This window comes from Lygodium microphyllum, chromosome 11 (assembly GCF_053477565.2).
Source record: "Lygodium microphyllum isolate KBCC chromosome 11, Lygodium_microphyllum_v1.1.10, whole genome shotgun sequence".
NCBI classification, from domain to species: Eukaryota; Viridiplantae; Streptophyta; class Polypodiopsida; order Schizaeales; family Lygodiaceae; genus Lygodium; species Lygodium microphyllum.
The window spans coordinates 126467654-126539742 of record NC_141145.1 but is presented as its reverse complement, the minus strand read 5'-3'; the positions used below and the strand labels follow the sequence as shown (position 1 = coordinate 126539742).

Here is a 72089-nt window from a genome sequence, read left to right as displayed (position 1 = left end):
ATCAGAGTCAGTATTTCTGTCTCTGCATCATGGTCATGTAGATCAGCATCTTGTTCTCGTGATCCTTCAACCCACTGTTTCAAGTCTTGCCATAGGGTGGGATGCTACTTAAACTGGTCTCCCAGACTTAGTGTCACAGGGGTGATCACGAGCGTGGTAAGGAAGTCATTGGCTACTCATTTCTCTCCTAATCCAGATTGTTTTAGCCAATGGCCGTGACTAATTTGCAGGCCTGCAGCATCAAGACTTGGCCTAAACGATACTGCTTGTGGTGCGGTCGCATCCCCCGACTTTGGTCGAGGGGGTGAGACTGGAGTGCTTATGCTGGAGAGATCATCGATCTCGTCCTCTAGGATGGGCTTAGCGTCCTTTAGGTGCTCTTGGGCCTCTTTCACCCATTCCTTCACTTTCTCTATGGCCTCTAGTTGGTGCTTTGGATGTCGGTATTCCCCTACCTTAGCACTTCCCTTTTCGACTATCTTAGGGATTGAAGTTTTTGCCTCCGCATCAGTGACATTCTTTCCAGTAGGCAGAGTAGTAGCACTCTCAATTTTCAGTGCAACCTTAGCTTCAAGCCTCTTCTTTCTCCGCCTACGGCTCTTCTTCCCTATCAATGCTGCATCGAGGTTGCTAGGCCCTGGTAGTGATATGCCGACTTGCTTCATCTAGACACGAGTCATGACTCGCAATGGGATAGGTGTGGCCTGCCAATTGAGGTTCTCTACACCAAACAACCCCAATGGGACAAATGGCATGTTGGCTGAACTCGAAGATGGTTTTCACTTTGGGCAATCAACGAAGAGATGAGTGATCTCGCACTCAACGCACCTTAGTTCACTTTGTCTTTGTTCTGATGCTCCCTCTCAAGGCAGCGTGATGAGACATGCCCCGGGTGACCACAAGTCCAATAGACGATTGGATCCTATGTCTGCCCTCCTAGGCCTCTACCTTGTTCTCTTCCTAATGCCATCATTGATACTGGTCGATAGTCCATAAGGACTGCGTTGCCCTTGTCGTTGTGCAATAAGTAAGGGTATATACGTAAGTCTCTTCCTCATTCGGCTCTTCCACATAGTGGACTCGAGCGTCACTCGGTGGATGGGTCACGTAGGGACCAGGTGGTCTAGATATGCATGTAGGGTTTATGTCCATCCTAGGAACAGCCGGCTTAATGTCGTTAGGTGCAGGAAGGGCCAATGGGGCTCCCCTTCCGAAGAATGGTTGCGGCCTGTTCGTTAGGTAGGGCTGGCCGTATGGTTGCGAGTACAGAACTCTTCTTGGTAATCTACAATGCGCGACGTCGTGACCGAACCCACCGCAGTTAGTGCAAGGTCTTGACCTAGCGTCTTGACCTAGGGTCTTGACACTCAGCTGGCAAGTGGTTTTTGCCACAATACACGCATTGGACATGTGGGTGCATTGGTCGTCTCAATATGTCTTGCAGCTTGGCTATCTCCATATTTACATCAGCCAAGTCCTGGTTTGTCTCGGCGGCTTTCCCCTTATCTTGGGTGGTTGGGCCTGATCATTCCCTCGAGGTTGAAGCTCTCTCTGAGCTCCGTGAGTTGGTTTCTTCTAATTTTAAGCTCTTGGAGCTTCTCTCTTTCAGCTGGTCGTAAATTCTGATGGCTTTCTCAAAAACCCTAGCTAGCGCATCTTGCTGCAAGCTTGAGTTGTCTACCAAATCCTTATACAATTTCTCATTTTGAATTCTACTGATGAATACAATTGACACTACTCTTTCAGTTGGTCGTTCGCCTGTAGAGATTCTCTTAAAGAGACTCCTCACATGGGTCACGTAATCACAAATGTCCTCCTTCTCCTTCTGCTTGACATTCATCAATCTCACTAGCAGATTGTCGGAGTATCCAGGCTTGCCAAATCTCTTGATGAAGAGATTCTTGAGGCTGTTGAAGTTGGTTCGCTCTGTGGCATCTAAACTCGTATAGCAAGTCCTACTACCCTTGTCACCTAAGTAGAGCCTGAATGCTTGAGAGCACTGAGTCATGTTGGTGAGGCTGTTGGCTTCGCAGACTTGCTCGAATTGCTCTATGAAACTGTATGGATTGTCATGGGGCTGGTACTTGTCGAGCTGCTTTGCAACGATTGGGATTTTGGACTGGCTCTTGGAGCCTTGCTTTGCTCCTAATCTTGTTAGTAATGATGTCGCTAGTGCTATGGCACTTTGCTCTACTGTTGTGTTGTCCAGCAGTCACTTCATGAGAAGCTCGCTCATCGTTAAGTCTCCTTCCAGGGCTCTCTCGTGATCAGTTCGGTTTCTACCAACTAGGTTCACCGCCCGCTGTACCTCGTGTAATTCTATGATTTGCCTTTGGCTCCTAGCCTGCTGGTCTCTGTTGTACTCTACTATGCTTTGCAGTGCCTTGTGGGCTAGCTTCTTCTCCTCTTCTAAGTCTGCGATGATGGCATCCATTGTCCTGCCGTGGTGCTCATATCGGGCGTGTGTATCGTAACTACTAACCAGCTACTAAATTGCCTCTGGGAAGACTCCTAAGTCGAGTTTCTCATTCGGCCTGCGGTCTAGGTTTTCTTCTGCCATCATCGTGTTCTCATGCTCCACCAAGGTATCGATCAGGTTGAGTAAGTTTGTCAAATCCACCTCTTTGGCACCGCTTGCTTGGTCATACTCCGTATATCGATAGCCTGTCTATGTCTTTGGGTCTTCTCCTATTGGTGGGTTCCTTGAGTTGTTTATCTAAGTGAATTCCTTGACTTATTAAATACAATCCTCAATTTATCTCCTCTCAATGTGTGTGTTCCTTCCCGTGCACTTGTGCTCAATTAGGCTTTCGGTTTTCCTTAAGTGTACTTTAAGTGTGGAAATTCAAGGTGAGTGCAACAAATAATATCTAAGTGTCTTATGCGCTCTCGCTTCATTTGGGCCTCATAGGGCTTGTCAATCAATTCTCTGGCCATCTTGACACGGTTTCGGGTGTTCCTGCTACGTTGCCTTGCTCGTTCTTGGTCCAGTTAGGGTTTATGGCTCAGCGGGTTGTCTCTAGGACTCTAGGTCTCGCGACATCCTATGCAAGCTGTTAAGTGGCTGCGCTTTACGATTTTGCTTATTCCTTGCACCAGAATTGAGTTCTGAGCGTCAAGAGGACTCGTGACAGGTTGTGTGACTGAGGTCTAGCTGGGTCTAGTCAAATTTTTGGAAAATTTGAAAAAGTCCACAATCGGCCCAACTTGTCCGAATTGCAGGGGCCGAGTGGGTGACTCGGATGCAGGCCGAGGGCCAAATGGATGACTTAGACAGGGTGGACTCGGACAGGTTGAGGTATTGACTCGGACGGTCTGAGGTGTTGACTTGGATGGGCTGAAAAGGTCCACTTGGATGAGGTCACTCGAACGGGCTGAGGGAGTCTACTCGAACGAGCCAAGGCACACGGGCCAAGGGCCGAATTAGGTATGCTCGAGGGCCAAGTTTTGCGCGGGCCGAGGGCCGAATTGTGTTGCTCGGGCTGAGGGCTGAGCGGGATGGTTGGCCGAGGGTCGAGTTTGTAAGTGGAGCCGAGTGATATCACTCGGACGGGCCGAGTAGGATTTTGGGCCGAGTTGGCCAAAAGACAAAGGGCCAAGGGCCGATTCTGGGACTTGACCTAGAAATCGGCTGCTTGGACGGGCCAAGTTGCACGCAACGTGGCAGCACCGAGGCGATTTTGATCGAAACTAATGATTTAGCTAATCATTTTACACACAACCTTTCAGATCAAAACTAGGGTGCAAGGAGAAGTGATTGATACACATGAAGCGATTGGTAGGGTCTCCGGCGGACAAGATCGAATCGATTCTCCACGAGCTCTCTCTCTCTCTCTCTCTCTCTCTCTCTCTCTCGCTCTTTCATTGCAAGGGTTGCAAATGAGCTCTCCCTTGGCCTCTTGGCTCTTAAACCCCTTCCCGGGTAAGGTTTGGACACTCCCAATCACTCACTTGCCGACATTAAGCATACCAAGCAATCTTTTTACCATTTTTTGCATGATTTGTGCCATGTTTTGCCCTGTTTTGCAACGGTAAACCCTACCCTTTTTCAATTCAATTTCCTAATCCTAACCTATGCTAAATGCAACAAGAATCGAAAACAAAAAACTGGAACGATTTCTCCATGTTTTCCAATCATTAAACAAACAAAATAACCCAAAATACTTACTTGCTTCGAAGATCAAAAAACCCAACTTTCTACCTATCTCAAGCTCCAGTTCGAGGATAAATCCCTTACTTCGATGCTTGATATGAGGCACGCAAGTGCTCAAGCTTGAATCCATTCGTCTCGGCAATGGAACCAAAATGTAGAGGGAGCTCACGCTCAACCGCCAAGACCCACGGACTGCTTATTATTTCAAGCGTTTCAAGCGAGCTCTAATGGTTATCTCTCACCTAGCCGACGCGCCGTCGATTCTACAAGTGTAGTGAGCTTACCTTGATGCTGAAATGAGTTGCCTCCTCTCTCACACACGCAGGTAGCTCCACTATCCTAGATGCTAGCTCAAGCCTCCTCCATCTCCAAGCTCCATCCACCATAGCCGCGCGCACGAGAAAAGATAAGAGAAGAAGAGAAGAGGAGATGGTGAAGAGCTTCACCCTCTTGATCCCTCACTCCCACACACTCACTCCCTCACACTCTCACACTCCCTCTCTCTAGAGCACACCCAAGCAAGGAGAAGAGAAGAAGAGAAGAAGAAGAGAACTCTTGTTAGCCACACACCAAAAGAATGAGCTTCCATTCACTTTTTGAACTTTATATACAAGCCCTAAAATCCCATGGGCATCCATCCCTTTTTTACATGGCCGGCTGTTGTGGCAAGGTCCTTTCTCTATTTCCCTCTTCTAGCCCTATGCCTCTAGCTTACACCTGTCTAATATTTTACAATTGGCACAGGAAGGAGCCTGGCGCTCTTTTACAAGAGCTTTTAGAGCTTTTTGAGGCACCTTTCATTTAAAATTGCACTTTTTGCCCCAGCTTAGCTTTAGAGGCCGCCTACATGTCTTTGCTCTTTTTCCATCTTTTTTTCACTTTTTCCTTCATTTCTCCACCATCTCGACTTGGGGTTAACATCCAGGTACAATGAGAGCAAACTGTAGGCAAAATGAATGCACCAAGTCAACCACTGACTGTTAAAGCATAACCGGCATCAAGCGGGTATAAATTAGCAAGCGATAGTCATAAGGACATCGAGCAAACACCCAAGCATGTCAAATGAATCCATTAGTAAGCCAACACATTCCCTGTGTAATAAGGCAAAGTGTATACAACAATGGCAAGACATGACACAAATATGTGTATGCTCAGGGAGTGCAAAGCCCAAATCAGCCCAAGTACATCTGTGAGGACCACGGCATATCAACCATGCAACATCCAAGTGAAGATCCTAGTCTCAAGTATCCGAATCCTCAAGTAGCATAAACCCACCTGCTCTATGTCTGTTAAGCGTATTAGGACGCTCCTGTTGGCACAAAAGTCGTAAATGCCAAGCAAGAAAGCTCAAACAAAGCATGTAAGAGTGCACCAATGACATGTGTCCAAGATCAAGCATCAATGAGACATCCCGAGCATGTAAGCTCCGTGGTATCCTTAGACATCAAGTACGATCAAACTCTAACTCTAGCAAACCAAGAAATAGCCAAAGTAAGCTCCGGGCAATGAAATGTCAAGCCAAGTAAGCCATAATAGCAATCAACTCCAAGACAATGTAAATAGCATGTATAGAGATGGCATAAGCCAAGCATGTCAAGAACCGGTCAGACATAAGCAAAGTACATGCCATAAGTACATCAAAGATGGAGATCCAAATGCTATGTAAGCTCAAGCTCAACCAATGATCTGAGAGCAAATCCAAGATCTATGTCGATCCCCTAGAGTCACTACATCAATGTATACATCCAAGACATTGCCCGAATCCAATAGGCATATCCAAACATAAGCAAATGAGCTTCAGCCCTGAATATTCCAATAGCAAATAAATGTCCAAAACTGAGCAAACAATGGCTCAATCCAAGATCAAAACCATAGGCAAACCGTATGCATACTTGCCCATATATATAGGCACCAGTCGGACATAATCGGGCATCAAATGACCATGTAGCATGAGCTTAAAATGTAATGACAGGGGCTGCCCTATTTTGGGCTGCCTGTGGACCGTGTAAAACAATCAATGATTGAGCAAATTCAGCCCCAAATGCATCTCACATCATAGGCATATATTTTCTTAGCATTCGAGACCAATCGGACAACCAATGTCAATGCCAAAGTGGTCCAGACATAAAATGCTAATGTAGCACTGTTGTGGACTACTTGTAAACTGTGTATAATAGTCCCAAACCTGAAGTAAATTACATCAATGCTCAATGCCAAGGCTCAGGATCAAATGCCAAGCATAAACCAAGTGTATAGTGCCCAAATGAGGTTGCCAATGATTAGGATGAGCTGTCCAAGGGCTCTGCCATGAACTAGTGCAAATTCACACTGATTTTCCTAGGTTATTGCTCACATTTTTGGGCTAGCTTGAGGTGGTAAGAAGCTCAAGGGGGTGCTAAAGAAGGCACACAACAACAAGCCTCAAGTAGCCCATAAGAGGTCTATGATGAGATATGAAGCACAGGAGCTTCAATGTTGCTGCCCCCTTTCTCTTCTCAGGCCTATAGACCTATGAACTCAATGAAACCTTGAAAAAAAAAAAGAAATACCTCTTATGCAATGCCTAAGGGTGCCCAAAGGGGTTGAGTAGGTGCTCAGGAAGCCAGGGAGTGGACAAGAGCTCGAGAGAGTCGGCTATGATTGCCGAGAAGGAGACCCAATGAATATAGGGATTCAATAGGAAGGTGAAGATGTCATGAACCAAGCTCGAGTAGTTATGAATCCATGCTCTGATACCAGTTGAAAGGTGAGAAGGATTGAAGCTTGCTTGAAAGAGCTATGGCAGGAAAGCAAGAGCAAGAAAGAGAGAGACAAAATGGGAAATCTATAAGTCACAATGTGTGACTGGGCCTTCCTTTATTCAAATTGTCACTAAAAGAATAAATAATAAAGTGACAGTGACGGGTACCCTCCACTTGCAGTGTGCAGTGGTGGGTACTGTTAGTATAGTAGTACACGAGCAACTAGGCATAGGCACCTTTACCCCCAACAAGTGCATCATCATCATCTTCTCTTGAGAAGGGTAACTTCAGGTGACAAGAGCCACTGCTGAAGAAAGGATTATTCTGCTTAATCCATTTCTTATGGATATTTTTCTTATGACGCCACTCATTAGTGAGTCCAAAGGATACCATAGTAATTTTTTCTAAAAGCTTGGGATTTTCTATTTTTGAGGCTTCTACAACTTCTTCCTCATTTGTGCCTTCTTCGAGTGGGATAGACTCTTCTAACTCACTTTCATAATCTTCTTCTTTACTATCATCTTTGTCCTCTTCAAACTCTGTTTCAGCCTTTGTGTGGGCTTTGTAAGAGAAGAATAGACTCTCTGTTATGTCCTCTGCTTTTGCTTTTGCGTATGTCTCTACCTCTAGCTCTGCTACAGCCATGTAATAGGGAGAACAATACATCCATGCTTCTATCTCGCTGTTGAAAGTGATTTTAGAAGTCCATCCGAGTTTATGAGGTATTCACCCATTGACAATGACTTTGCTTCCTTTGGGAGTTATCTTACAATGCCCACTGTCAAGGAATGTGCCTCTATTTTCCTAGGAAATATCTGTTTGATGGCTTCTTCAACTCCTGATGTGGCATTTGTTATCTCATTGGAGGAGTCGATGGAAGTGAATCCCTTGTCTTTTTGTGATCCATACAACTTTAGCACCACTTTGTTGGGTCCTCTGCCTAGGGTTAGGGTTCCTTTGAACTAATTTGTGCATGCCCTTGCTTCAAAAAGCCATGGTCTTCCCAACAGCAGAGGGTCTGAGGTCCTGTAGGAATTTGGTTTGACCACCAGATATATCTGCCAATAATCTCTTCCTATGAGGGTTGTCTTCACATATGGGAGAATGCCCAAAGGCTTGATTCTGCTTTGGTCTACCAATTTGATAAGCCACTACATAGGTTACATACCTTGCAAGCTTAGATCCTTCATTGTCACATCCATTATTATGTTCATTGATGAGCCTCCATCAATCAATGTGTTTGCTATAAAGCATCCTTCAATCCACACACCAATCTTGGGGGTGCCAGGATCCAGGAAGGCATTAGCCACATCCACTTTCTTCACTAGCTCTGGGGCTTTGTTAGGCTTGGTTGCTATTGAAGGAGCAATCCTTAGGTCTCTTCTTCTTGTCAATATGCTTTTAAGTTTCTTTCGATAGCCAGGAGACAACATCAGCAACTATCGGAATGTTAGGCTAGGTTTAAAGGTGTCTAGGTCTTTGACCAAGTCATATTCTTTAATAGGATCTACAGGCTTTTCCAATCAGCTAGGGAATGGGGCAACACCCACTTTTATCTTCCCTTTCTCTTCCAAGAGTGGCAACATCTGCACCTCTTCTTCTTCAGGAGGTACTTCAATATCCTCTATCTCCTCGACCTTTGGTTTTGTCTCTGCAACTATCTCTATAGCTCTCTGTGGTGGCTGTAATGCTCTGCACTACATGGCTTTGTGTTGCACTGTTCTATTTCTCCCTGGGAAGGTTGAACTTTATTGTCTTGGCAGAGGGAACATTTTCTTTTAGAACTGTGGATTCTCCTTTCTTAGCACGCATTATTGTAGCAACCTCCAATCCCACCAAATTGGAAGCAAGTTCTTGGATCTTCTGTTGGGTATCAAGAGTGGCTTTCACAGGAGCAGGACTTGGACAGAGTCTTTTGTAGTGTGGCCTTCTCCTTTGCATCGAACTACATAAGGGTTTATAGTCCATAGACCTTCTAGGGTTTGGACAGTTTGGTAAGACATGACCCTTTTATCCACCTCTAATCTCTAGCCAGTGCCAGACTATCATCCTCTGTAACTTTGAGAGGGAAACCTCCTTGGGCCAAAATTAGTACCGAACTCCCTAGGCTTTGGCATGATGTCCTGGATTGTCGTTTTGGATTCCAGCAAGTTGAATCTTCCTTCTTCATCTTTCTTTCTTCTTTCATACATCTCCTTGAGAGAGCAAATATCCTCTGTATGGTTTTTCCTAAAAAAATGTATGAACAAAAGGCTCCACAAATGGTTGGTTTTCGGGCACATTCAATGGCTAAACGTTCCGCTTAATGGCACTTTCCACACCATGTATTAGAACGCATCACATCTCTTCCACCTCTTGTAGGACTAAATATGTTTAATGTATTGACCTTCAATGTTTGTAGTTATTCTGTAATCACATCCATCAACTCCTTCTTGATACTTGTGACTGAATTGGATAGGTAGTCCTTCAAGTTTTCACCTCATGGAGTACTTGCAGTAGGGTTTTGGGAAGCCTCTGTTATCAATGCATAAACTGGTTGAGTTGATCTAGAGGGTCCTCTATTCTTTTGATTCAAAGCTCGTGTTGAGACTGGGGATTGTTGGTTTCAATTGGTAGGATTCCACTATTGTTGTGGAGTTGCCAATGTGGGAACTGTTTGAGGCCACTATTGTTGTGGTTGAACTATCATTTGAGATATTGTCGTCTGCTGCCACCACTGTGGATTTGGTGCACTGTATTGTGGTATTGTTTGCATTTGCACCGTAGGGGTAGGGAACTGTCCCTAGGACTATATTTGGTGGGTTCACCATTCCTGGCATGGTAGGACTCCTCTTCTTGAGGTCATTGATAGCCTTGCTTCAACTTTATCATACAGTCTTGCACATTCCACTACTACAGCTTGCAGATTGACTGGTCTTCTCAATTCCACAAACTTACAAACTTCTGGTTGTAGACCTCTAAGGAAAATTCCCTTCTAGATGCCTTCATCCAAATGATGGTTGGCCCATCTTTTCAGTATGGATTCCATTCTAGAGATATATGCTTCCACCCATTCACCAAAGGATTGACTTAGGTTTATGAACTCCTCTCGCATCCGCTCTTCAAAATGTTCACGCCTGAAGAGGAAGGTCGACTTTAGGACGTTCCATGTGCCAAAAGTTCTTGCTGCTTGTCTCTCATACCATTGAAATACTGCATATTTGAAAGTGGCGGGGAATATTGCCAACCAGTGCTGCTCAAGGATTTTAGCAGTGTTGGCTACACACGCTACCATGAACTCTCCTTACATGGAGATAAGGGTCTTCATTGTACTCTCCCTTAAAGATGGGCAATGGGATTACATTTGTTGGCCTATCATCGATATTTCTAGGATGAATCTAACTAGGAAGGGGACCTTGAGTCGCCGTGGGGACTTTTGTAAAGAGTGCTACTAAGGTGTCAAAAAAGGCTTTTAATGCTAGCTCATTCTCGGCTTTGATTTTTGCCTTCCCTCTTCTCACGTACCTCTAGATTCATTCTAGTGCTTACCTCTTGATTGCATCATTCATCAGGGAGTTACCTCCACCCAATTTGTATGTGCTCAACAGAATAGAATCAAAGGGGGCTTTAGCCTCTAGAGGACTCTCTTGCCAACATTTCTTCTACTTTCTTCTTTTCAATGTACCTAAATTAAGCTTTCAATCCACTACAGAGGGAAAAATATTCGGTTTTGAAAGTATCAAAACTCATTCTTTAGAGGATCGTTGTGGTGCCATCATCATAGTAGTGCCAGTTCTAATGGTTTCAATAGTGTATGTTATGAAGAACACTCTATTTACCAACTTCTAATGGGTTGCTAATTGGACAAATAATAGGAGATTGTCAGTGCACCATGCATCCCACGTATCCTGTTGTTGAGCATCCATGAACAAATTCCAACTCTTTTCTTTCTTATTCTCATGAACTTCCACTGACCATGGCTCTTGAAGCTTCTTCATGATCTGCCACTTAATGATGTCTGGAAACTTCTCAATGAATGTTAAATCTCCCATGGATGATCATTCTTTCTGTTTTTGCACTTTAGTTTGTTCCCAAACCACTTGCCACCAAGATGCACGTCTCTATCGCTTCAACAGGAGAGGAAATAGTCCACTACATATAGCCTCCATCATGGTAATATGTTTCTGCCATTGTGGGATGAACATCTTGTAGAAAGTGGCTTTGGCAGTGAGAATCTCCAATTCTTCAATGGTTGAAGGAACTTTGGAAGCATGCATTGAATTCTTCTCCTCCTAGCAATGCCATTTCCTTCATTTTTATCCTCTTCTAATGCTTGTTGATGGCAAATTTCCTCGGCTGCTCAGCAAAAATATGGAGCCCCAAGAGGAACACCAAGAAAATAGGGAATCCACTACAAGAAAATCTATCTTATATCATCAACAAACATCTTTTTCATATTTGATATGTCCACAACAAGGAAAAGAATCCCGAGAATAAGAAATCTTCACGCATCTTCATAGAAACAATTCTCCCACGACTTTAACTTGAACAAAATTGATTGTGCTATGCATATTATTCATAGAATTCATCAAGATACCACAAAGACACAAGAGAATACACAACTTTGAATGGAAATCATCACATAATATTATTCTTAAAAAGTTCCATAGCTTTCTCTCATAATCTCTCACTCATAGATACATTGTTTTGCATAGAATTGGCTATCTCACACACACACACACACACACACACACACACACACACACACACACACACATTCTCTCTCTAAATTGTACAATGAGATAATCAAGAATAATCATTTGTAACCCTTATTAGGTCATGGATACCCCTCCCAAGAGGTATGTATGATATGAAAGATCACTTGAGCCACTACAGTGTCTCTTCATAGCTTCACAGTGTCGCTGTCACCTCAGTCTTTACTTCAAGTCTTCAAGAGCTACTTCTTCGAACTATTTTGAACTTATATTCATCTCTTCCCAAGATTGGAAAACTTTCCTAAGCTACACATTCATCCATCATCACACTTACAGAGGGATACAGAACAGAACAAAGACAGAGGCTCTACAGAAGCTCAACAGAGGGTTAACAGAACCATATAGAAGGTCATCAGAAAGCCTTAAGCTTACTTAAATTATTCCAAACCATTGAGATTCAATCAATAAGCTTCCAAAAACTCTAAAACTTTATCAATCCTTATTCTATCCCTTCATACAAAAGGAAACAGAGCAAAACAAAAGGTCAACAGACTCAATTAGGCACAATCAAACACTAACACGACATCAACAGAACATATCAAAACATCATATCTCCATTATAAAGCATCATGATCTTCTCAAACCTAATCAACCCCATCCAAAAAACTTCCAAAACAACTAAACATATTTCAAAAACCATCAAAAATCAACCATTCAATCCACAAAAACAACAAAAATCAACCAAAAAATAAAGTCATCTCAACCCTCAATAGGTGTCGACCCAAGAGGAATGTTAGATCAGCTCGCTATGCATCAATTGTATATATAAAGCATGACAAAAACATGTACATATCACCAAGTCCCATGGTCTCACTAGAAGTCCCTCAAGCTCAATTGCATAACCAAATGCTCAATGTAATATCCAAGTGTCAAGTAGTAGCTCCCACTGGAACAATAGTCGAATGCCAGGTGAGCAAACAAAGCTCAAAACATCATGTGGAAGGCATCAAGACATCCAAGATCCAAGTAGCATATATCATGGAGCGTCTGACCCAAGTAACTTGCAAAGCCGTTTACTAGAGCATCAAATAGCCATTCATAACAATGAGTGATAGCCAATGTCAAGATTCAAAGCTCCAATCTTAGCTCAAAAGCAAGCCAGAAGCATGACAAAGCATGTAACATAAACCATAAGCATCAGTATATCAACCCAAGTAGTCGATAAGTACCTGAGAAGCAATATGCATGTTTTCCACTAACCAAATAAGCTTTAGCCCTGCTTATTATAGCAATGAAAAACCTCTATAAAATTGAGTAAAAGAGTGTTCAAATAATTCCCATAGCATTCTAATACATTGACATGACATCCCTAGACAATCCAACATCAAATAGACATCCTAGGAAACATAAGTGACCTCTAGGCAATGAATGAATTGTATGATAGCAAACTGTCACATACTGTGAATCAATGGCTAATCTTGGGAGCTTCAATTGAGGCCTAACTCAGTCCCAAAGTGTTGAATACAATGCCAAGTGAATGCCCAAGAGTGCTCAGGAACTCAGGAGTTGGAGAGGAAGAGTAGATTGATTAGGGGTGGGGGGCAACAAACTGGCACAATTTACGTTGAATTGCTGGCCACTCCTGCTGCCTTTGCTAAGTGGAATGTGGCACTGGGAAGGCTCCAGTAGGTCCTAGGGAAGGCTTGGAATAAGCCTCGAGTGACAGGAAGAAGCCAGGGAGAAGGTAGAGCTCAATGCATACCTCATTGTGAAGAATCCATGGCTACCATTGAAGCTTTTCTCCACAAGAATGTTGAGTGGGGCTCGAGCTCTTAGGGAAGATGGCTCTAATACCAGTTGAAGGGGGTGAGTCTTGAAGAAGTGGAAGCCCAGAGTGGAAGCAAGAGCTATGGTGGAAGGAGCAGGAGCAAGAGAGAGAGACACACACACTGTGGGAACTCCGACAATCATAATGTGTGACCGGCCTTCCCTTTTTTCAAATGTCATTGAAATAATAAAAAATAAAGTAATAGTGATGGGTGCCTGCCACATGCAGTGTATAGGTGTGCGAGTATGCAGGTACTATGAGCATGACTAATATATAGGTGGCTAGGCACATGTGCCTTTACCCCTAACGATCATCACTGTGGTCAACATGTGATGTTGTGTTGTAGGCATTACAATTGTCCAACTAGCCTTTAATGTCAGATTGGTGAGCCATGCAAGGAACTCAAGCTAGTAGTACAGACTACACGAGCTTGGAGTCCTAACTAATCTCATGTTGATGTTTGGAATAACGATAGTGACCAACAAACATTGAAGACTATTCAATCGACTAGGCCTTTGGAGACATTGATGGCATAGTAGCTATTGACCTAATAACATGTAAATTACACACTCCATGAAAGTGCAAGCTAACATATTCACAATGTAGCCACTATTTAGGGGATACTTTTATTGGATTATTGACGATTGTTGAGGACGTTGTATAGGCTTTCACCTATATCCACATTGAAATATTACTTTTACAACCTATACACAAACCATGCCAAGAAGAAGTATAGGAACTTAAAGGCTCCTTGTGGTAGGGAAAAAACTCATTGTAACAGCCATCAATGAGGAGAAAAAGTTTTGTATATTTAGCTATAGAAAGATGAGTTGCTTTGCCCAAGATCAGCTTGCAGCTTCATTCCTATTTGGTGGAACATAAGAAAGAATAGAGATAATGAAGATAAGCTCTATGAGGCCTTGTGCAAGTATTGTCTTGACTTTGGCAAACCTCAATATTATTAAGTGGCACTCCATTGTAGTGCAATGTCGATGATGCTTTGGAGGCTTGCCAAAGGAACTTGCTTGCTCCATAGACTCGGCTTCTCATTCCAACCCTCATGGGTCTCTGCCTTTGATGACCACATGAAAAAGATGAACAAGAAGCACACAAACTATGCATGTCAGAGGAGCTTGAGACCCTCTAGATAATGTGGTAAGATTCTTCCAACTAGTTGTATCATTGCTAAAAAGCAGTTGATGCTCAAAGTGGCAGGACTCAAGAGGCCAATGTGATGCAATGGTGGGTCTCTAGAACACCAACTCCACACCCTTGTACTGAAATTGCATTAGAGAGAGAATTAGGAATAAGAAATCATTGCATGCATGTGTATCTCGTAGAAAAGTAGCCATAATGAATCAGCTCATGTATGGTTTGTAGTTTTACTATTAGAATATTGCGGGGGAGAGGGGCAGACAAAAGCAGAGAGAGAGAGAGAGAGAGAGAGAGAGAGAGAGAGAGAGAGAGAGAGAGAGAGAGAGAGAGAGAGAGAGAGAGAGAGAGAGAGAGAGAGAGAGAGAGAGAGAGAGAGAGAGAGAGAGAGAGAGAGAGAGAGAGAGAGAGAGAGAGTCGACTCTGAAAGAGCATCAACAATAATTCTCGATTGCCAAATCAAGACTACACCCACATTTTCTTTCTCTACATATATTTTCTTTTCCATATACCCCAATTTAGTAGCTAATCAAATTGGGCCTATCATATCTACAAATCTTCCCTTACTTTTCATACTCGACATCAACATATCTTGTATGTTGGATCGCATGTATTAGTTGCAAGACAATGATGAGAGTAGATTCTTAATGTGATAGTGCACTTGAACATTATGCACAACTTGGTTTGGAACCCTAGTTGGTGAGAGGAGCAACAAGCTACAAAGGGCATTTTGGTAGCTAGATGTACATGTGATGTAGGACATGGAGCACATTAACAAACATGAGAGATTCGGTTATGCCCTATGGTATGACCACCTCTCTCTCTCTCTCTCATCCTCAAAACCAACATTTTTTGCATATCATCCTTCAAGAAATACCATACTTGGACAACACTTGTCTCTCCTGTTGGGTCTCATCTTCCTATTTAATTTCTTGCATGCAAGATGGAGTAGAAGAAGAGAATGAGCAAAGAGACTATTCTCTCTCCCACATGGTCCTAGACATGATGTGGTGTATACTTTTCTACTCTAATTGATCTACATAGATTTGACATTGAGGCATGCAGGGGTGAAAGGCTCGTGAAAGGCAATCCACAAATGGATAAAATCTTTGCTAGTCTAGGATAACACATTTATAATTTGTTGTTGTAATTAGGTTTGTTTAATGTCTTCAAAAAACAAATAAAGAACACAAACACAATGTTGCATCAATTCCTCAAAGACAAAAAAACTGCTTGAAATTTGCAAAAGCATGCTAGCTTCTCTCTTATGTCATATCACTTTTAGACACAAGTATTAAAGTTGCATTATCACATGTCCTCTATACTCACGAGTCTTTTGGTGTGTTAGCAACGTAGGAGGGGGTCCATAGGTAATAATGTTATATTAATAAGTATTATTGCAAAATATTAATATTTGTTAATATCAACGAGAGTATTGCAATAACTCTAGTATTAGTTAATAGGTAATACAAACAAACATGCGGGTATATTGTTATTGCAATAAGATTAACATTATTGTTTTTGTAACATTAATATTAGTTAATAGGTAGCACATACAAACATCATGGTGTTGATACTATTGCTTTAACATTTAGAATAGTTTATATTCATAACCATACCACAATAACATTAACCAATGATTGACAATTGATACAAATAAGCTTGCTGGTATTAACTAATATTAATCTCATTGCAATGCAATAACATTACCATTAGTTAATGATTAATAGAAGACATGCTGGTATTAATGTTATTGCAATAATATTAATATATAATGGTTAAATTGATAATATTATTGCAATGACGCTTACAATGGGTAAATAGTTCAAACAAATAATCTGGTTAGCTTCGGCATTTTGGCGATGGCGTCCATCTCCCTGAAGAGGGTCGTGGTTTCCCCGAGTGCTTCCCCGCAGGAAGCCCGACACAAGGCCATGCTGTTCTTCAAAGACTGCTGCAGATCGCTGCCACAGATCATGGACATGTACGTCCTGCGCGAGTCCATAAGCCTGCCGGAGCTGCGCTCGAAGGTCACTCAAGAGTTCCGCAAGCACGCGCATGTCGGAAACCCCCAGGTATGCACACAACATTACATCTTCCTTTATCTCGAAAGGACAAGCACATCCTGCATCCCAAAATACCTAAAGTTTGAACAAATTGCTGCCATTGCAACTTGAATCACAGTTTTTGAAGATCTAGTAATGGGATTGTTGAGATAGCGCAATCAATTAGTGTTTGGAAGATCTATTTATGTAAGTGACGAGATAGCGCAATTGACTAGTGCTCTTGGAATTTTGCAGTAAGGTATAGTTAATGCATCGCACAACATATGCAACAGAAGTGCCAGTAGAACAAATCGAAAACAAGTCAGTTTGTTGTAAATCTTTCACATGCAGGTGATTATCTTTAGGTTGACAAGAAAAAGAGGACAGAGATGACGGCTTGGATTGTGCCAATGTTTTGGAAATGCTGATGATCTGAGCATGCGGTTGTCGTTGTCAGTGAGGTCAGCTTGAGCTTTCACAGGGCTCAGTTGGTGTTGTCAGTAATCATGGAGGTCAGCTCAAGCCTTTGCGTTGTATACACAATTGAGATGCATAAATCCTTGGAGAATAAGTCTCAGGTGGTCCGACTAGGTGCAGCTGCATTGCATTGTGGTGACTCATGAGCCTGGGCTAGGCTAAATGATGCCTTCAGCCAGCAAGCAGCTAGTCAGTCCCATGTTACACAATTGGAATTTTGGGATGCTTACAGTTGGGCCTTGTTGCATTCTAATTGAGTGGGGGGTCTCAAGCTGAGAGTCTTATGTCATTTGGGAACCTTAGCTTAGTGTGCACACTAAACTAGTACAAAAGTAGCGTCAGTGCTGGACAGGTCCAGCCAGCATTTAGTGGCAGTTCGGGGCTCAAACCATGCCTGTAACTACTGCTTTTTTGCTCTGCCTGCTGCACCCTGTTACCGATAAGTTTTGCCTTGCTATATCTCAGCCCTATTAAGTCAGATCTGTTTGTTTTCATCTGGGCTTGCTGTTGAGCCACTAACACCAAAAATAAATGGCTAAGTTTTGATACTAGTACAAATGCACCCCCATGCGATCGTGCAACCTCAATCCCTCATTCTAGGCAGCCATCATTCAGTCCTCTCATTGATCTCTGCTGCTTGTGGAGCTCAAGAGAGCGCTACCCTGTTTTCCGCAACCCCTACATAGCTGGGCAACCTGGTTTCCAGCCCTTCACAGCTGTGTATTCAGTCTACTGCCTGCTGCCCTACTGGTTTGGGCTCTCTTGAGCTGTTGGACACCTGCTGCTACCCGATGACATGCTCCAGCATCAGCAGTATCTGCATTTGCTGCTCCTACAGGCTGTTGAGCATCCCATGACCTTCTTGCAGCAGAAGCCTGCATCAGCAGCTATAGTGTTTGCTGAGTTGGAGGTCTTTAGGAGCTGCCACATCAGTGTGCTACAGCATGTGAAGTTGGCCGACCAGCCTTTAGATTCTTCTAGATGTTGATGCTATGAACCCTTACTCAGACTGATGATGCTATCAACCCTTCTACACGTTGATGCTATCAATCCTTACTCAGACTGATGATGGCAGCAAAAACACAGATGTGCCTGTAATTTGAAAGTGCTCATCATCTTTAGACATTGTGCACTGCTACTGTTGTGTTTTTGGATCTGTTCGACACAGAGGTTTGAGGTCTTCTAATTGTATCATCTTCAATACTTTGTGTTTTTTATGTTTGCCATATCATTTCTTTACACTTGCCGTATTTATTTTCACCTAGCATGTCAACAATTGTTGTTGTCATCTGGATATGTAGTTCCACTGGCTAGATCACTATTGTGTGCCTGTAACGTTCATTGCCAGCTAGTTCGTTTGCCATAGTTAGTGGTCTCCTTTGCGTAGGCTAGTGTGTAGTTTTTGCACAAGCTTTTGCTAGGGCCCTTCTCATTGCTATAGTTGTGTTGGGTTTTTATAGCAGTCAGCCTTATATTGTATATTGTGTGTGAATGCTTTAGCATAGTCCCTAGTTTCTACATCTTGTGTGTGTTTGCATAGTCAACATGTTTCTTTAGCATAGTGCCAAGTATTTTTTCTTGTATGCATTGCTCATGTCATTATACCAAGCTCTCCAACAAGTAAAGAAAAGCAAATACTCTTTGAGGGGGGTCCTTCAAATGGTATGGGTACCCACACAAATTTCTAAGCACAAAAAAAAAGAAAGAAACACAACACACTTTCATTTTATTTGTGTTGCTCTAAGCATGCTTGGAAACAATTTAAGTAGGTTTAGTGGGGAGATTTGGATTGCGTATTAAGCTTCTATATATAATATTGGTACCAAAGCTCCAAGACTTGAAAAGAGGCATTTGGGGAAACCAAGAGAACAATTACAAAAATAAGTAAATGTAAAAATCTATTTTTGTCGCACCATTGTGGTAGATGGTGCACTTGTGATTGTTACTACTAGTGCATTTCATGGTTTTATGGGCTTGCATTGGGGATTTGGGAGGACACCTAAGATAGCTGGGAGCTTATTTTTGGTTGGCTCGGTTGTCTCGGATCTCATTCTTTGGCCTATATAAATGTGCCTCTCTCTTCACTCTTTGTTGTCATTCATTATACACTCGTATCTTCTAGAGAAAGGGAGGCTAGAGGCACTCTTATAGTCCACCATAGCCCATGTTGTTTGTATGCATCTTCTCATCCTTTGGTGTAGGGATTCCATGGCTTGTTTCTCCATTCATTGAGTGCATGTGCTCTTGCATATGAGAGTTTAGTAGTTGTTTCTGTTGTCTCCACTTGCTATTTCATTCTCACATGGTATCAGACAAAACAACGGAGTGTAAAGAAATGGTAGGTTTTGCATGGAGAAAGAAACAGTGTATACAGCAAACATTGTGACACAATACTCAAAAATGTAGAAGACGAATGCAATAACTATTCATGTACATTGCCGATACAAGGAGCAAGCCTCAAGGTTCCTTGTCTTTGGGACCGATATTGAGGTGAGTGGAGTCCAATTGACGCCCATTAGAGCTTGGTGATGACTAGAATGTCCTAGGTGATTAGGTGGCAACACCTTGTTGGGTGTAAAGTCCCTTCACGTGTAAAATTTCTTAATCTCTGTGTGTATAAACATATATGCACACCCTTATTTGTACCCTAACATATAAATACATTTTATTCTTTGTGTACCGTGACTAGTTGGTACACTCATCTTGAGATTCTCTCACTCTCACTCTCAACATTGCTCTTGCTCCATTTCTATCTCGCATTCCATTGCGCACTCATCCCAACAAACTGGTATCAGAGTTGCGGCAAGTGTATGCGCTTCTCGAGGATAGTGCGAGTCAGTTCAGAGCGTGTGCAAAGGAGTCAGGTCGTTTACCTTTTAGTTAATTGAGGGGCAGTGTGCGTTTGTCTTGACCAGGCGATAGGTTAGGTTGGGCAGTTGCAACTTTTCCAGGCCAACGTGGCAGTAGGCGTCCCTCAAACGACCAGGCAACAGCTCGATAGTTAGTTGTAGGCCGCCTAGGCAACAGGTCAACGGCTGGCTTTTTCATCACATTTCATGCATTTTTTCATCAGTTTTTTTGAATTTCTGCAAGCAAGCCCCCTGCTCACTGACGGGGTTCACATGTGTATGCATAGTTCTCAGATTTGTGGGATTTGTGCATATTTGTGCCCGAAAATTTGGGAGTTTTCCCAGATTTGATGCTGTTCATACAGTGACATTGGACTTGGAAATTGTAGAAATTGTGCACATAGGCCTTGAAAATTTTGGGGTTTTCATGTACCAGTGAAATTTTGCTCACCTGAGCCGAATTTACAGAGATTGGTGCACATTTGGATGCGAGAAATTAGGGGCTTCTGCAAAATTTTGCAAAATTTGCCTGTTTTATGCTCTCGGAACATGTATTAATGCAATTGGGGCAGGATTGGTGAGTGAAATTTTGGGGCTTTTGCTGAAATTTGTGAATTTTGGCAAAATTGATGTGTGAAATGCACATTGGGGACATTGCTGAAGTAATCTTGAAAAACCAGTCACCAAAGGCAAGCCCAAATGTGACACAAGTAACCATGGTACACAAAAGTACCAACCAGCAATGAAAATCGCAAGATTGCAGAAATTTCAGATCTGCAAATAAATTTTCAGAATTAAAAGGTGTCTTTTACTGCATTCCTCAAGCAATTTCTGACACATTTAGAGACCAAGCCACCAATTACATGTGAAATCCCCAAAATTTCACTGCAATTTTTGCTATAGAGGCATTCCCTAGCACAAATTTAACAATTTTGATCAAAAGGCCTAAAATTTTAGAGGATAATCTGTTCAGATTGCATCGACACACGTACCCAAGTGCATATACTAGGCAATTTTTGCACGAATTAATGAAATTTTGCAAAAGCCTCAAATTTCTTAGGTCCGGTGTGCACAAATTTCAGTGAAATTGAAAAATTTCATTAAAATGTGAAAATCCAAATATGCACCGATTTTGCAATTTCTAAGTCGAATTGTCTTGTTTTGCATTAAAGTCCCCAAATCTGGGAAAAGCCGCAAATTTTCAGGTTAGGCTTGCACATTGTGCATGTGTGCGTGAACACGAAGTTGCAAGAGAGGAACAAATTTGAAATAATTTAAAAAAAAATGACAGCATTGATTGTCAAGCCGGATTCGTGATCCGTCTAATCACGGGTGACCTGTCGAACAGGTCACCGCCTGTCCCGTGAGCTTGTCGTTGTGTGTTGCTTGAGCATGGTCACGTGTTGTCTGCAGCATGTCGCCTATAGCCTGGTCGTGTGTCGCCTGAGCTTGATCCTGTGTCGTCTGTAGCTTGTCGTGTGCTTGCGGCGCCTGCGACTTGTTGATTGCTACCCATCCAGCCTGCTTGCGACACCTGCGCGCGACACTACCTGCTGGTTCGATTGCCCCTCCTGCACATGCTAAACGTTGACTATTGTTGCCGATACCTCTCACTTGAGGTTGCCTGATTAGCCCGTTCAGCTTCGAGAATCGTGCACTCCTTGTGCTCTGATACCAGTTTGATGGATAGTTTCTATGAGTTGAGTGAATGCAATTGATAATACACAGAGAGAGTAGAGATCAATAGAGAGGAGAGTGAGCACGACACTTCATGATCGGTACAAAGACGTGACGTGCGTTCACACCTGAACACGATAAAAGGCATGGTGAGCCTTTATTCCCAACAATTATGGCAAGAGTAAGTGATATGCATATCACCAGAAAGGAGGTAATTGATACTTTACTTTCAGCTCATGATGGGCTGTCACAATCATGGATAGTGGATAGCAGTGCCTCTTTTCATGTTACTCTTGCTTTGGAGTCTTTTTCAGAATGCTTTGCAGGTTGCCTAGGCAAGGTTTACTTGGGCAACAACTATGCATGTGAGATAGAGAGTGTAGGTACCATTCACTTGGCGGCCCTTGAAAACGGCCAAGAGCTAATTTTACAAGATGTTAGATATGTACTTGGCATAAAGAAAAGTCTATTGTCAGTTGGGCAGCTTGATGTAAGAGGATATTTTACACCTTTGGTGGTGGATCTTGGAAGGTCCACAGGGGCTATATATTGATTGTTAAAGGCAGCAAAAAGGGGACTTTGTACCATTTGCATTGTACAACATTACTTGGTAGGTTTTTGGCTGTGACTGAGGTTCATTGACTGATGGAACATTGGCACAAAAGACTTGGCCATATGAGCCAAAAAGGCCTTTAGGTTCTCTCATCTTTAGGGAGATTTAATATAAAAGGCTTTGGTCTTGACTTTTGTAATGATTGCATATATGGAAAACATGCGAAGTCTCCTTATTACTCTGGTGTCGTTAAGAAGTGTAATGCTCTTGATTTAGTATACTTTGATGTGTGCACTATGCCTATTATTTCATATGGGGGTGCACGATACTTTGTTACTTTTATTGATGATTTCAGCAGAAAGCCATGGGTGTATGTGTTATAGAGCAAAAAGAAAGTGTTGGATGCCTTTAGAAGGTTTCATGCTTTTGTTACCACACAAAAAGGGCTTAAGTTAAAAGCTATAAGAACGGATAATGGGGATGAGTATGTTTCTAATGAGTTCAAAAAGTTTTGTGAGATTCATGGCATTAAGAGAGAGTTGACAGGTCCTTATAATCTTGCATCAAATGGTGTGGCTGAAAGATATAATCGCACACTTTGTGAGAGAGTTAGATGCATGTTGTCCCCACAACTAATCTCTTACAGCAGTTTTGGGGAGAGACTCTTAAAACTGCTGCTCATGTATGCAATTGCTCTTTCAATTGTGCATTAGAAAATGTCATTCCTCTAAAGAGGTTTGGTCTGGCAAACTTGCTTCATATGACCATTTGCGTGTCTTTGGTTGTGATGCCTTTGTGCATGTTCTCGTAAATCAGAGGACTAAATTAGATATGAAATCTATCAAGGGCATCTTCATGGGATATGGAGATGAGGGAGAGATGGGTTATAGAGTTTGGCTTTCTCAAGATAGAAAGATAGAACACAGCCGAGATGTAGCATTTAATGAGGCAAAGTTGCTGAAAAATGCTACACAGGGTGACCTTGACAAAAAGAAGGTCAAATTTCAGCATGAACAGCCAGCCATCCAGCAACCATTAGTTGAAGATTTTGTTCCTTTTGATGCTGAAAATGAGCAGCAACCTATTGTGCTACAGCCAGAAGATAATGGATAGCAAATAGATGCAGAGAATGGAATTGGACAACAAGAAGAACATGCTGAAAACAGGTTACAGTAGCAAGAAAATGCTGAAATTCAGCCACAAGGTGATGGTGTGCACATACCTGAGGATGTAGGCCCATTGCCTAACAATACAGATCATTGGGTAAGAAGGTCTACACGTGTCAGAAGGCAGCAATAGAGGTTTCAGCCATCTTTGGATTGCATTTTATTGACTGATGAAGGTGAGCCTTTGACATTTAGAGAGACAGAGTCATGCGAAAACAAGAGAAAGTGGGAGCTTGCTATGCAGGAAGAGATGAAGTCTTTCTATATGCAAATAACACATGGGAGCTTGTAACTTTGCCCAAGGATAAAAAAGCTATCCCTAACAAATGGGTTTACAAGGTGAAATATATTGATGTGAATCCCAAGTAGAAGGCACGTTTGGTTGCTGAAACTAGCCTTCCTTTTGTGGATGGGTAGTAAATCCTTGATTACAACTTAATTACAACAGCAAACAATTAATGCAAATCTGAAAATACAAATTTACCTACTGATCTTGGACAATGCACACCCAATTGGCCCCAAAATTGGTGCCTCTTTCGGTATTTCTTTAGCTTTATTGAAGAAAAAGTTGATTTACAATGGGATTCTTCTGATCCCCTTCAAAATCCAAACTCCCCTTGCTGTCCAAAGTGGCTAGCAAGTCTTCAATCTGATTTTTCCCTTGATTCAGGCACTTAATTGGCCTTTTTCACCCACTTCATAGACGATGGAAACGCCCCAAATTCAATGGCAAGCTAGTTCTCCATCTGAATTTATCTGAAATTCACCTTCAGCCTTGAAAAATCCAAGTCTTGGAGCTTCCAATTTCTGGCCGCTTCCCGAGGTTGTTGCTAAACCCTAATTTTTACTGTAAATTAGGGTTTACAGCAGAGAAATTTACAATTATCAGCCTTCAAGGGTCCAAATGCTGAGATCTTCGGAGCAAGGCTATGAAATGACTGGGAGATGAGAGAGAAAACTGTAGAGAGAGAAAATTTAGAGTTTTGTCGCGAAGAATGATTGGAAATCAATCAAATGCAGCTGTTGCCTTGCCACAACAGCTTGTAGATGCAAAGAACTGAAGAAAATCAGTCATTTACTGCTGTTGCCTTGTCTCAACAGCCTGTAGATGCTGTCACCTGCTATTGATTGGTCTTCTCCTGCCCTTGGTTGCCTCAGAAGGTCCTCCAATGGCTGCAAATCAGACCAGCAGCATCTCCTTTCTCTCTCTTGCAGGCTGAATACACTTAAAATGCCTCTCCAGTCTCTAAAGACGTTTTTTAGTCTTGCATGGGCATTTTTGACAAGTGGCAGCATTTCCAAATGGTTTTTTCAGCATCATCCATAATTAAATATTAATTTTCAGTCTTTAAATAATGAAAATTAATCTAATTATATATTCGGTGCCCTGAAAAATTGTGGCTGGCGAATAATTAAATTGACTAGGCAACTTCCATTCCCAAGTGTTTGTGCGCCATCTTTGATTATCAGATTGGCGTTAGGTATCATTAAACGCCACTTCTCTAGTATCACCAACTGACACTTATGGCCAAATGAATGACCTAGGCCAACAACTGGCACCAGATACCACCAAGTACCTGTGCGGCATAACTTATAGCAACTTTTGCCTTTGACATCCCGTGATTTCCTCGAGTCCTGGGCTCATAAATTTACTCTAACCCCAATTACACCTCACATGTGTAACATTTACCTAACCATGTGATTAAAAATTAATCCACATGCTAAGTGAGGTTTCAGAAATACATGTCCTCATGACAACCCTCCCCCTTGAAAACCTTGCAATCGTCCTCGATTGCACTGCCAAATGCATCAAAAGCAAAGTACTGCACTGGGATTTTCCATAGGGCATCATAGCAAACACAACATTGCGCACTGCTGTTCAACCATTTTATATGCCCAACATATGCTGAAAATTACTAGCCAACATAACAGAAGACTCACAAAGAATCTTGAAAACATTGCAAGATTATCATGTGACATGTCCATTTCTCATGAGCTCAACTCATTTGGCAAAACCAAACCTTAACATAGTATAACCAAGCATAAACCATGGCTAAAACATCAATGGCATCATAACATATGCTGTTGTCCATGGAACTAGATGTAAACCATTGAAAATTGAGCATAATTTGATCATAAACTGATCACTTGCTGATTTGAGAACTGATCACAAACTGCTACAAATGTGACCCCAAACTGTCACAAACTCATTGCAAAAATTGACCAGCAATCAATGCAAAAACGGATCCAAAAAGTGACCATAAATGGTTCTCAAGCTGATAAAAACTTGAGCTGAAATTGATCATAGTTTTTGTCTCAAAATTGAGGTAAAATTCATGATAAATTGATCATAAGCTGATGCAAAAGTATAGTTCCAGCGCCTGGGTGAAACTCATATTTATTTGCATACATCTCACAGTGACTAGTACACTAAGTAGTGACCCCTTAGATGCGTACTGAATATATCCGAGATTCACTACATACGAGAGCTGTCCATAATTGGAGTGGAAGTGCTACCTCCCCCTTGAGCATCAGGCAATACTTTGGACCCTTGCTCTGTTGAACCTGACGGAGCCTGAACTAAAGTCGGCTCTAACTGAAAGGCATCTAGGTAAAGCTGCAACAACCGAGGATGGTTTGCCAAGTCATTCTCTTCCATCCATTTGGCATCCATGGGTGAATAATTCTGAAATTTCACCAAGTATCTCCTAGAAACTTTACCTTTGACCTTTCTTTCCTTATGTGCCAAAATCTTCTCAGGTACCAAAATCTCATCCAACTCAACAACCTTAGGCTGAATTTTAGCAGATATATCCTCTAGTACATCACCATGAAAAGGTCTAAGCAAGCTCACATGAAAGGCATTGTGTATTTGCGAGTGTGGAGCAATTTCAGCCTATATCATGCATCATTGATCCTCTTCAACACTTGAAATGGCCCATAGTATCTCATAGGTAGCTTTGGATACAATCGCTCTTTGCCCTTTCTCTTTTTCAGCCGTGCCTTTTCAAATTGCAGCAATATATAATCATCCTCTGCAAAGTGCAAAGCATGTCTATGACGATTAGCTGCTCTCTTTTGCTTATCTTGTGATCTTTGAAGTGCATATTTAACCTTCTGATAAGCTGCATCCATGCTTTCCACATAGCGATTAAACTCAAAGATTTTATATTTTGTGTGCAAAATAGGGGGTACTTTCTTACCACCCTCTACTATCTCAAATGGAGCTTTGCCCGTAGAACTGTGCACTGTGTTGTTGTAAGCAAACTCAACCAAGGGAAAATACTGCTTCCACTGTGTCTTGTGGTTTGAAACATAGCACCTCAAAAGATCTAACACTGTGTAATTTGCATCCTCAGACTGACCATTTGTTTGCAGATGGAAGGATGACGAGAATTTCAGCATGGTACCCATATTCTTAAACAAACCCTTCTAAAATAGACTGGTCATCCGGGGGTCTCGATCACTAATGATCAACTCTGGCATACCATGATACTTAAAGATGTGCTGCAAAAACAATTGTGCCATACGATCAGCCTTTATTTTCTTTCTCACTGTAATGAAATGGGCTTGTTTGCTAAACCTGTAAATGATAGTTCACATCCCATCATTCCCTGTAGGTGTCTTAGGAAGCTAAAAAATAAAGTCCATTGCAATGCTCTGCCAAGGTCTATCTGGAATAGGTAAGAGCTGCAACAAACACGGCATCTTTTGCCTATCATGCTTTACCTTCTGGCATACAATGCATGCCTTAACAAACTGTTCTATATCATATCTCAAAGCTGGCCAATAAAAGAAATGCTCCACTGCCTTGACCGTGGCATCAATACCTCTATGTCCTACATACGGAGGAGCATGACTTTCAGTGATAACTCTAGACCTTAATTGCTTTGTGACACACAATCGTCCATGCATCATCAGAAATCCATCTCTTACACAAAGTGTCCATGCCTTTGGCCATTGCAAAGCTGATCATAAACATTAGCAAAGTTAGAATCAGCAACATATTGCTCTTTCATGGCATCCAACTCAGTGTGATAAACCATATTGATAGCCGACAACTGAGGTTTACGTGACAGTGCATCACTTTTCTCACTCTTTTTTTGCGATCTGTTCCTCTTTCCAGCCCTATTTTCAAATCTTCCCTGATTTTCAGATTTACCCTTTTTCTCAGCCTTTTCCTCTTTGACATGTGACTTGGCATCATCATCGTGGAATCCTGCATCCTTTCCACACAGCAATGTGTCGGCTATAGCAGCAGTTTCTATAAGCTGAGACATGCTGGAAATAGTGGACTTAATGCAAAAATCCCGAATACCCTTTGGCAAACCACAAATATACTTCTCCACCTGCTCATGGAGGGGTACTGTGCGATAAGAAGTAACCGGCAGCAATGTATCCCAAAACTTCTTATTATACTGATCCGAGTTTTTGTAATCTTTGGAATTCAATTGATTTCAAGCTGTCATAATGTCCACTTCAAAGGTACTTGTCAACCAATTTGAAACAAACATTTGCTTGAATTGGACCCAAGTGATAGGTGACATTCCTTGAATAAGAAGTGTAGACCACCATTGCAATGCATTTCCCTTCAAAACTGTGGCTACCTTGCGTATCTTAGATGCCTTTGTGAAGTTGCCTCCAGAATAGGCTGCATCAAATTGTTGAATAAAAACAAGTGCTTTCAGTCTATCTTGTGCACCACTGAAAGGCTCAAACTTCATGCTTTTTTCACCTTCATCATAGTCCTTCGGTAGATCTATGGGAGTTAAGTTATCATAAATGGGCTACTGCAAAAAGGGTGCATTCGCTGTATTTGCATAAAACTAGCACTATCTGAAGCACCTACATGACCAACACCAAATCCTTGTGCTCCAATAGTCCTTGGGGGTGTCGATACATATCCATATGGCTCGCTTTGTGCCCCAAGCAAAAATGCTTATGCTGCCATACATGGGATTAGACATTCCACTTGCATTACCCTGATACATTGGGTGTTGTGAACCATGCATTGGTTGCTGCATACCATAGGGATTTGTGCCATACATTCCCGTATGCGGTGCCTGTCCAGTCATAGCATGAAAAATGGTACCACCACCAAAGTATCCTTACTGTCCCATGCTTGCATGTGCATAATTGCCTTGTTGCCCATGTTCCCATGGATTGGCACTACCAAGTTGGCCATGCAGTTGCACTTGCTGCCCCACGGATACCAATTGTTTGTGCTCATCAAGCATTTCGGGCTCTTCTAAAGAAGGCTTAGGCATTTCCTTCGGTTCTTGTGGTTGTCCGAAGCCGTAGAAGGTGTCTTCTTCTCTTTGCCTTTGTTGTCCTTCTTTGGGACATTCAAGAATCGAGTAAACTGGGTATCTTTTGCCAATTCAGCAAAAATTTTTGCTGCTGTATGCATTCGATCCTTGAAGCTATCATCAAATTCTTCAGCCTTTTGCTGGTCATCAACCTCTTTATGGATTGAGGTGCCAACCTTTGAATTTTGGGTCATTTCCCACATTTTCAGCATGCTGTACATGTTGAGAACCATACCCAATATTAGTCATTGCATTTCCCCCTTCACCATGTGATTGACCAAGGAGTGATACATTCTCTCCGCTTGATCCCATATCACCATGTGAAGTCATACTTGCTGTAATTCACTACTGAGAACAATTTCAGCAATAATGTAATAGTCCCAAGTTGCAATCAAGTACCATGGGCCCACCAATTCAAAGGATTTGATGGTATCTCGGCAATGGAACCATGAAACCAACCTTCCTTCCGTGGATGGGTGGTAAATCCCTGATTACAACTTAATTACAGCAGCAAACAATTAATGCAAATCTGAAAATACAAATTTACCTACTGATCTTGGACAAAACACACCCGATTGGCCCCAAAATTGGTGCCCCTTTCGGTATTTCTTTAGCTTTATTGAAGAAAAAGTTGATTTACAATGGGATTCTCCCGATTCCCTTCGCAATCTAAACTTCTCTTGCTGTCCAAAGTGGCCAGTAAGTCTTCAATCTGCCCCTTGATTTGGGCACTTAATTGGCCTTCACCCACTTCGTAGAGATGGAAATGCCCCAAATTCAATGGCTGGCTAGTCCTCCATCTGAATTTAGCTGAAATTCACCTTCAGCCTTGAAAAATCCAAGTCTTGGAGCTTCCAATTTTTGGCCACTTCCTGAGGCTATTGCTAAATCCTAAATTTTGCTGTAAATTAGGGTTTACAACAGAGAAATTTGCAATTTCTCAGCCTTAAGGGGTCCAAATGCTGAGATCTTCGGAGCAAAGCTGTGAAATGGTTGGGAGATGAGAGAGAAAGCTGTAGAGAGAGAAAACTCAAAGTTTTGTCGTGAAGAATGACTAGAAATCAGTCAAATGCAATTGTTGCCCTACCACAACAACTAAACTGGCTAGGCAACTTCCATTCCCAAGTGTCTTTGCGTCATCTTTGACCATCAGATTGGCGTTAGGTACCATTAAAGACCACTTATCTAGTGTCACCAACTGACACTTATGGCCAAATGAATGACCTAGGCCAACAACTGGCACCAGATACCACCTAGTACTTGTGTGGCATAACTTATAGCAACTTTTGCCTTTGACATCCTGTGATTTCCTTGGGTCTCGAGCTTGTAAATGTACTCTAACCCCAATTATACCTCACATCATAGTTGTCAGGTACGATACGGTATGGTACGATAAAATATGGTACTAATTGGTACCTTATGATTTTACAAGGTACGGTACGATATTAGTATGAAAAAAAAAAGATGATTTTTAAAATAACAAAAACCCATAAATCATTAAATGATAGATCGTAGAATACATGTTTAAAGTGGAAATAGCCATTTCATTACTGAATAAAATGAATACATGAGGGTGACCATTGTGATCGCATGGGCTATGCGAAATTGTGCGATACAACTACAGTCTAGTATATGTGATACAAAAAAAAAGAGAGACTTATGTCATATGAATTTATGATGAGGCATCACTATTATCATCATCATCATCATCATCAGAACCATCTGAGTGCTCATCAAGAGAGTCTAAAGATGGCTCCTTAGCATTCGATGATGAGATTGTTGGGTGTAAAGTGCCTTCGTCTCTGTGTAAATAGCGTACGGGTGTGAACACACCCTTAATGTACCCTAACATATAAATACATTCTTTTATTCTTTGTGTACCATCACAACGGTACACCTATCTCTGTGTTCACTTTCTCTAACTCTCAGGTCAGCTCTGCTCTTCACCTAACGCCTTGATCTCGCACGCCATTGCACACTCTCACCCCTTCAAACTGGTATCAGAGCGCGACGGTCCAAGCTTGCAGACAAAACAGGTGCAAGGAGGTGCAAGCAATAGCGAGCACTCAGTAGTCATAGGCGAGGGGGAACAATTGGGCAGAACAGACGGCAAATCCATCATGGGCCAACGGGCAGTAGAAGGTGTGATGGAGCGTGAAACCGTGGGCAGGCGTGACAGGTGATGCGCGTGTCAGACCAGCATCAAATGGATGTGACGGCATTAGGCAGTGGACTTGCGACACGCCAGCGACACTAGGCACAGCGCGACCAGCACGGGTGGCAGTTTGGCAGGCGTCACATCGCCTGACAGGTCATGGACCTAAACATCGGGTCAACGGACCCATCTTCCGTTTTTTTTTTCAGAAATATTTGAGATTATTTTTACCTCCTCTCTTCCGGGTGTTCCCACGTGCAAGCATAGTGCGCAGATTTGTGTAGATTTAGGCCCAGAATATTGGGGCTTTTCTAGGTTGAGTGCTGCTCATGCAAAATTGAGGTATTTGTGTCAGAAATTGCAGACATTGTGCGCTTTTGAATCGGGGATTTGGCCGAATTTGTTGAAATTTTACTCATTCGAGTTTAATTTCTCAACATTGGACCCATAAAATTTGGGGCTTTTGCTGTATTGGTGAAATTTTGTTCAGCTGAGTCAGATTGGCTGACATTGGTGCACAATTGGACCCGAGAAATTTGGGGCTTTTGCAAAATTTTGTGAAATTTTGCTAAATTTGCCTGTTTTATACTCCGAGGAACATGTATTAATGCAATTAGGGCAGATTTCATAGTGAAAAATTTGGGGCTTTTGCTGAAATTTGTGGATTTTGGCAAAGTTAAGGCGTGAAATGCACTTTGGGAATATTGCTGAAGCAATCTTGTGGTTATAAGCAGAGTGATTTAGCATTTTTATCTCCCACTTGTGCGATTTTGGAGAAATTGCAGAGATTTCTTGGTGTTTTGGGTATCAGAAGATGATACGCTCACATACGTATGTAGTACACTTGCTGGACAGCTCCCACTGAGTTAATGTATTGCTGATTATTCATGTTGCAGGAGTCTTAGTGATCATTTGCAGATCTGGGATTGGTGCATATGTATTTTTGGTGATATTGCTGAAGTTGGAGTTACCTAACAGTGGTGTATGCATTCAATGTATGCTGAAATTGCAGTCATACTACTGAACGTCATTCTTTCTATTGTTGCACATGTACTTGGACTGAATCTTGCTATTATTTGCTGAAAAATTGGGCTGAAATCAGCTGAATATTCAGCTCATTTTTGCTGTCATAAATTGCAGCATTGAATTTCTGGTCTATTGTTGAAAAATGGTTGCAAATGCTTCTAGCAGCAATGACACTAAATCCCTCTTTGAAATCAAGAGGTTTGATGGCATTGGCTTTGACTTATGGAAGGATAGGATGCAAGGCATTTTGTTTCTCAAGGACTATGAAGATGCTCTCTTGGAGACTAAGCCTGTAGCTATGATAGATGTGGATTGGGCTAGACTTAATAAGAAGGCCATTGCATACATTAAGATGACAGTGTTTGATGATGTACTTACAGATATCAAGCGTCTTGACACAGGTTATGCTATATGGAAAAAGCTTAAGGACACTCGTGAAAATATAACTCTTGTGAATCAAGTGCATCTTATGCGTAAACTTGTGAACATGGAGTTGGATGAGTCTAAGCCAGCATCTGAGCATTTGAGTACTTTCACAGGGGTTTTGAGTCAGTTGCAGGACTCTGGTTTGGCGGTTTTCGATGATAAATTGAAAGCTATTTTCTTATTGATGACTTTACCTGACAGCTGGGAATCTTTGGTTGTGTCACTTAGCAACAATCCCGCTTTGACTTTTGATGGTGTTAGAGGTTCAATCCTCAATGAAAAAATCAGAAGAAAGTCTAGTGGTAAAAGCAGTGGCTCAGCTTACTATGTAAGAGGCAGGTTTGAAAAGAGGGGTAATGCAGCTAGTAAAGGTAAAAGCAGAAGCAAAAGCAAGGGCAAACAACAGGATGCCACATGCTATCAGTGTGGGCGTAAAGGGCATAAAAAGCTTGATTGCCGATACTTCAAGAAAGAGCAAGAAAGAAAGAAACAGCAGGGTAAGAAAAAGAAGGATGATAAGAAAGATGATGACAGCTCTTTCTCAAAAGAAGTTGCAAAGGCAAATGCTGCATCTAGTGTGGTCATTGAAGAGCTTCCTGACACTGAAGAGATACTTGTTGTAGCCTCATGTAATGATGCAGATATTATGGCAGCAACAGGTGATATGCACATCATGAGCCCTTCGTGTAATGATGCAGATATTATGGCAGCAACAGGTGATATGCACATCTAGTGTGGTCATTGAAGACTAACGAGTAGCCCCATCATGAGCCCTTCATGTGGGAGACTAAGGAGTAGCTCCACATCTTTTGGTGGATCTATAAGTGTTGCAGGCAAAGACAAAGGAAAGAAGAAAGTATTGGATGGTAATGATGCATCTGCTAGTCATTTGGGATTTGATGGAGATTCTAGTGGTTCAGAGAGTTTGGATAACGAGCTTGGTATTTCTTCAGTCAGGATACCAAGTGTATAGAGAGCATATAGTAATGTAAAGGCTTCACTGAGTAATCCAGTGGTACGCAGGTTTAGCAGGGTTAGATACCGTGTTAAAAGATTTGGTTTTGAAGGTTATACAACTTACCATTATGCTTATATGGTGAAGGTAGTTGAGGATATTGAGCTCACTTGTTTTGAGGATGCTCTTGGTCATACTCATTGGAATGCAACAATGGATGAGGAGATGGTTATATTACAAGCCAATAAGACTTGGGATTTGGTACCCTTGACTAAAGGCAAGAAAGCTATTGGTTGTAAGTGGGTTTACAAAGTCAAGCATAATGTAGATGGTTCGATTAGCAAGTATAAGGCTAGGCTGGTTGCAAAAGGCTAGGCTCAAACATATGGCATAGATTATGAAGAGACATTCAATCTAGTTGCTAGGATAGCAACTGTTAGATGTGCTATTGCCTTGGTAGTAGCCAAAGGTTGGAGTTTGCAGCAAATGGATATTAAGAATGCCTTATTGCATGGTGAATTGCAAGAAGAGGTGTATAGTTGTAAGTGGGTTTACAAAGTCGAGCATAATGCAGATGGTTTGCTTAGTATGTATAAGGCTAGGCTAGTTGTAAAAGGCTTATATGGCATAGATCATGAGGAAACATTCAATCCAATTGCTAGGATAGTAACTGTTAGATGCGCTATTGCCTTCGCAGTAGCCAAAGGTTGGAGTTTGCAGCAAATGGATGTTAAGAATGCTTTCTTATATGGTGAATGGCAATAAGAGGTGTACATGGAGTAACCAACAAATTATGAGGATCTAGAGCATCCAACATATGTGTGCAGGTTAAAGAAGACGCTCTATGGGTTAAAGCAAGCACCTAGAGCATGGTTTGACAAGATCAGAGAGTATCTTGCCAATATTGGCTTTTATATTTTTAATGCTCATCACTCACTTTATGTGAGAAGGGGAGATGCAGGTTTAGTCATCATAGTCATTTATGTGGATGACTTGATTACTACAGGTGGCAGTGACAATGGGATTGTTGAAGTTAAGGACTTCTTGAAGAAGAAGTTTGAGATGAAGGATTTGGGTGAGCTGAGATACTTTCTTGGTATTGAGGTGATTAGATGTAATGATGGTATATGGCTATCCCAAAGGTAATATGGCTTGGATATGTTATCCAAGTATAGTATGACATCATGTAAGCGTCTTTCAGTACCATTAGAAAAAAATGTAAAGTTGAGTGCTGATATTGGGGATGAGATAGAAGTCTCTACTATGTTCAAGAGGATAATAGAGAGTTTGATTTACATGACTATCACAAGGCTAGACTTGAGCTATGTTGTTGGTTTTGTCAATCAGTTTATGCAGATGCTTAGAAAGCCTCATTTGAATGCAGATAGACGCATATTGAGGTATGTGAAGTCCACTTTACATTATGGACTTTTTTATGAGGCAGGTAAGGATGTATATTTGTTTGGATATATAGATGCATATTGGGCTGGTAGCATGTTAGACAGAGGATCTACCAGTGGATTCATGTTTTTCCTTGGTAGTGTAGCAGTTGAGCAACAAAAAGCAACCTACAGTTGCTTTATTGAATACAGAGGTTGAGTATAGAGGTGTTGCTATGGCAGCATGTGAGGTGGTATAACTGCAAAAGTTATTAGGTGATTTGGATGTGCAGGGAGATGGTCCCATTGTCATTCATTGTGATAACATGAGCAATATACAGCTAGCTAGGAACCCAGTGTTCCATGCTAGGACAAAACACATTGAGGTGCACTACCACTTTGTGAGAGAGAAGGTACTTGTAGGAGAGATTGATTTGGTATATGTCAGCACGCAGGATTAGATAATTACATTTTCACAAAGGCATTGGTTGCAGAGAAGCTTCGAAAGTTCCGAAGCTTACTTGGAATTGCAGAGATAGAGTTGAGCTTGAGGGGGAGTGTTGAGATGGCAAGCTCAACACGTGCGGACATTGATGATGGACTGCCTGGCTAGATGGGTCAGCACGTCTACACTTAGCACATCGGTGGTCATTATGATACTCACATGGCCATTAACTTATCACTTATTATATTTAGTTTGTTACACCTACCTACTGTTGGTAGAGATATAGCGCTAGTCGACTAGTATAGTCAGTTATGCATTGTTTGACTTAGTAGGCCACTTTCCTTTATGTTGTATTGTATCTATACTTTGTGTACATTGTATTGTGTGGAATGTGGAAACAGAAGAAGAAGAAAACCAATAAGAAAACATTTTTGGCCTCCATCGCTCTTCTTGTGTTCTTGAGTGAGCTTCCTCTTGTGTATATAGTGTGTGCTTGGTGTAGCAGCTCAAGTAAGTCCCCCCACCACACGATTCTTGACAATATCATTTCCATAATTCTTTATGAATGTAATATTTTGTAGTGATATTGTTACTGGAGCTGGTTATTCATTTAGAAACTCTCTCTCTCTCTCTCTCTCTCTCTCTCTCTCTTTCTCTCTCTTTCTCTCTCTCTCATTCTTGTGTTTGAAGAGCTGTAGCAGCAAGAAGAGATGCATGCTTTGCTAGTTTTTCGTGATGAACATCAAGAGGAGAGTGTTTTGTAACCATCTCGAGGTGAGGCACAATCGGGAATCAAATTTTTTCTCCTTTCTCTCTCTCAACAGCTCTATTTTATTGTAGATCAGAATTGGGGTTTGCTGTTTGCAGTAGATCAGTGGCTAGGGTTTGCAAAAAATCAGTCAATTTGGGTTTGAAATTACTTGCTGAAGACATCCTAACCAAAATCCTCAATTTGCCCCTTGTTTTGGATTGTGAAATCATTGGAGATTCAAGGTAGACATTAGGGCAAACGTATTCAGGCGTGTAGATCTGTATGCCAGCCATTGAAAGCATTAAATTTAGCTTCCAATCTCAGGGCAAATGCATATCAAAGATTAGGGTTTATGGACAACAGGTTTACAGGTCCGAATTACTTTAATTTGAAAGTTAATTGAAGGTACATTGGTTAGGGCAAAGCTCTAAGATTATTGGATAATCAGGTTAAGGCCTCATTCAACAAATCAGATCAGTTTGGGATTGAGACTCGTGCAAATTTCTCATTGATTGCAGTGTGGTAGAAGTTAGAGACCAATGAACATGGATGCATTTTTAAATATTATGTTGGTCAACATTGGAGTGATTGCAGATTGTAGAATGATAAGTGAGATGTGAAATACAATCTAGGGCTTTATTTAATCGGATTGGGAATGATCCCAGACCTTAACCCTAAACTAACATGCACTAAGGTGTGTTCACTTGTTGAAATGCATTGGTGTGTGCACACACACGGAGGTAATATAACTAACAAACCCCCTTTTGGGTCATGGGTGATTGAACCCGTAGCACAAAACATAAAGAAAATAACTATGGAAAGTATGAAAAGATGGAATAGTATGCTTTGATACCATGTTGAGAGATGGTAGGATTTGCAAGGAGAAACATAGTGTACATTGTACGGTAAACAATGTGAGAAAGAAAACTCAAAACACAGAGGAAGAATGAAGAATGATGAACATTGAATCATGTTGAAACTTGATATAATGAAGTGGAGCTTGGAGATGATCGCACTATCCTACCTGATCAAGCATATGCCATATGCAAAGGTGTATGTGTATGCCTGAAAGGCTAATTAAATGCTAGTGTGGCTTAGAGGCACAATATACATGACGAGTGTCCTAAAGCTTGGGTATGGCTTTCGGGCTTGACATAGAGGCCATGAAAAAGTGGTTACAAACCTCCTTGCAAGATAACTCCTAAGAGAATCATAAGAAAAAAAGTACAAGAGAGAAGAAGATAGAGAGTGAGAGGGAGAACTCATGCAAGTACACACAAATTGAATGAATAGACTAAACAATGATAAGGGAGATTTGAAGTAAAAGTTAGGGCCTTATTTTATAGGCCTAGGGACGATCCCAAACCCTAACTCTAGACCTACATGCACTAAGGTGCGTTCAGATGCTAACATACTAATGTGTGTTCACAGATGGAGGTAGTATGACTAACAACCTTGAATTGGGGTTCCTATGACTTGCCAAGGAGTAAACGAGTTGCATATCTAGTGCCGTCCACAACATTTGGAGGATGTTCTTCATCGACATCATCATCGGTTGGATTTTCCACTCCATATAATATGTTGTGTCTAGTCCGCTCCCCCAACTAGTCAATCGATTGACAATGACACCACCATGAATGCTCTATTATGATGTCCTACACCTAGATCCTGTTAGTACTCACGTTTGTCATGCACTATCATCTCCCGCTTGTGAGTGTTAGTTTGAGTTAGACGGGTACATTAGGAGCTTTGACATGTCTATTATGTGTTTTGATAGAGGAGGGAGCTCATTTTAGAGCATGCATTTCTCATTTTAGTTGGGATCTAGTTGTGTTCACATTAGCTGATTTATTTATCAGCATTTTTCTTAGCGAATCAGCCCAAATTGTGTCACCTTAGCGTTTACTGATTAGTTGCCAGCATTTATTGCTGGTCGGACAGTATTTTCAGCACATTTTCCTCTTGGTCGGCTAGTTTTGGCATATTTTGGCTATGTATAGCCACCTCCTATTTGGCTGGTCATCATTTTGTTTTGTAGGCTCCAGCAAACTTCGACATTCGGGCATTTCTTTGTCTCGTCTAGTGCTGCCATCTGTCATCAGCCTGATCTGGTGCCCTCATTGATGCCTTGGGCTGTGTGCAGGGATTGATCATTCCTTGTATTCAGCATTCTTCCATTGTTCAATGCAGATTTTCCTCTTCCATCCTCTTCTTTCTTTGCAATGTTCTTCCCTTCTCTCTCTGTGTTCGTGTTTCCTTTTCTGTTGCGCACTCTCACATGGTATCATCACCAAAGTGAGGATTCTGAGGTTCTACAAAGAGAAGACCATCCTCTACGTTACATTGTTACATGATGGAGCTTGACGGAGCTGGAATAAGTGAGCTGAGAGTGAACGCGTCGGATAACACACACAGAGAGTGGAGAGAGCAGTAGAGAGGAGAGTGAGTACGACACACTTGATGTTCGGTACAAAGACGAGTGTACCACTTTTTAGGTTTTGATAATATATATAAAGTACAAGAGTGTAAGGGTGAGTTCACACGTGAACACTGTAAAAGGCACAACGAGCCTTTATTGCCAACAACTTCCCATCTAAGGCAACGTGCTTGAAGGTAGATGAAAGAATCAGCTAAGTCTATGTATGTATAAAGCTGAAAGAGACATATACTATCCAATCCCCATTATCTGGCGGCAATGAGCAAACCGCTCGGCTGGAAGACCCTTTGTGAGGTCTGCAGGGTTATCATTTGTATGTACCTTGACAAGCTCAATGCCTTTGTTCTCAAGTATATCCTTGATAAAGTAATACTTCACATGTAAGTGCTTTGTCTTTGCGTGAAAGACAGGATTCCGTGCTAGCATGATAGCACTCTGACTATCACAGTGGAGGATGGGAATCTTTGTAATCCCAAGCTCTCTCACCAAACGTGAAAGCCATGAAGCCTCTTTGCATGCCTCTGTGGCAGCCACATATTCTGGCTCTATAGTAGACAATACAACATACTTTTGCAGCCTAGATATCCAAGAGACTGCTCCTCCTGTGAACATGAATACATATCCTGAAGTAGACTACCTACAATCAGGATGGCCAGCATAGTTTGCATTAGTGAAACCGACAAGTTACAACATATGACTTCTGCTTACCAAAACAGATACACAAATTCTTTGTGCCCTTAAGGTATCTCATGATACCCTTCACTGCTTCCCAATGCTTTTTGCCAGGATATGCCATGTATCTGCTAACCACTCCCACCGCAAATGCAATGTTAGGACGTGTAGCAACCATAGCTTACATCAAGCTACCAACAGCTGAAACATAGGGTATCTTGGCCATTTCAGCCTTTCCATCATTTGATGTAGGGTTGTCATCTGCACTAAGTTTTACATATGGAGGCAATGGTACACTAATGCCTTTTCCCCCCTCCATATTGAAACACTACAAAACTTTTGTGATATACTCCTGCTATGATAAATAAAGAAGACCCTTTGATCTGTCTTTTAGTATACGCATGCCAAGATTTTGATTTGCTTCACCAATATTTTTTATATCAAAGCTATTGTGTAAACTCTGCTGCAATGAGTATGTCATCCACATACAAAACCAAGAGAATAAGGCTGCCATCTGTTGTCTTCTTGGTATATAAGCAGTGATGAACTTGAGAACGAGGAAATTCTTGAGATTGCTTGAATGTATCAAATTTGTGATACCATTCTCGCGGTGCCTACTTCAGCCCATACAAACTCTTGTGGAGTTTATATACCATGTACTCTTTTCCCTTTGTAGCAAAACCTTCAGGCTGTTGCATATAGATCTCCTCATGTAGATCACTATGTAAGAAGGCGGTTTTTACATCCATCTGTATGAGTTTCATGTCTTATGATGCAACCAAGCCCAAGATGGTTCGCAAAGTAGTCATTTTGACTACAAGAGAAAAGATTTCATCAAAATCAATTCCATGTTTTTGCTTGTACCCTTTAGTAACCAAGCGTGTCTTGTACTTTGGCAAAGAACCAAAAGCGACTTTCATTTTGTAAACCCATTTTCAGGATAGCACTTTTTGTCCTTTTGGCAAACATACCAAATCCCAAATGCCATTCTTCATGAGGGATTCCATCTTTGATATCATTGCTTTGTGCCATTTCTTACTATCCTATCTGTCCATCACTTCCTGGAAGCATGACGGTTTATCACAATTTGTTAACATGGCATAATCAGCCACATAGTTTACACCAGGAACAAATCTATCTGGCTCCTTTTGCACTCTGGTCAACCTACGGATATAGTGGTCAAGATTTCCTGGCTGTTTAGCTTGCAAATCTGCATTAACAGCTTGCTGTTTTGTAGGTTTAGCATGCTATACAGCTGGTTCAGGTTGTTCCAAAGGCACATGTTCTTACTGAATTTGTGGGACATCATGGGCAAGATCTTGCTGATCATTTTCAGCATCATTCCCTACATTTTCAGGGACATTTACAGCAGGTATTTGCTACTATCTAACATGCATTCTTTGCTGTCTTATTGGTACATCCTCCCGGAATACAACCCTTTTGACCTCCTTTGGTCTTTCAACCTGTTTGTGGATGCAATCTTTTCGGAAGATGACATCATTGCTGCGTACTACTTTTCTTTTCTCGGGATCCCATAATCGATACTCCATCTCACCTTCATCACCATATCCTAAGAAAATACATTTATAGAACTTCAAGTGAGCATATGAAGGTGGCTTGCTGGACCATTCTTCTAGAGGGACCCCCCTCCCCCCCCCAAAAGACCTATTTGGTGACTGATTAATCAAGTGCACGGTTGTCATAATAGGCTTGGCTCAAAATCCATGGGGTAAAGCAGCATGTGATATCATTTTACGGACCTTGTCTTGAATGGTCCTATTCATATGCTCTGCAACACCATTTTGGGACGGATTATGAGGGGCAGTAAGCTTCCTTTTAATCCCTTTGCTGTCACAAAAGTCTTGAAAGGCTTTGGAGACATATTCCCCACCATTGTCAGAGTGAAGGCATTTTAATGTATTGCTGGTCTGATTTTCAGCAAGTGCCAGGAATTTTTTAAATTTATCCAAGGCCTTGTCTTTGCAATGGATTGGATAAACCCATGCTTTGCATGTGGACAGTGGCGTCATCAACAAAGGTAATGAAATCCTTCTTCCCCCCTAAAGATAATCCTTCTTCCCCCTTAAAGATAATCTTGGCATTTGATATACATCTGAATGTACCAACTCTAAGGGTGAAGACTTTAGAGAAAGAGATTTTTGGTGTGATGTTTGAGCATGTTTACCATAAATACAATGATAGGTGCACATTTCCCCGGGAAATTTTTGGGGCTTTTCACATTTTAGTGATTTTTTTTCAATTTTATTGAAATTTGTGCAATCCGGACCCGAGAAAATTGGAGATTTTGCAGAATTTAATCAATGTGTGCAGGAATTGCCTAGTATATGCACTTGGTTACATGTATTGATGCAATTTGGACGGATTTCCTCTAAAAATTTTGGGGCTTTTGATCAAAATTGTCAAATTTGTCCCCGGGAATGCCCTTTGGAACAGAAATTGCAGTGAAATTTCGGAGATTTCACATGTAATTGGTGGCTTGGTCTCTAGATGTGTCAGTAATTGCTTGAGGAGTGCAGCCATAGACACCTTTTAATTCTAAAAATCTATTTGCAGATCTGAAATTTCTGCAATCTCAGGATTTTCATTGCTGGTTGGTACCTTTGTGTATTGTGGTTACTTGTGTCACATTTGGGCTTGCCTTTGGTGACTGGTTAGTCAAATTGGGACTGAAAACTATATCTGGAAACAGTGACAGCAGTTTGGAGCTTGACGGAGCTGGAATAAGTGAGCTGAGAGTGATTGGGTCGGATAACACATGCACAAAGAGTGGAGAGAGCAGTAGAGAGGAGAGTGAGGACGACACACTTGATGTTCGGTACAAAGACGAGTGTACCACTTTTTAGGTTTTGATAATGTATGTAAAGTACAAGAGTGAAAGGGTGAGTTCACACCCAAACATTGTAAAAGGCACAGTGAGCCTCTATTCCCAACATTACATGGAACCCTTGATATTCAAGGGGGTTTGGGAACTTCCATTCCCGGGTTTTCTTCTGTTTTTTGGGGGATACTTCAATTGATGTACCATGATACAATTATTGCATTGTAGTAAACCTCTGTAAAACATGGCTATAACTTTCTTTTGTAATGGGAGTAGACACTGCACCTAGGAGTTACACCTTCCCAATGCAGGTGCTAAAAATAAGACTTTTCAAGGGTTTGCATTTATGTGTCACGTTATGGGTTTAGTTACCCATGGCTTTTTCGAGTGAGAAGACAGCCAGTTTTGTTTGCTGTCACTTGGAAATGCTAACTCATGGTATGATCTATTCCTAAACTGCTGCTCTTTGGCTTGAACTTTATGCATTGAGACAGGGTTTCTTACGATGTCATGTGGACTTTCTTTTTGGTAGGTTGAGACTACTTAGTGATGTCAATGGGTCCTTTCTCTGGTGGTTTGATTGATTGATCATGATCTATTCACCCAGGTTCAACTTGCAAGTGTGTAAGTATCTTTGGCATTGTGCCATTAGAATGGGTTTTCTTTTACATTGGACAAAAATGTCAGTTAAGGACAAAAAAAGCCTCATACAGTTTCTGTATTTCTTAAGAAGTTGTTCCCTTTCTGAGCACACGCTGTTGTTAACTGAAGTGGGCAACTTGTATTTCCAACTTGAATTCACTTCAATTAGTAGTGATGCTTAAAGTCTGCATGTTCGAGCTTCAATGTTCACACTTGGGTTGACTGAGCCTCTTGGTGGTGGTTCTCAGGTTCTGGATGCACTTATTGTTAAAGGACAAGAAGAGTTGATAAATCTTTTGTCACATGCAAAGCAGCGGCATCATGTGATGTCACAGTGGGTTGTGGGAAGAGAAGGCCTGGTACAGCCTCAGAAGTTAGGAATAGCTGATCATGGAGAGTCTGAGTTTCTCAAGAAATTTTACATGACCAATAGTTCTTAGAAGCTGAAGCAATGGCTCTTGTCGATTTATAACCCTGTTCTGAATAAATTTTCACAACACTCTCTACAGCCCTTCCATCCTGATAATGACAGATGCATTTTAACTGAGGACTGGTTTTCTCAGCATATTATGGAACTCTGAGCTTTGTTGTTAAGATTTTGAATGGACAAGTGCTTCCTGTGATACATGGTATGCCAAACCATGAATATTTGAAGGGCTGGCAGCAAACTTATGTGACATTTCTTGGCTGCCAAGTGTGCAGTTTCAAGTGGTGTTTATGATGCATATGGTTGTCTGCTTGTTCATCTTTGGTGTCTCTCTTTGAAGGAAATTAGCTTCTGTGAGTTTAAACAAATTAATCTTCGAAAAATAATTCATAACCAAAAAGGATGTACTCCAAACTCTATTTATGAAAGGTACCTAGAGATGGATTTGAGCCAAGGCTTTTGAGAGATTATTGTGACCTTTATATATGTAGACCGAGACTTGTAATCTCTTTGCATGTGAAATTTTATTAAGAAATCAGGAATTTGCTTCATGTACAGTTGGATAACTTATCTTCTTTCCAACTTGCAAGTAGTGTTAGTTGGCCATCAATGCCTCATATTTCCAAGACTCTCTCATGTATGTAGGTCCAAATCCTTGTTGAAGATGGTTAAAAAAATCGGGTGGTACTTGTGCATTTTGTAGTGTTCTATAGCTTTAATTGCGTTTTATATTTGATGTGGGTTTTCTATCTCAGGAGTAGACAAATCCAAATCTTACCTCATATGCAGAATGATCGCCAAAGAAAGCTGCTTACCTCTCTCTCTCTCTCTCTCTATATATATATATATATATATAGCTAAGGACCTCTCTTAGCATTGGGTTAATGCCAGTTGATGATTGGGGCCTCTAGGTCCTTCTTGAAGAGAAAAAATACCCCTAGTTACAACAAATGGCCAGTGGACTGAGAAAAAATACTCCTAGTTGACAATCAATGACCGGTGGTCCAATTTTTTCTCTCTTTTTCCTCTTGTTTTTTTTGGCCTTATGTGTATCATCTTTCTTTTTCTCACAACTGCAGTTAACATGTTTGGTACTGTGAATGATTCATCTGAAGCCATGGCACGATTGCTGGATTGCATGCCATATAGAAGCTCTCATTAATGGCAAATACTGTGAAAGGAGAAAGCGCAATAGCTTCCTTCTTCCAAACATGAAAGACAAGAATCAGGTGGTCGATCTCTCCAAGCTCTTGCTCAAATGTTGTGATTGACAAGAAGTGTCAAAATGTTGACCCTATGGAGGTCATCCATGGTCATGTTGTGGCCTTTTCACATTGCAGTGTGTGTGCTCAAGCTCGCTTCTGCTGGAAATCATTTCGCTGCAGAAGTAATTTGGCCTCATGACATCATTGATTCCCTTCAGCTCCATGGAATTGACTCCTGCTGCAATGGCAAAGGGCAGTTTGTAACATCAGGAGCTTCATGGATGAAAGCCAATATTATTGACTCTTTCTATGTATGTAACTATCATGTCATCGTCTTTAGTGTGAGCAGCTCCTAAAGCTCCAAGATTCTCTTTCAGCTTGGACAGGAGGATAATGGCCTAAGGTTCATTGTAAGAGATGGTGAAGCCAGTTTTCAAGGCTGCGGTGGACCCCTTTTGATCAACCATGCTTGCATTTGGAACGCCAGTAGAATTATGGCAGGTGAAGCTATGGTTGTTTATGCAGCATGGGACACTTGAGCTGGAGAAGAGTTGACAACTGCTTATGTAGATATACTCAAGCCTCTCCAGAACAGAGAGCAGTCCTACCAAGGCAGGACATTTGCCTCTCTTCTTGGATCTGTACTAAAAAGGTTCTTTGCAGCATCATTAAAGGAGCTTTGCAATCGCTTTTATTTGAGGCTGCAGAATGGAAGCACAAACACAAACACAGAGTAGGGGGTAGGGAGAGTGTATATATATATATATATATATACACACACACACACACACAGAGAGAGAGAGAGAGAGTATATGAATGCAAGAGAATGAACACTCTAATCTGAAACTCATACAAGGCTGCACACAATCAGCCCATGCACATGTAGAGGTGCGTCACTGAGGTCGCTTAATTGAGGTAGGATGATGAGGGATGCGAGCGATGAGAGGATGATGGAGGTGAAGGCTAAAAGGTGTGTAGCTGGTGATCAAGTGACTGCTGGCGAAGGGCTGAAAGATGGCCAACCTGCACGTTGATGATGTTTGCTTGCTACCAAAACTGACTGAGCAGATATCTGGCCTGCTACCTACGAAAATGGCTGCCCAAGTGCAAACTGATGCCACTCATCTGTGATGTTGATGCCCAACATTGCACCCCAGAACAGACGTGAGACAGGCAGGAAAGGACTACAATGCTACACTAAACTGCATGCATGTGCTTAGAGCATGGCAGAGATCTGATGTTTTTTAGACTCTGGTGGAGCTCACAACCAGGAGAGGACATCATAACATAATACTAACACCCCTTCTTAGATGTTGGGGTGACGGCAAACCAAGAAGATGCGTGTGGTGAAGCATCTAAGGCAAAAGAAGGGCCTTCATGAAGATGTCTGTCGCATTGTTGTCGTGGGACACAACAGCTCTAGGCCACCATCCAAAATACGTTCTTGGACAAAAAGGCACTGGACCTGAATGTGCTTCATGCAAGCATGAAACATTGGGTTCTTCTCAAGAGCCAAAGGGTTTTGATTGTTGACTCGAAGAAGGGTAGGTCTTGCTTGTGGGAATTCGTTTTCTGCATTCATGTGATAAAACCACATGGCCTCTTGAGCTATAGAGCACAAGGCGTGGTGCTTGGTCGCCATTGAAGAAAGGCCACTTGTAGATTGCTTCTTATGGACCCAAGGGAGCATATCTGATTTTGGATCTGAGTGTGTTGATATCGGCAACCCAGTCTGAATTCCTCTAATCCAGAGTAGTGGTTTTCTCTCCATATAAAATCCTATAAGAATGGGTCCCTTGAAGATGCTGTAACATTTAGAGAGCAACCCACCAATTGGCATGGAGGGGCAGAAGACGACAAGGCCATAACGAAAGAGATGCAGTGTGTATGGATGAGCCATATCAAAGACCCAAACTTGCTTTGATACTGGGATGCATCTGCTAGTGCTGGTTTCACTTGCATGGTAAAGTTTGGACTTGGGGTTTATGGGGCATGAGATTGGTTTGCATGCGGACATGCCAAACTTTGTAAGTAATTCGGCGATGTATTGATGCTGAGACATCAATATGCCTTGAGATAATTAGTAAACCTTAAGTTGGAGGAAGAAATGAAGGCCAACATCTATTATATCAAACTCTTAGCATAGGGTCTCACATGTATGCTCCATCTCGTTGCATATGACTACCTACTAAGATCAAATCATCCACACAACGATGATGAGTACACACTATTCTCTCTTCAATTGATTGTGAAGGTTGGGGTCATGATTTGATCCCCTAAAGCCATGTTGAAGAAAGAAGCAATCTATTTGCTGATATCAAGCCATAGTAGCAAGCTTAAGGCCATAGAGTGCCTTTTATAAGCAATGGGCATGATGCTTCTTGCTTGACGCATTGAAACTTGGATGTTGATCCAAATGAATCTCGTCTTATAGGATGCCATTGACGAAGGTGTACTTGATGTTTAACTAATACATTGGCCAATGATGATGGAATGCAAGTCCAAGAATAGTCAGAATGATAAGAATAGTCTGATGGGGTGGGAGCAAAAGTCTTAGCATAATCTAACCAGGCTTTTGAGCAAACCCCTTGGTCACAAGCCTCACTTTGTGCTTCTCCAAGGTCCCGTCCACCAAATATTGTCATGTAGATCCATTTCACACCAATGATCTTACGCATTGGGTGACAGGAAACCCAATCCCATGTCTCATTCTACTCCATAGAATCAAGCTCCTTGCATAGCATGACATTAGGTATCCTATATAAGTTTCTTGAAGAGTGATGGGTTCATGATATCCAATATCCTAGTCACACGAGCATAGCTCATGCAAAGTGAACACTCTTGCTGCTACTATAACTATTACTTAGTTGATCTTCAAGGGTCCTTCAATGTCTCTAGAAAAGAGGCAACCCTTGCATTTGGTAACGAATGTTGAAACCATTGAGGGATAACATAAGGCTAATCTTGTGAGTTAGGTTGAGAGGCCTTGAAAACTTGTGGGGGTCTATCTCTTGAATTGACTCCTTGTGAATGGAAGGAAGATCTTCCTCTAAAGATTGAGGATCCCTTGTTGAAGGTTGAGAGATAGAAGAAGCTTTTTTTTTTTTTTTGGGGGGGGGGGGGGGGGGGGGGGGAAGATAAAAACATAAGGATGGTGCTAAAGTAGTAGAGTAAAGAGTAGGTATCTTTGAAGGAAGGGGGGTTGTTGAGGGTGAGGGTGGGGGTGGGGTATTTGAAGGCAAACAACAAGATCCACGGATCGAAGCACCATTGGGGGGAGGGTCTGGGGTATTTGAAGGCAAACAACAAGATCCACGGATCGAAGCACCATTGGGGGGAGGGTTTGAAGAAGAAGAAACATCCTCATCAAACACAATATTTGACAATTGGAGTCATGGTCATTAAGGGGATAGCCGTTCATAATTTGCCTATAGCCAATAAAGATGCAATGTTTCGACTTAGCATTTAACTTTCCCATCTTTTTCTTTTACACATGAGCATAGGTATCACAACCAAACACTTGAAACTGAGCAACAAAGGGCTTTGCCCAAAGTAGGCCTCATAGTGGGCCATCTATTGTAGTGCATTAGTCGGGGATTTGTTGTGAATGTGAAGGATTGTGCGTATAGACTTAGGCTTAAGGGTATGAGACAACACTAAGTGATCAAGCATGGAACATCCTTTCTCTATATGGTTTGATTTTGTCGCTGCATCATACAATTCTTCGATGCTGTATTTGCATTCACAATCTTCATATAGATGCTTGGCTATCTAGAAAAGGTGTCGAACTCATGAAAGATGAATTCTCTATGAAGATCACCTTGGATTCCATGAACCTTCAATGTGGAATACATATCCACAAAAGTTTGCCACGCACAAAATTTCAAAAAGGCCTTAGATTTGAGCTCCAAGAAGTAAGAAAAAATACACCTTAAATAATCAACAACCAACAATCTTAGGTACTTGGCCTTGCCTAAAGATACAATGTGCATGGGACCACACAAATTAGTTTGGGCAAGCTCTGTTGGGTAGAGGTGCCTAACATGGTTTACCCCTCAAATAACTAGAAAAAAGGGATGACATCGAGGAGGCAACCTTGCTAATCCATGGCATCATAAACTTCTTGTTGCATTTGTATCTTGCGCATAGAGCACACTATTGTGGGACACCAATTTGTGCCTCAAATCCATGACTTACCCTTTATGTGCATGCACTATACTATTAGGCAATGGATTGACAAACTTAGGGGGGACCATTTATTGTGTGTTTTTTTTTCTCTTTGCTATTCATTGTTTGCACAAAAATACATATCCCCTCCTTAGTGAGTAGCCATTGTAACCTTCTAACCCATTGGTGCATAAACAATGGCCTGAAAAACTTGGGGGATCTTCAATTTCTTTATTTTTATAATTTGTTGATCGTACAAAAGCTTGTAACCCTTCCTTAGGTGATAGCCATTCACCCTTGATTGTGTGACCCTTCACTTCCTTATCTTATCCTTAATGGGGGTTTAGGCTCCTATTACAACAGACTTCCCCCATTCTTTTAAATATTGCACAATGGAACCAAGGGAACCTCCTTTGGATCTTCTCATTTGACTATAAGGTCAAACCATCAATTTTTTTGAATGGCCCAACTTAGTGATTGAAGAACCATAGGTTTTTAATAGCCATACTTTGGGGAATTTTGTAATTAAAACCTTGCTGTGAGAAAGTTGGTAGTATTCAATGTGATGAGTTGGTTGTAGTCTAGGTGGTGTTTCTTAGCATTGGGTAAGTATTACTAACCAAGAAGGTAGGTCTTTGAAGCAACATGCATTGGTTCTATCTTGGTGGTATTAGAGACCAATTGATGTAACTCAAGATAGCTAGAGCTGTAATGTGTCCGCCTATCAGCTGTCCGAGCATGTTTTAGCGGTCCATCGAGAAACGACTCTAAGCATCGCCGCCCGGAACTCCCATGGAATGTTGTGGGGTTTGTTGCCTAGGGTTTCCCGAGTTCGCCTCGCAATGGAACGTTCGCGATCGAACCCACTAGGATCGACCTGAAATCTGGGTTTTTGGGGGGTTAAGGTCTCCTGACAACATTCTAGCGTTGGGTTTTGGACATCTTGCTTTACACAAAGATGCCCAATCCGAAGCAGATCCGTGCCACACTTGGTTTAAGGAGAATGGGAAACGAGAGAGATGCACCACTCAACCTCTCTGCCCGTGGGGCATAGTCCCATTCCGGACCCCTAAAACGGCATTAATTAGGTTCTAATTTAATAATACATAAAGGTCAAACGACAGCAAAACCTTGTGAGAAGCCTTTCAGTTCTCTAGGACCACCCTGCTGTAGGATAGACCTGTCGGAGGTTCTGCCTACCAGCTTCCCTTGATAGCTTTAGTTTTCTAATTAGGTCCTTTCACATTTATGGTGGCATTTAAAATCATTTTCCTTAATTAAGCCTTTTAGAGAACATGGTTCGTTTGTATAATTTATAGTACAGACACGAAAACAGGGTAAATGGTCCTTTTGACAAACAAGTTCCTTAACTTATCTTCAAGTTAATCTTTGTCTCTTGCCCATGCAAGATAAATTATGTATCCCTTCTGTCCAACAAAAGTACATGGTCCAAATCACTTGGCACCATAATTTCCATCCATTATCTAGAATAGGATCTTCCAACACCCTAGGGCGTTAGTCTTCAACTCCGTTCCGAACTAAGCAAGGGAAGTCTAGAGCTCCACCTGACCCCAAAGCGACCTAGGAGTGAGACACAACTTCCGTGGGTTGGCCTTTTCACCACTCAACCTTCGACCCATGAATCATGTAGTGCCCTCTTGGGTTGCGGTGTGACCTTGGAGATGATCTGCCTGCGTAAAATATTATTTTTTAATTAATCCAGTTAAGGTTTAAGGACAATCAAGGCATTCAACCCTAATATCATCTTTCAAAAAACATTCATTTATTCCCATGACAACTTATCATCATAGACCCCTACCATGAACTTGCCATCAACCACAAGTACTTGGAATAATCATCCAATCACATCCCAACAATCAGTTTAATGCAAAAGCATTTAGGACATTGTTTGATCAATCAACAAAAACAATGGTATCCTTTTCCAAACATTGCAGGAATAGTCACGATAACCTTTCCATCGCGTATTTGCTCTCCTCCTCAAGAGCGGTTCTATGTAAATTTTACTTAACACACTCTTCTTTCGGCTAAGGCATATGTTAAGGGTTTAAATACTATATACGACGTAAGTCCTATCATTTCAATGCGAGTTAATCAAGCTAGCAAGAGCATTTATGCCTCTTCTCTGAGTGACATTTATCTTTAAGCCTTTCCCTACTATGCAACATTTTATCTTGACTTTAACTTCCTTTCTACTAAGGCAAGGAGTTGCGTGTTATTGATGTAAAGTTCACATAATCTCTCCCATGTATGTACCGTCTATGTGCATCTACGAACCTTAAACAGTATTGTCCTAGGTAAAGATTAATCAAAGACTCATCGATACTTAATACTTTAGAGTCCCATATACCACTTATGCTATGCATGGATTCGTTGCATAGCAACTAGGTGCAATTAACTTCCCTTGATACAAACACTTCACAAACTTCATCTTTGAATATTTGAGATGCGATTTATACTTTTCAATGACCTATTCTAGCATGACAAAGTACGGAGCCTAATGTATCTCATGGGAGAATCAAAGTAAGCATCTATCAATTTGGAAATACATTACTTACGATTGGTATCATAGTTGGGTTGGCAATGATGTCCTTGCTTGAGGCTTCATTGCTTGTTGAGGGATGACCATGTGCGCGTGACACTTTCCGCTTCGGGGCCATCCTTGGTCTTCTCCTTTTTCGACGCAACTCTCACAAGACTTTAGTACCTTTTCCTTGATTAGCGGGGTCAATTGGGAATAGATCCTTCAAGGAGTCCCTCTCTCTCTCTCTCCTTTTTCTTCTTCTTCTCTCTCTTTGTTGTTGTTGTTGTTGTTCTTCTTCTTCTTCTCCTCTCCTCTCTCTCTCTCTCTCTCTCTCTCTCTCTCTCTCTCTCTCTCTCTCTCTCTTCTTCTTCTTCTTCTTCTTATTCTTCTCATAGGAGGCCGGCAGTAAACAAAGGGGGGGGAAGGGCCGGTACCTCCCTACCCCTTTACGATGGGGGGGAAGAGATAGTGGGGGTGTGGTGGTGGTAGTAACCACCACCATTTGTCTGGCGACGGGGGACTCGTAGCCTCCCAGCTGGCCACGACTAGTGATACTTGCCTTGTTTCTCCCTTCCATCATCGTTGTCATCGGTCAAGTCGTCTTTCCCTTTGTCGACATCTCCTTCTCCTCCACATCATCACGTTGTCTTCCATATCCATCGTCGTCATCCTTCACTTCCTCTTCTTTCTCCCCCTGCCACCTGTTGGCGACGACAGGGGGGGAAGGAAAAAAAATTCGATTAATATTATTAATAAGGGGGAGGGGGCTGGTGGTTCCCACGGAGGCGGCGATATTACAAGAGCCTAGCGTTTTGATCATGGATTTTTTGGGTATAAATGATGTAAATAAGGTTATTGCTTCATTTTACTTGGCCTTGTTTACGTTGTGTAATAAGATAAAAAAATAGAGTTTCTAAAGGATTGTCTTGTCCTCAATGGTGGCGATTGGAAATTTCCAATTGAAGGTCGTGATCAAAACTACAAACATACAAGGCCTTACTTAGACATTGTGAGTTGCTAATATCAGTCCCTACTAGAATGGCATTGGAATTAGCTATGATGGTTATGAAGACAACAATTTTTTAGATATATTTCTTTAATGTTAGATTAATTAACAAGTTTGTATCTTTTTTTTGCATGATCTAATCCTTATCTTCTTCAACATATTTAGCTATACACATGGTTGTGTTTCCTTTGGCTCTAGCCTTCAAGTATTCTCTTCTTCGTCGTATAGTTATACACATGGCCATGTCTCCTATTGCTCTAGCATTACCTGTATCAACTTAAAATTAGATTCTTAGTCAGCCTATCTTCTTAAGCTTCCATATATGCTCTCTTTTATCTTATTTCTTTATGCAATGAAGTTTGAGATCCATAACAACATCTGATTCTTGTGTTTTCTACATGTTGTTTCTTAATGTGACGATCATATTTTCAAGCAATAATCAAAACTTGATTATGTTTACCATCCCCATTTTATATTCTTATGATTTTGCAAATGATCCAACATATGATTCTTAAATTGATCTATCTATGTGATAGTGTGGTAATGTTAGCCCCCCTTAGCTTTCCTAAGGAAATCAAAGCTTCCAGTCAGTGCTCAAGAAGTCATTGGTCAATCTTTCATGATCAAATATGCTCAAGCTAGGTCAATGTTGATGATAATTTTAGGCATTATCACTAGCTTTTGCATTCTTTAGGCTTGACATAAACATGGTACAATTTCTACTTGATCATTTTTTTGAGGATATAAATGAGTTTAGCACACTTATGAAACTCAAATAGATAACTAAATCTCCAATAAATTACCTCAATCACTGTTGAGCTCTAAGATATATCCAAATTCAAGATTATGTTCTCATTGAAGTAGTCCCTTGGCACCTTTGCATCACTTGTGTTTTTTCAATCTATGTGATAAAGTAGTTTGTGTTTGCTATCATCTAGAAACGATTAGCATCTTTCACTACTTATGGGGTCAATTAATTGAAGTGAAGACCTTACATTTTTCACATGCCTTGGCATCACAAGCACCAAGGATCTCTCATCTACATCATGCTATATTTAATCACTCCTTCTCCCAATTTGGAGTGCTGTTTGCTGTTTGGTCACTGCCTGTAAACTGTGATCATGCATCGCGCCATTTCGCCAATTCTTCTTTTTGCATAAAATCTCCTTAAAATGGCTGAAAGCTCCTTGCTTTTTTTTACATGTCATCCTATTCTAGAAGTTGTCTACATATTTTGGATATTTACAAGAAATAATATCCAAAATATAAAAAATAAGCCAAACTTGTCCAAAAATCTAGTATTTTTGAACCATCCACACTACGGACACTAACACTAATGACTAATATGGCATTGACTCTCTAGATCAATAAGAAAGCCGAATGAAAATGCACTCTAGAGTTTTTCACATTGTGTCTACGTAGCGCCACAACAATGCAAACATTCCTCGGACTTGAAAAAGGTGCATGATATGCTACAAATACTTGATAAGATTTTAGGGTGGCAGTAGTGTAGGATCTTTACAAATCTAGCTTCTCAAACACCTTCAAATAGTTGATAAAAATTTTAAGCAATCAATTTATATGCTTTGATAAGTTCAAAAATGTTTTTAGCATCTAGATTGCTCACATCTTGAGTATCAATATAAACACTAATTGCAAGTTCTTTTCACATTGAACATGTGATTAGTGGAAACATGTTTTTTTGATATCAAAAGGCATCAAGTTTAGAGTCCATCTAGCACTTCTCCTAGCTAAACATGGCCTAATGGTCAAGTATAAAAGAGGCTAGTAGTCCATGGTGGCATAACATTTGTTAACAATCTAGTACTTGTCCCTCTTGATTTCTTAAATCATTCCTAAAACTTCACTTTTTAGTTTTGTATAGTTGCTTTATGATATGCAACTTTCCTACTTGTTACAAAATTGAGATCAATGTTTCCTATTAGTGCTAAAACATATCCTATCACATGATTCTATATATTGGTGGGGGCATGCAAGCATTGTATTCTACTTAGGGATGTGGAATTGGCACACTAACTAGATGTTGTTTCAACATTCATAGGCCATCTAACATTATCTAGTCGCCTTGCAAACGAATATTGATGGTAAATAGGCATGTTATGTCAACATAAAAATATCTAAGTTTGTGGTAGTAATTAGAAATTGATTCTATTTGCATTAGGGTCAGGTAATGGGTAGCGGTGACACCATTCACCATCTTGAAATTCACACCTCTCATGGCCTCATTTCTCTTAAGCACCATTAGGATAACTAAAATTAAATATATGTGCTCTATCTTAAAGGTGAACCACACCTTAATTAGCTATTTGAGCTCTTTACCTCCATTGAATATCTGATTTCATAAGATAGGGTAGTCACATTTTCAAGATAAATGGGCTATCACTTATGGGATCTCGAATCTAAGAAGGTAGTACACAGACATGGTGTCGTTTTTAATGAGGATAATATGCATAGGTAGCTTATTAAAACACTTGAAATCCATAGAGTAACGATCGAGGAGGATAGTCAGCCATCACATAAGAAATATGTACAACCTATTTCACATGATGTAGGGCTTGGATATCAAGGTGATGTTGAGGTAGGAGTGCCAAAGGCAGGTGGATAGCTTCATATTTTATAGGATGGATAGGTGGGGCAACCATAGGCTCTAGTTATGGTAAATTATATAGTAGTCTATGAGGGTTTCTAAATGGCTACATGCATACACTCCATCTATAGACTATGTCATGGTTATGGGTTGTGGTTTTAGCCTTCTTGCTATGCTAGTGCTATGACTAGCATGACAATCACAATTGGAAGAAGGATATATAGTGAGAGATATATATTTTTGTTGAAAAATGCTACTTGGGAGTTAGTTCCTTTGCCTAAGGGCAAACATGCATTACCATGCAAATGGATCTACAAGTTGAATGTATCTCCTTTCGATGCATTGCTTAAGTACATGGAAAGATTCATGGCCAAGGGATTCAAGAAAGAGAAGAGAATTGACTTTGATGTGATATTCTTACCAATAGTCAAGATGACCATCCTTAATTCAATACTTGCATTGATCACCAAAGAAAGACATTTAACTTGTTCAGATGGATGTGAAGATCAATTTCTTGCATGAAAATTGCATTAGTTTTATATGCAACAACATGAAGGGTTTTTTGTGGAAGGCAAGGTGCAATTGATGTGCAAGCTACATAGGAGCTTATATCTAGGCATTGCCTGTGCAATGGGGGTGGTTAATAGGTGTATGACAAACCTTGGCAAGAAGCATTGGGAGGTAGTAAATACATTTGAATGGCATTAATGCTATGTGTGTACAAGGTAAATATAGGTGGCTAGGCACAAGTAGCCTTTAACCCCCAACAAGAAGACTTATTTTTGATATTCACTCTCTTTCTTGCACTGGTCCAAAAAAGTAAGAGGGGAAAATTGAAATGTACTTGTTAACTTTGAGAGAGGAGCTCCTTACCATTAATTCAATTGGCTATTGCACAATTATGTTTTCTAGGAGCTCAATCTCATTTTTGTCAATAGCCAAACAATTCATACATTTATGATGTACAAACTTGACAAGTGAAGGGAGTGAGCCTTGAAGTGGAAGCATAGAGCGGAAGCAAGAGCTATGGTGGAAGGAGCAAGAGCAAGAGAGAGAGAGACACCCACAATGTGGGAACTCCAATAGTCACAATGTGTAACTAGCCTTCCCTTTATTCAAATGCCATTGAAAGAATAAAGAATGAAGTGGCAGTGATGGGCACCCGTCACATGCAATGTACAGGTGTGCGGGTAATGTTAGTGTAAGTAATACATGGGCGGGTAGGCACATGCAACTTTATCCCCAACAACCTCCCACTTAAAGGTAAATGTGCCTCTACTGTGAGGAGAGAACAAGAAAAAGGTAACAAAGTACAAATGTACATATGTACATCAAGACGAGGAAAGATATTATCTCATCCAATGGCCATCAGCTTCCTAAGGAAGGCAAAACACTCTGCTGAGAGACTTTTAATGAGCAGATTAGCAGGATTTTGTTCAGTTGTTGCAATCTCAATGGATTTGTTCTCAATGATTGCTCATATAAAGTATGGTAACACAGCTCAATGTGCTTTGTCTTTGCATGGAAGACTGGATTCTTCTCCAATTGAATAGCACTAATAGAATCCAAATGTGGTGTAGGAACCACATCAGTAATGCTAAGGTTTGGGCCACCTAATAGCCTAACCAGAGAGTCTCCTTGTAAACCCTAGTGTGGCTGCAATATACTCTACCTCTGTAGTAGATAGGGCTGTGCATTTTTGCACCCTGGACATCCAAGAAACAACACCTCCAACAAAAGTGAAAACATAGCCAGAGGTGGACTTCCTACTCTCTATATATCGTGCATAATCAGTGTTAGTGTTATCCAAGACTTTTGTATCTTGGCCACCATAACATATATACATAGCTATTGTGCCCTTCAGGTACCTCATAATACCCTTGATGGTATCCCAATGCCATCGACTAGTTGTAGCATTATAGCATGCCATATTTCTCACTGCAAATGCTATATCAGGATGAGTGCCTATCATGGCATACATCAAAGTGCCGATTGTAGATGCATCAGGGATCTTGGCCATCTTGGCCTTTTGCTCATCAGACTATGGACATAGACTGTGGACAATCGATCTGACTAACCTTCATGTGAGAAGTTAAAGGACATCCAATAGACTTAACATCCATCAGATGAAACTAATCAAGGACCTTTTGGATGTACTTCTCTTGTGACAAGTAGAGGAGCCCTTAGAGCGATCATGCGTAATGGGTATCCCAAGAATATGTGAGGCTTGTCCCATGTCCTTCAATTCAAAGCTCTTCTTGAGCTGACCTTTCAAGGTATCCAATTCATCATGAGCACTCCCAGCAATCAACATATTATCCACATAGAGGATCAAAATCATAAGGCTGCAATCACAAGCCTTCTTCTATATAAACATGGATCCATATCATTACGGGAATATCCCTGTGAATATATAAAGGCATCAAACTTGTGATGCCATTCCCTAAGTGCCTGCTTAAGGCTATAAAGACTCTTTTCCAATCTGCACACTAGGTGTTCCTTGCCAGGGTCCCCGTAAAGGCCATTTCCAATAAAAAAGTTTGTCACACAAATTTTTTATAATGGATAATTGTTCTTTTCTAACTTCTCAATGATGGGGTTTTCACTGTTCTTTGCCATTATCACAAAATTGATACAAAACAATACGCAAACCTTCTACAACCTTTCACAACAAGTGCACATCAATATAGCAAGCACCCTTTTCACTAATGATGGCTATTCAATAGTACATATAATCTACAACAACCTGCTAGCAAATAAAACTTGTGTTTGCTTCTAGGAAAACACCTTAGAACTTAAGATTCAAAATATGTAACTTGTGCACCCACTTTCAATCGGCACAATCAAAATCGCAATATATCCTCAAACTATTGTCCATAACCTTGCAGTTTTAAAATGGGGCCCAAAACACCCTTAGATGGCTGAAAGAGTAGTGGTGAGTCCTAATGGGCCTTCCTATATAACATACAATGCTTTGCTCATACACAAAATCTCAGAACATGAGATTTTTGCTCCACCCTACTTCTAGTGCCTCCACAAACACTATCCAAGAAAAAGAGTGAAAGAATGGGAGAGCTTCTTACCCGTTGCTTACTTTCTCAAATCCTTACTTCTTCTCCTCACGAATCATGTGGTGGGGGGACTTGCTTGAGTTGTTGTGCCAAATATACACTATACATACAAAAGAAAGCTCACTCAAGAATACAAGAAGAGAGATGGAGGCCAAAATGTTTTCTTTTGTAAGTAATGGAAGACATGGGCTTAGGCTGAAAATAGGAAACTTTAGAAGGGAGGAACATGGTATTTTAACAGATATAAGATGCTTTGGTTCTAGTTTGAATTATGCATGTCATCTGAAGCCTTATTTTGGGTTAGAATTACATTGTTTTGAGCTTGGATTGACATATGACATACTATAAATATTTTGGGCCGAATCAAGTTGGGTTTCTCTAAGCTATCATCTCATATTTATTGTCTGAAAGGGATTATATATGCTATATTGAATCTAACCTAAAGCCCAAATACAATAAAAACAAATTGCAGTTGACTATTCCCTATGTTCTAGTTAGTTCCATTGTTCTTGGCTTCTTTTTTTATGGATTCTCTTGCTTTCCTTTTGCAAGCTCTTCTTACAAAAGGTGAACCCAATGTGAAAGCTTGCATAATAGTTAAGTAGGATAGATGATGTTTTAGGTTTTGTAAATGATGTAAGGCAATTATTGCAGGCTTTCACTACTTATTTGTAGCAGCAACAACAAAAACAATGATTGTATTTTGTTTCCAAGCATGATTATGCTGTCATTAAAGCTTTACAGCTTATGGAAAGCCAACTAAATTTGTTCGATTGCAAAAATATTTCAAATTATCTGAAGGTCTATAGTGAAAAGATGGATTTTTATGGGTTTCCTCTTAATAAAATAAGCTAGTCCTTTGTGCAACTTGTAGTCTCATGAGTGGAAGTCACACATAAATGAAATTTAAGAAAAAGATGACGATTGAGATGGATTTAGGAAAGCTTTAAAAGATGAGTATTTTATTGAAGACATAGGTTTGATGACTTGTAGGACTTTTATGAAATGGGTTATGAAACCCAATAAAGATGAGTTTTTAAATTGAAGACACAAGTTTGGTGACTTGCATGAATTTTATGGAGGGGGTTATGAAACCTAGCAAAGGTCTTGTAGCTACAAAGCTTTTATGTGAGCCTAAGTGTAGGTTTGGACAATTGGATATTGCACAGTAGCAGACTCTTGAAATTAAGAAGATAGAGTTTTTCTGACAAGTTGCAAATCCTACTTTGTAGTTAAGCTTAGAAGAGATATTAGAATATGAGATTATTAAACAAGGTTTAAAGATTGGTTGATAGGATGTTAAGGATACTATCTTTGTGTTGGTTAAGATATAGATGAGATGGGCTTGTGGGCCTATGCCTATGGCCACAAGTAAGGTTATAGAGCTTGCAACAAGAAAGCAACCTATTTCTATCAACTACTCCAATTAAAAAGGATATTATGAATGAATTGGTTAAGGGCATGCACGATTTGTAGTTGAAATTTGCAAAGATGGAGGAAAAGAGTCAGTCTATTACACTAAGAGTCCTAATGTGGGAGGGATTGGTATATTCATATATTTGGTGTGACAGTATAGAAGATGAGTGCAAGAATTGCAAAAATTACAAGGATGCATTAGAAAAGAGCTTGATTTTTTTTAAAGATGGTAGTTTGTATGCTTGCTCATACAAGGATCTCAAGGGGATAGATCACATTGTATGTTGGCATCATATCAACCTAGAGTTTGATAATAAGTCGATACAATCACATCAATGTAGAATGAATCCTAATTACATTGGTCTCTAGTGAAGATTGAGTCTGTGAGTTTCTGAAACTCTTAGAAGTGGAGTTTATCTATCTAGTAGTGAATGGGTTTTTCTAATTCTAGTCATGCCCAAGAAGAATGGGAAGATTCGTATTGGTGTGGATTTCTAAAAGCTCAATTCCAAAACAAAGAAGGTTCACTTCCCTATCCCTTTCACACAAATCAATTGCTAGATACAATGGGATGGTCATGAGTTGTATTCCTTACTGGAAGGATTTAGTGAATATAACCAAGTATAGATTGCAAAAAAAGATCAACCTTCAGAATAGAATGGGGAATCTATGCCTACTGAGTGATGCCATTCGGGTTATGCAATGTCTTCACTACCTTTCAAATAGCTACTTTTTAAAAGCATCTACATGACTTTTGTGTCCTTATCTATTCTCCAAGGATTCAGGAGTCAAAATACTTGTAGAAGTGTTTTGATTGATGTAGGGAGTATGAACTCTCCTTTAATCCCCATAAGTTTATTTTTGGAATATCTTTGGGGGTTCATTTGTGTCACATAGTCTCTAAATAAGGGATTGTAATAGATCCAACAAAGATAGCAAAGTTTGTAGCCCTAATAGTACCTAGCAACCTCAAATAGCTATGAGGATTTCTAGGCCATATGGGCTATTGCACAAGGTTCATGCCATACTTTGAAAAAAATATATCTCCCTTGCACAAGCTTATTAGAGAGGATGTAGAATTCTTGCGGACCCATGAGTGCGAAGAGGCTTTTAACATCATGAAATAGTGCTTGATTTAAGTGTCTATCATGCAACCTCCTCATTGGATGAAGGAGACCCATGTGCACACTAATGCATTAGTCAAAGGGTTAGGTGTAGTCCTGTATCAAAAAGAGTAATCAAAGCCATATCACCCGATCTACTATGTAAATTGCAAAGTTACTGATAGTGAGAGAAATTATAGTGTGACAGAATTGGAGTGCCTAGACATGGTGTTTGCATTAGAGAAGTTTCAGTTCAATTGTTGTCAACACACTTAAAGTTCTATATGAATCAAGAGGCTTTGTCCTTCTTGATGAACAAAACTAATGTGGAAGGCCAAATGACATGGTGACTACTCCTTTCCTAGGAGTTTGATCTTGAAGTGGTCACAAAGCTTGATCATTCTCATGTGCTAGGTGATAATCTCTCATGGATCCCTCAAAGTGAAGAAGTGCAATAGATTGCTTCTTCAGACCTTCTTGATGTTTTCTTGTTTCTAGTCAAGATAATTACCCCATGATATGCAAATATTGTCAACCTCTTAGCCACACAAAGATATACCCCCCCCCCCCCCCCCCCCCCCGCCCCAGGATCTCCATATGAGAAAAGAAGAAGCTTATGTTGGAACCAACCCCCTATATCCTACTAGTGGCATACTATATAAGAAAGATAAAGATAAAGCCCTATGGAGATGTGTTGCAAGGGATGAGACTAGCATTGTGCTGAAAGCTTGCCCCATGACAAGCCATTATTGAGATGGTAAGCTCAATATATGTGGACATTGATGATAGACCACCTGGTTAGATGCAGACTCGCATGTCTAAACTTAACAGCACATCAATGGTCATTATGGTCCTCACATGGCCACTAACTTATCACTTATTATATCGGATTTGTTGCACCTACCTACTACACCTAGCATAGTTATAGTGCTAGTTGATTAGTATAGTCAATTATGCACTATTTGAATTAGTAGGCCACTTTTCTTCATGTTGTATCTTATCTATACTTTGTGTACATTGTGTTGCATATGAAAGAAATGAGAAAGATAAAACTTTGATCTACCTACCCAAACCCCTCAATCAAGAGCATAACATACAATAGAATCACCTCAAATCACTATAGAACTCATGGAGCAAGTAGTGAACGGTAGTGAATAGCCTAAAAATCTCTAAACAAAGCAATCCACAGTAGTCTCGTGACTCTCATATTAGTCTTTCCACATGCATCCAACAAACACAATCAATCTTCTCCTTGTTTTCTTCAATGCTTTCCCTTAGTTCATTTTTCTTTGTGCAAACCTTGTACTTGGCTGCAACTTGTTTTTGTTATAACTTTCTCATACAAATTTAGAGTAGGGTAATCCCAATAGTCAAATTGAAGCAAACAAAACCAACAAGCCAAAGTGGAAAGATTTATGAAATTTTCCCCAAATAGTTGTAAATGTTGCTTTTCTATTAGCATGTCACTTTTTTATATGTTTTAGCTTGAACTACTTGTACCCTTCAAGATAAGACCTTGCATATACCCAAAGATCTCATTGTGTCATTAAAACTTAATATTAGATACCTAGACTATCTCAAAGACCCATTCTGTACCTAGAACACCTTGTGAAGCCTCACTGAACTTGTCATAATAATGTAAGGGGTCTTAAGATGGGGTAGTCTTATATAACCATTTTGAGTTAGTGGAGCATTAAATGTATGCCAGAGATGAGAGAGAGAGAGACAGAGAGAGATTATGCAAGAGAGAAAGATTGAGAGAGAGGGGGGAGGGTGTTGGATTTTTTTTTGTGTGGCAAAGATGGAGACACTAGCAACCCCCTTTTAGGTTTTAAAAACCCCAACACACACACACACACACACACACACACACACACACACACACACACTCTCTCTCTCTCTCTCTCTCTCTCTCTCTCTCTCTCTCTCTCTCTCTCTCTCTCTCTCTCTCTCTCTCTCTCTCTCTCTCTCTCTCTCTTCTACATAGGATCCTTACTACTTATACCTTATTAATCCATTGGTCCACACTATGTCTAGAATATTGTCTCTCCTTCATTAATTGCAATGGTGAAGATCAAGAAAGTCCAAAATTCAAGTCTCCCATTTGTGACATTAAGTCGTGGTTGAGTTTTTGTCATCAATAGTATTGCGATCCTTTAAATCAATACCTTTCCCTAGTAATAAGGAACCAATAGAAAACAATAATTAGCTATCTAATACTAAGTGATAACTAATACTAACTAACTATTGCTAAGTACTTACTAACTACTAATATTAAACATGGACTAATTTCTAATACTTACTTTCTTATATTAATTTCTAGCACTAATTTGAAACACTAACTTGCTAGTACCAACTACAAAGTATACTAATACTAACAACGTAAAAACTAACACTAATTACTAAATCATTACTAATTAAAGAACTTATACATTATAATATTAATTTACAAACACATAATATTAAAATTTTGATAAACCATATAGCTAATACTAACGAACTAATGATTAACTATCTTATACTAACTAAGTAATAATGAACTAATACTAACTAACTACTGGTAATATAAGTAATAACTAACTTATATATTATATGCTATGTTATCTGATATCATTATATTAATATATTACATATGATATTATTATGTCATTATATTACTAACTACTCATTCTAACTAATACTAACTTCTAATATCTACTTTCTAAAACTAATTTGTAGTATTGATTTGAAATACTAACTTGCTAATACTACCAACTAAAAAGTACTAATTTCTAACTAATTGATTAAGAATACTAAAAATTTGATAACTAATACTAATTACTAAATCATTGCTAACCAAATAGGATTAATTAATGATTAATTATCTTACACTAACAATTTAATATCAAAATAATACTAACTAACTATTGCTAACTAATGATAACTTATATATTATATGATATTACTATATTATCATATTGCCTATGATTATAATTATATTATTATATTACCAATTACTAATTCTAACTAACATTAAGTAGTAAGTAATTATTAATTAACTTGACTTATTTAACTAAATGATTAGTATTTCTAATTACTAATCCTAGTTATTAAGTAGTTCTACTTCCTAGTTAGCAACAAACTAATAACAACAAATTTCTAACAAGTTAATACTAAGCAGTTAATAACTAACTAGCTAAGTATTAAAAATAACTAATTTTTAATTTTTAATATCAATTATTAATTAGAAATTATAATAAATAATTAATATAAAATTATAATTACTCATTCTAATTGATTATTAATCAAATAACAAAAGCAAAAAGATAAAGCTTATGGATGGAGAGAGAGAGAGAGAGAGAGAGAGAGAGAGAGAGAGAGAGAGAGAGAGAGAGGTGTGTGTGTGTGTGTGTGTGTGTGTGTGTATGGAGAAGAAGAGCTTTTGTGTTTGGTGGCCATGTCGAACAAGGTGGGAGTACGGAGGCAAAGAGTAGAGAGAGAGAGAGAGAGAGAGAGAGAGAGAGAGAGAGAGAGAGAGAGAGTGTGTGTGTGTGTGTGTGTGTGTGTGTGTGTATGGAGAAGAAGAGCTTTTGTGTTTGGTGGCCATGTCGAACAAGGTGGGAGTACGGAGGCAAAGAGTAGAGAGAGAGAGAGAGAGAGAGAGAGAGAGACTCTCACTACTATATATATAGGCGTCATCTGCCTAGCATATAAACATTTGCAGTTAAAGGCCCAAATTCAAAATCTCTCTCACATTCTTTCATATAAAATCTCTCTCTCTCTCTCTCTCTCTCTCTCTCTCTCTCTCTCTCTCTCTTTGTGCATGCTTTGAATTTTTTTGCCTAAAAAGAGGTTATTAATGAACCCCTTTTCAATTAAAATTTTTATTTAGCCACCATCTCCCCCTCTCCCTCCCCAGTCCCATTCTCTCTCTTCCATCTCTCTCCTTTGCCTATAAAAGGACTCTCTTCCCTCCCAAAAACCACATTGGGGTTTGTCTTCATTAGCCCAAGCTCTCTCTCCCTCCCTCTCTCCTTGTATGTGCCTATCTATTATCTTTTGCTCCCTCCCTCTCTCCTTGTATGTGCCTATCTATTATCTTTTGCTTAATTCATCATTGATTATTTATGGTAGATAATATACCAATAAATATCTCGATGCCTAGGAAACATCAACAACCTAGCATCATAGTGAGATTTGAGTTCAAATGGCAAGATCATGTCACCCTTTTTAATGGCAATGAATGTGTTGAAGAAGGCCTCATCTAACATAGGATGACCTCACAAGGCTTGCTCCCTAGATATGTGGGAGTTCTTGTTGTTGGGGGTAAAGGTGCTTGTGCCTAGCCGCTCATATATTAGTTACACTAATAGTACCTGCATACCCACACACCTATACATAGCAAGTAACATGGGACTATCAATGTCACTTCATTATTTATTCTTTTGGTGACATTTGAATAAAGGAAAGGCCAATCACACATTGTGACTATTGGAGTTCTCACATTGTGTGTGTGTGTCTCTCTTGCTCTTACTCCTTCCACCATAACTCTTGCTTCTGCTCCGTGCTTCCACTTTAGGGCTCAATCCCTTCACCTAGTATCAAAGCTTTTCTTCTCCATGAGCTCATTGGCCATTTGAGCTACCTACAATAGGGATTCACCATTAGTAGCCATTGCTTCATCTCTTAAGGTTCGTATCTATCATCTATTACTCAAATGCTCATCAGATACTCTTCAAGCCTAATCTAGGACCTTAGTAGAGGTCATTCATCATTGTTTTCAAACCCTATTATGGGTAGTAAAGGTAGCAACAACTCCATGCCAATTTGCACCAAATTCTAGGCTGATTAGGATAGCAACACTCCTCCAACATTGCCTCCTCATTGGGTTGCTCACTAAGCACTTATGACTCCTCCTGGATGCTTACCATTGGCCTTGGCATTGGCTTTAACCCTTGGCTTTGAGATTGGGTAGATTGTATTTAGTTCATTGACTGTGTATTTAGCATACATGCTGTAATAACAGGGCAGCCTCCTATCATTGATGCACCTTGCTTCGTGGTGGTGATGTATAAATGATGCCCATTCATGCTTGCCCATACATTCGGGGAAGTTTACCCATTGATTGGAGATCGTTTTGGAGTTGATGTAAACCCTGTTCTTGCTTAGTTTGATAATGATCTGTTTGTTGTAATAACTAGGGTTGAAGCTCATTTGGTTAGTGAAATACATGCCTATTGCTTCTCAGGTGCTTACTAACTACTTGGGTTGATATACCGATGCTTATGGTTCATATTACATGCTTTGTCATGGTTCCAAAATGCCTTTGAGAAGTGATTGAAGCTCATTTTGATTGGCATTGCCTATCATTTGCCTATAGCAAATATTCTTTGAGATAGTTTATGTCTCTTATCCTTGGATGATACTTGGGCAATCCTCTTGGATGTTTATGTCTAATATGGATGTTATATGTCTTAGCTATGTATGACAGACATTTGGGCTTTTTCTGGACTCGCATTGAGTTATTTTGGAGCTTTGGATAATGATATTGATCTATTAGTCATTGCCCCAAATGCTACAATGGTGGATGCTTTGCCAACCATCTTGGCTTGGATGTACCCGAATATATGATACTTGGATCTTAGACATATGGATGCCTTCCACATGATGTTTTGAGCTTTATTTGCTCATCTGGCATTCAACTTTTGTTCCAATGGGTGCCACTACTTGACACTTGGATATAACATTGAGCATTTTGGTTACATAGTTGAGCTTGAGGGTCTTCCACTGAGACCATGGGACTTGGTGACATGTACATGCTCTTGTCATCCTTTATGTATGCAGTTGATGCTTAGTGGATTGATTTGACATTTCTCTTGGACCAGCACCTATCTCTATCACCATGTTGTCAGTGATGTATGCATCTTGGTTTGTTATGTATTAAGCTTCCGTTACATTGCTCATTTGATTATGCCTTTAGTTGGTCTGTTCTGTTACCCATGAGACCCACTCTATGCATGATGGTTATTCCTATGGGATGTATCCCAGTCTAACACAATGATTATTTGATAGTTCTCAGTGCCAATCACATATTCACTCACTGCTAGTTGGAGCTATCTCCTCCCCCCCGACAATTGCACTTTATCTTATAGCAGTGATTTCCCATCTTTGGCATTGATTTCTTATTGTTATACTTCATTTTCACCATGTTTTAATTGCATTTACTACGTTGTTTATGGGAGCAACCACCTCCATTTGACGATTCTTTGCATTGAGTTTGTGGATAGTTCATTACTTGGTTAGTAACCCTTGTCTTTAGCTTGATTTAGCAATGGTCTTAGGGCTGTTTGCAATAATTACAATAGCCTTTTTTGATAGTTTGTGCACTTTTTTGCCTTCATTATGACTGGTGGCTCGAGTGATAGTGCTATCGTTAATATTAACCAAATGGACAGCACCAACTACAGCTATTGGCAAGCCCAAATCTTGCAAATTTTAGTGCAAAAAATACAAGTTAGGCCTTTGAAACATAAGGGTGTCAAGCCCAAATCTATTGATGCAGAGGATTGGGTTGAATTAGATAAGCTATATAAGTCCACCATCATATTGTCCCTCTCTAAGTAGGTGTTCTATAATGTTGTCTCTGATGGGCAGTCCACATGGGACTTATGGGACTAGTAGAGCCCCACTTCTCAGATGTTTTGTTGGCCGAAGCAACTCATGGACCTTCACATGGAGGGCACTTCTATGTCAACTCTCTTAAATGAGTTTCATTCTGTTATTAGTCATTTTTCTTCCCAAGGGATTGAATTCAAGCACACATTACTCCCCTTGTTCCTCTTAGTTACACTACTTGAATCATGGGATACATTTTGTACTACTATGTGTGCCAATATGCATACTGATGAGATATACTCACAAGATGTAGATGGTGCACTTTTGACTAAAGAGGTTGACAAAAAGAATGTTGATGCTTTCTGCACCTCTCATTCTTTGACAACTAGACGCAATAATGGTAGGAGCTAATGCCCGAGATTCTCAACACTGTCGCTCTCAGTCATGTGGCCAGTCTCCTAATAAGTCCCATGGCCATCAATCCTCATTGACTTGTCATTACTGTGAGAAAGCAGAACACATTTGGCTGCACTGCCATAAAATGCATGAAGACAAGTGCAAGAAAAAGAGCAAGGGTAAAGTACAAGACAAAAATGATAATCGTAGCATTTTCCATGGCAAGTTAAGCATTAGATTGAAGAGATTAATATTGTGCAGATTGATTTTAATGATGATTTCATACTTGCAGCTTCTTCTCTTGATGCCTCATAGCTAACTGATGCTTTGTCATGGTATACTCAATGTTGGCTAATAGATTCAAGGGCTTTCTTTCATGTGACCCCTCACAAAGAGTGGTTTCACTTCTATCGCAATATGACTGGATCTGTCCGTTTGGGTAATGACCTAGCATTGGAGATAGTTGATATTGGTGATATCTAGCTACATATTAGTTCAAGTTGCATGTTTAATCTTCATGATGTACGTCATGTACCAGCTCTCATGAAGAGCCTTATCTCTATTGGCACTTTGGATGATGCAGGTTATGTATTTTCTTTTCGTGATTCCTCATGGAAGATTACCCTTGGGAATCTTGTCATTGCACGTGGTACTAAGTCAAATACTCTCTACCCCTTACTTGTATCTAGGCTAGTTGACCATATTTTGGTAGTGGATATGTGGATGTAGTTTCACATATACCTTTGTGGCATCGTCACTTTGGGGATATGTCCTTGAAAGGAATGAAAATGTTTCCCTGTTGTATGTTGTTTGCAGTATCTTCCCTGCTGTTTGCAGTATCTTCTACCCCTTGAATATAAATATTTTGAGTCTTGTGATCATTGTTTATATGGCATGCAGACACACAATACACATAAAAAGTCCAATATGACATGGATGGGTGAGCCTTTGGCTCTTATTCATTTAGATGTATGTGCCCTACAAGTCATTAGGTGGCACAAAGTATTTCGTTACTTTCATTGATGACTATACGCATAAAGTCTAGGCATTTCCCATTAAGCAAAAATCGGATGCTTGGCTACATTTTAGCATAGGCTTGCTATGGTTGAGAACCAATCTGGGTATAGGTCGAAATGCCTAAGGTTAGACAATGGGAGAAAATATGTCTCTAAATCCTTTGAGCAGTTTTGTGATGAGAGGGATATTAAGCATCAATTGACCACCCCATATACCCCACCCCAGAATGGTATGGATAAGCACATGAATAAGACGATTCAAGAGCGAGTTCATACTATGCTTAGCAAGTAAGCTTACCATAGCATTTTTGGGCTGAGGCAGTTACTACTGCCGTATATTCGATAAATGAGTCCCTATGTACTGCACTTGACTATTAAGTTGCAGAGGAGGTATGCTCTTGAAAACATCCCTCATATACTCATTTGCATATCTTTGGTTGTGAGTCTTTCTGCCATATTCCCAAGGATAAGTGCAATAAGCTAGATCCTAAGCTAGAAAATGCATATTTGTTGGTTATGGAGATGCAAGTGAGATGATCTATCACATATGGGATCTACAAGCTTGAAATGTTATCTATAGCCATGATGTTGTTTTCCATGAGGAAAAAATGCATAATCAGCCTAAGCATGTCATTGAGGCATGAAGGGTGATATTTCAGAAGGAGCCTCCTATTACTATACATCCAACTAGACAACTTATTATAGCAGCAGCAAACAATTGATGCCCCACTGACCTAGGTCCTTAATGCTCTATAAGATGTATAAGCCCCACTGCCTATTTTGAGGTAGTCTACTAGAGATAGACGATAGCTTGCATGGTCTAAGCCATCTATTGATTATATTATAGTGACAAATGCTAGTAAGCCTCTTACTTTTATGATGAGGCCATGCACAGAGGTGATAGTCACTCTTGGGAGAGGGCCATGCAGTCAGAGTATAACTCACTATAGAAAAATCATACGTGGGATTTGGTTCCTTTTCCTAGTGGCAAGCGTGTTTGTCATGCATGTGCGTGTACAAGTTGAAAAGTACCCCTAGATGCTCCAAGTCGAGATACAAGGCCAGATTGGTTGGTAAGGGCTTCAAGCAAGAACATGGTGTGGACTTTGATGAAGTCCTTTCTCCTGTTGTGAAGATGACTACCCTATGCTTGGTATTAGCTTTGGTTTCTCAGCTTAACTTAGATCTTTATCATGTCAATATCAAGATGGATTTTCTTCATGGGGACTTGCATGATAAGATTTATATGGAACAGCCTAAGGGCTGACAAAATGGTAATGTATTAGCTATTTGCAGTCATTGATAATTGTATACTGGTATATATCAAAAATTAAAAAATTCACATGCAACTTTAATAAATTTTATAAATATATTTTAGTAAATACAAAAGCATAGAAGATTTGTGAGAATATTAGAATGTCCTTATATGAACACGTACCTAGAGAATATCTAGGAATACAATATCTAGATATTTAGGAGGACTGGATAAGATGGATCTAAAACATGTGGAGGATACTTAACTAAGAAGACCTGCCATATCCACACCTTTATTATATATATATATATATATATGACTCATTCTCTATCTCATTGTCTCATTGTCTCATTGTCTCTCTCTCTTTCTCTCACCATCACTTTTACTACAAGATTCAACTTAAGCAAAAGTTGAATACTTTGAAGAAAGGGAAGACACCTATAAATGAGTAACATTTTCAGTGTCATTGGAGCAAAATGTGAATTTAAGTGCTAATATTGGGGATGAGATATAAGACCCTACCATATTCAGGAGGATAGTAGAGTGTGACTTACATGACTATCACAATGCCAGACTTGATGCTGATACCTAAAAGGCCTCATTTGGATGTAGTTAGACATATATTAAAATATGTGAAGTCCACTTTGCCTTATGGACTTTTTTATGAGGAAAGTATGTGTATAGATTGGGCCGATTTCATGTTTGACAGAAGAACTACCAGCGGATTCATGTTTTCCCTCAGTAATACAATAATTATGTAGAGTAGCAAAAAGTAACCTATGGTTGCTTTATCGAGTATAGAGGTTGAGTATAAAGATGCTACTATGGCAAAATGTGAGGTGGTATGGCAACAAAAGTTATTAGATGATTTGGATATGTAAGGAGGTGGTCCAGCTGCCATTCATTGTGATAACATGAGCGATATACAATTAGCTAGGAACCTAGTGTTACATGCTAAGATAAAATACATTGAGGTGCCTTACTATTTTTTGAGAGAGAAGGTGCTTGTAAGAGAGATTGACTAGCACACAAAATCAAATAGCTAACATTTTTATAAATGCATTGGGTATAAAGAAGCTTCAAAAATTTTGAAGCTTACTTGGACTTATAGAGATACAGTTGAGCTTGAGGGGGAGTGTTGAGATAGGGCCCATCAACCCTTCAACTTGAAGGAAGCTTACTTGGACTTATAGAGATACAGTTGAGCTTGAGGGGGAGTGTTGAGATAAGGCCCATCGACCCTTCAACTTGAAGGAAGTAGAATAGATACATCCTAGAATGTATTCATTATCCATTTGATATATAGGTTGTCCATGGTGAGATGCTAGTGCAATTAATAGATGAAACAATCAATTGAATAGTTGATACAAAGTTTTCTTCATAATCAATGCCATACTTCTATTGAGATCCTTGCACTACAAGGTAAAGCTTGTATTTATCCAAAGTCTTGTCAACTTTCAATTTGGTGTGAAAAATGCATTTAGTCTCAATGATCTTCTTGTGGATTGGATACTCCATCAATGTCGAGATATCTTTCAATTGAGCATAAGATAGTCATTAGAGGAGATTTAGGCCTTTTAGTTTTAGAGAGAGAAAGCCTCTCAACCAATAGGAGAGGTACTGTTATGGTAAAATAGGGTTTCTTTAATTTTGAAGTAATTTGTCTCGTTTTTATAGATTTTTGAAAAGAAGTTTTTAAAGGTATTTTTGGAGCATAAATTCGTGGAGGCATAAGAAACAAGAGGTACTGGCACAATTAAAGATAGTAGATGGAGACATTTCTTGTCAGTCCCGCATAACCTTACAGTATCCCGATCATTTTCTTGAAATTCTTAAATAATACACCCAAACGTTTTCCCTGTAGTATAGTATCCCTCCATTTTTTCCAAAAAACTCAAACAGTTCAACAAAGTGCGTGTTATCCCCTTCATTTTTGAACAAGATTTTATATTCTATTCTCTCTTTTCACTCAATGTCTTCTTCCTACTTCATCTTCTAAGTCAATGGAAGCCTCACATCCTCAGCATCCCTCCTCTTCTATCAGAGCAATCACAATCTACAAAAATTTTGACCTTGACAACAATAAGCAGATTCCTACTACCATCTTTATTGGTAGTTGGGTTATGTTGCAGGCAAGGAAGAGAAGACAAGGTGAAAATGAACTCATTGACACCTACAAGGGGCGAGTCAAGGATTTCAAGGTCAAAAGATTGGGGCAAAAAATCAAGGAGGTGCTTATACAACATGCATATATGCACTCAAAACTGCATTTGAAGCTAACCTATTGACCTGCCACACGATAGACCAAACTGTAAGTTCAAAAATGTTCAATAGGCTTGAAACCAAGTTTTTATGTTTCAAGAATTTACTGATGTTTGTTTAGGGTTGTAGATATATATCCATAAAATCTTGAAGACTGGCAATCCTAAAAGTGAGAATATGTGAACATTATTCTATGGCCTAATGTAGCTAGTAGATGGATGAAGATCACAATCTTCATGCCATTACATGTTTTTGTGGATTTTTTTTACAATGAGGAAGTTTAAAAAGAAACATCAATGTTCATATGCAAATTGGAGAAATGTATGGACTTCCTGGGTCAGAGATGGGATATAAAAGAACTATATGGGATTATGCCCAAAGTGGAATGTAAATCTATTGCTTGCAAATATATGAATGCATCAAAAAATTTTATTGACTTCATATTACATGAGATGGCATTATGTGAATGGAAAGATCATGGCAATTGATCAAGACTTACAAAGATTGATGCTAATAATCCTATGATGATGTTGGAGGTTTGGTTGGACAATAAGCTAACAATGCTCAATGTAAGGGTAAACATCTATTTACATCAAGTGCAAATGGACCTAATGAATGAGGACCTAAATATCCTTGCTGCGTATTTGTTT

The 72089-nt window shown here is 40.2% G+C and overlaps 1 protein-coding gene across 1 annotated transcript; it reads left to right on the top strand.

The window, feature by feature from the left end:
• The first annotated feature begins 16378 nt into the window (after positions 1 to 16378).
• LOC148029345 (LYR family of Fe/S cluster biogenesis protein) lies at positions 16379 to 43116 on the top strand. Its single transcript, XM_087688124.1, has 2 exons — positions 16379 to 16643; positions 42620 to 43116. The coding sequence occupies exons 1-2, from the start codon at positions 16431 to 16433 to the stop codon at positions 42809 to 42811; spliced, it is 405 nt and encodes a 134-aa protein (XP_087544250.1). The 5' UTR covers positions 16379 to 16430; the 3' UTR covers positions 42812 to 43116.
• Positions 43117 to 72089: the final 28973 nt, after the last annotated feature.

Coding starts and splice junctions, on each gene's coding strand:
- LOC148029345 (XM_087688124.1), top strand. CDS start 16,431: ATGGCGTCCATCTCCCTGAAGAGGGTCGTGGTTTCCCCGAGTGCTTCC. Junction 16,644..42,619: donor CGCATGTCGGAAACCCCCAG/GTATGCACACAA, acceptor GGTGGTTCTCAG/GTTCTGGATGCACTTATTGT.